At 48.3% G+C, this 69,806-nt stretch overlaps 3 protein-coding genes, 1 long non-coding RNA gene and 2 other non-coding genes across 10 annotated transcripts in view; 2 read left to right on the top strand and 4 right to left on the bottom strand.

Annotated features, from left to right (window-relative positions):
- LOC128094494 (uncharacterized) overlaps nucleotides 1-10,478 on the bottom strand; it is a 12,988-nt gene extending 2,510 nt beyond the window's left edge. Inside the window, exons 1-4 of one of the 4 annotated variants that reach the window (XR_008212979.1) lie at nucleotides 10,116-10,478; nucleotides 6,676-6,882; nucleotides 5,150-5,302; nucleotides 2-159 (exon numbers count right to left, since the gene is read on the bottom strand). This is a non-coding gene — a long non-coding RNA (uncharacterized LOC128094494). Of the gene's footprint in view, nucleotide 1; nucleotides 160-1,207; nucleotides 1,249-5,149; nucleotides 5,303-6,675; nucleotides 7,421-10,115 lie in introns of those variants that run through there. The other 3 variants (XR_008212977.1, XR_008212978.1, XR_008212976.1) reach the window with 3 other exon arrangements.
- LOC128095873 (U1 spliceosomal RNA) lies at nucleotides 5,142-5,305 on the top strand. The gene has a single exon (XR_008213467.1). It is a non-coding gene; the product is annotated as a U1 spliceosomal RNA (small nuclear RNA).
- A 5,807-nt stretch (nucleotides 10,479-16,285) lies between the features above and the next one.
- On the top strand, nucleotides 16,286-16,359 carry LOC128095870 (small nucleolar RNA SNORD2). The gene has a single exon (XR_008213464.1). It is a non-coding gene; the product is annotated as a small nucleolar RNA SNORD2 (small nucleolar RNA).
- Nucleotides 16,360-32,739: 16,380 nt separating this feature from the next.
- On the bottom strand, nucleotides 32,740-38,835 carry Lat (linker for activation of T cells). Its single transcript, XM_052712133.1, is given in 16 exon segments — nucleotides 32,740-32,992; nucleotides 33,153-33,254; nucleotides 33,352-33,414; nucleotides 33,513-33,575; nucleotides 36,725-36,819; nucleotides 36,891-36,954; nucleotides 37,039-37,068; nucleotides 37,151-37,202; nucleotides 37,204-37,216; nucleotides 37,360-37,418; nucleotides 37,420-37,448; nucleotides 37,682-37,716; nucleotides 37,820-37,847; nucleotides 38,043-38,097; nucleotides 38,099-38,122; nucleotides 38,124-38,835. Coding segments are annotated over 15 exon segments (729 nt in total). The 5' UTR covers nucleotides 38,148-38,835; the 3' UTR covers nucleotides 32,740-32,992; nucleotides 33,153-33,159.
- A 109-nt stretch (nucleotides 38,836-38,944) lies between these two features.
- Nucleotides 38,945-46,397, bottom strand: Spns1 (SPNS lysolipid transporter 1, lysophospholipid). The gene is given in 19 exon segments (XM_052712135.1): nucleotides 38,945-39,295; nucleotides 39,639-39,694; nucleotides 39,696-39,806; nucleotides 40,048-40,080; nucleotides 40,082-40,147; nucleotides 40,361-40,402; nucleotides 40,404-40,427; nucleotides 40,790-40,903; nucleotides 40,905-40,980; nucleotides 41,275-41,312; nucleotides 41,314-41,367; nucleotides 41,369-41,432; nucleotides 41,651-41,796; nucleotides 42,863-42,929; nucleotides 43,198-43,274; nucleotides 43,276-43,350; nucleotides 44,373-44,509; nucleotides 46,042-46,107; nucleotides 46,217-46,397. Coding segments are annotated over 19 exon segments (1,497 nt in total). The 5' UTR covers nucleotides 46,368-46,397; the 3' UTR covers nucleotides 38,945-39,195.
- Nucleotides 46,398-52,954: 6,557 nt separating this feature from the next.
- On the bottom strand, nucleotides 52,955-66,827 carry Nfatc2ip (nuclear factor of activated T cells 2 interacting protein). Of its 2 annotated transcripts, none has more exons than XM_052712276.1 (8): nucleotides 66,399-66,827; nucleotides 65,507-65,579; nucleotides 62,949-63,069; nucleotides 62,299-62,379; nucleotides 62,023-62,209; nucleotides 59,382-59,526; nucleotides 59,159-59,268; nucleotides 52,955-55,269 (listed from the first exon to the last, which is right to left on the bottom strand). In XM_052712276.1, the coding sequence occupies exons 1-8, from the start codon at nucleotides 66,768-66,770 to the stop codon at nucleotides 55,111-55,113; spliced, it is 1,248 nt and encodes a 415-aa protein (XP_052568236.1). In that variant the 5' UTR covers nucleotides 66,771-66,827; the 3' UTR covers nucleotides 52,955-55,110. The 2 variants fall into 2 exon arrangements, with proteins under 2 accessions (XP_052568236.1, XP_052568237.1); XM_052712277.1 differs by having other exon boundaries at nucleotides 66,389-66,651.
- Nucleotides 66,828-69,806: the final 2,979 nt, after the last annotated feature.

The following is a 69,806-nucleotide window of genomic DNA, read 5'->3' as shown; positions in this document are numbered from 1 at the left end:
CCTGAGAAAAATAAAGTTTTGCAGCTTGATCAGAATACTGTCTTGCTGTCAATTCTTTGTGTCTCTTGTCCCTTTCATTCGCCATTCCCCCTTCTAGGGTCTCTGCTGAAGATCCCACTGGCTGGGACAGTTGAGCTTCTCTACATCATCCAAGATGCCCTGAAGAAAGTAGGAAGGGAAGAAATATTCCTGACTGTAATAAGCGCTATACATGACAAACCTATGCTCAACATCAACCTGAATGGGAGAAAATATCATGCCTCTAAAACCAGGAACAACTGTGTCTGTTCTTTATGCCCTTGTTCAATGCAACCTAAAGTCTTCACAAAAAAAAGAAAAAGATAAAAGCAGAAAACAAAATCTAAAAAGGATACAAATAGAAAAGGAAAAGTCAAATTACCCCTATTTCTAGATGGTATGGTCCTATATTTAAAAGACCCTAAATATTCTACCAAATGCTCTTAGACTGACAAACTGTTTTAGCAAAGTAACAGGACACAAAATTGCAAACAAAATTCAGTGCCTTGGGCTAGAGACATGGCTCAGCAGGTACAGCGCTCACCTAACAGGCACAAAACACAGTTTGATCCCCAGGTCTGCATAAACAGAACATGATGGTCATGCCAGTAATCTCCATAATCAGGAGGTGGTGGCAGGAGGATCAGAAATTCAAGGTCATGTTGTGGAATATTATTTCAAGGTGTGTTATATTGGTTTATGCTGTGGAATATTTGTTTAATGATGCAAAGATGTGTTTCATTCTTTTATGCTGCATTTGTTAACTCTGTGAAACCATATTATTTTACCTGCCTAAAATACCTGATTGGTCTAGTAAAGAGCTGCATGGCCAATAGCAAGGCAGGGGAAAGGATACGCCAGAGCTGGCAGGCAGGAGGAGAAATCTTGGAAAGAGAGATCAAGGAGTGAGAAAAGAAGAAGGAGAGGAGGACATTGGGGGCCAGTCACCCAGTTACACAACCAGCAACAGAGTAAGAAAGAGAGAAAGGTATAGAGAATAGAGAAAGATAAAAACCCAGAGGCCAAAGAGAGATGGGATCATTTAAGTTAAGAAAAGCTGACTGGAAACAAGCCAAGCTAAGGCTGGGCCTTTATAACTAAGAAAAGTCTCCATGTGTGATTATTTGGGAGCTGGGTGACAGGCCCCCAAAGAGCAAAAGAGTAAACAAACAACTACATTTTGGCATACCAATGTGAGGCTCTTGGATATCCACCTAGGGCCTGAGAAACCTGGAAAAAAAAGGACACAACTCCTTTAAGAAACTCTGCTGACATCAGAGTACTTAAACAGCCTTTTTCACATTAAATAGAAACAAAAAACTAAGTTAAAAAACTGCCTGCCACAGTGCAGGGCACTGGCATTCCATAGCTGGGGGTATGAATGCAATTTCTGGTCAAACACACCTCCAATCAGGCCTCAAGCTTCAGGCTTGGCTCTCATGACCCCAGAAGCAGGCAGAGCCAGCTGATAGAGCCAGGTGGAGGACCCAGCTGTAGCTTGGCAGTTTAAAGTTTGCTCAAGTGGTCAAAAAAAGACAAGAGATATGAAATAAAAGAGATTCAGATGGGAAAAAAACCTCTAAACAAGTTCTAGTGTGTTTAACAATGATGGAGGCTTAAGAAAGAAAAGAAAATGGGTATAGACAGTCATAGAAAGAAGTAAATAGTTGAAAAATAATAATGTCTTTAAAGAGAGAGTAAAAAATAATATGAAAGAAAAAGCCACAAAAGATGGGAAATACGCAGGGAGTCTGGATCCTGTATGTTATTGTGTTGATTTTTAATTTTGTGATTGTTGATAAGCAAAGGACAGCTGCTAAGAGACATGGAATTGAAAGGACTGCTGAAATAAACTGGCCTAGGTATTTTAAAAATGTCTTAACTTGAAAATGGAAGTCAAAAAGTGTATTTGTCAAATGGAAGTAAAAAATGCTTTGGAGGGGGCTGGAGAGATAGCTCAGAGGTTAAGAGCACTGGCTGCTCTTCCAGAGTTCCTGAGTTCAATTCCCAGCAACCACATGGTGGCTCACAACCATCTGTAATGAGATCTGGTGCCCTCTTCTGACTTGCAGGCATACATGCAGGCAGAACACTGTATACATAATAAATAAATCTTAAAAAAAAAATGCTTTGGAGAAGAGGTTTTGCTTTTGTTTCCACAGGAAACAGGAGGCTTCAGATTCATTCCAGGTTAATATGGATCAAGTTTGATCAGGAGAGAGCTCATGAAACTTGACAGGTGATATTTATCAATGAAGGTTACCACTGGCCTTCCCAGGACTTGGCCATTATCTCAAATTTTCTCAGGGACCCCAAAAGATGCTTTGCCCACAGACAACAGGAAGCAGACTGGAGAACATGACACCCATATTCCCAAGAGTTGGGGTGTGGGTGGTGTTTGGTTATTTGGTGGGTTATAGATGTTTATTATCATTTAGGAAAATATAAGAATATAGGATAAGCCGGGCGGTGGTGGTGCATGTCTTTAATCCCAGCACATTGGAGGCAGAGGCAGGCCGATCTCTGTGAGTTCAAGGCCAGCCTGGTCTACAAAGTGAGTTCCAGGAAAGGTGAAAAACTACACAGAGAAACCCTGTCTCAAAAAAACAAAAAAAACAAAAAGAATATAGGATAAAAAGACAACTTTTTTTTTTTTTTTTGGTTTTTTCGAGACAGGGTTTCTCTGGGTAGCTTTGGAACCTGTCCTAGAACTCACTCTGTAGACCAGGCTGGCCTCAAACTCACAGAGATCTGCCTGGCTCTGCCTCCTGAATGCTGGGATTAAAGGCATGCACTACCACTACCGGCAAAAAGACAACTATTAATCTCAGATATTTTGCACTGGCATGGATTTTGATATATTGGTGCAAATTTAAAGTTGTTTTTGTTATACTGTGTTTATGTTTCTGCTCTTGTTTGGTGTATTGTGTTTATGCAGCTCATTTAAAAATGCATTGCACAACTGAGAAATGAGATTAGCAGTTAATCTATAATAATCAAACTTGTAGTCACATTAGGTATGTTTTTAAGGTTAAGAAGGTATATTTTAGACAGATAGACAATTTTCAAACACTTCAAAGACCTACAGAATACAGCATTTAAGATGTTTGATAACCTAAAGTTTTTCGTGACAATGTGACACATCTGCTCCTGGCAGCACCAATTTACTTCATAAAAGGATGATGGGCATCAAAGAAACTCACAGGCATTTGCTTTCATTGTGGTAAGGTTAGCCATTTGGGCAAAAACTGCCTTTGCCTTGACTGCTTGACAATATGCTACATAAACTGGACATGCAGGACCCACAGGAAAGTGACTGCTGAACTTTGTCAAAGCAAGGTGGGACAATCCTTCAAATTTCCTGCTTCACTGAAAAGTCTGCCAGACATTCTAGGCCTGTAGGCTGAAGATGGATGCCCCAATATTGCAGAGGAACTTTGGGTGACTGTCCAGGCAGCAAGATATCTCTGTTATTAGGTAATATTACATCTATCTATGGGGTCTTTGATAGAGTTAAAGACACATGCACAAAATACAATTCATATGGAAGCATAAAAGACCTTAAGTTTCCAAAGCAATCCTAAGCAGAAAGAGCAGTACTCAGAGTATTACAATCCCCAATCTCAGATTGTGTGAGAGATCCATAGTAACAAAAGCTATATGGCATTGGCACAGAAACAGTCATGCAGACCAATGGAATAGAACTGAGGATCCAGAAAGTGATCCCCACGCTATAGCCACCTAATATTTGATAAAGTGTCAAAAATATACTGGAAAAGAGACAAGCTCTTAACAAACAAGGGTGGTATGCTGGCTGGTTTTGTGTGTCAACTTGACACAAGCTAGAGTCATCAGAGGGGAAGGAGCCTCAGTTGAGGAAATGCCTCTGTTGTGGAATATTAGCTTAAGATGTGTTACATTCGTTTATGCTGTGAATATTTGTTTAATGATGCAAAGATGTGTTGCAGTCTTTTATGTTGCATTTGCTTAACTCTGTAAAGCTGTGTTACTTTGCCTGCCTAGAACACCTGATTGGTCTAATAAAGAGCTGAATAGCCAATAGCAAGGCAGGCGAGAGAAATAGTCAGGGCTGGAATGCAGAGAGAATAAATAGGAGGAGAAATCTAGAAGAGAGAGAGAGAAGAGTGAGGAGTAAGAAAAAGAGGAGAGGAAGACACCAGGGGCCAGCTATCTAGTCACACAGCCAGCCACAGAGTAAGAAGGAAAGAAAGATATATAGAATAAAGAAAGGTAAAAGCCCAGAAGCAAAACATAGTTAAAAGGAAATGGGATAATTCAAGTTAGAAAAACTGGCTAGAAACAAGCCAAGCTAAGGCTGGGCATTCCTAAGTAAGGAAAAAGTCTCTGTGTGTTTATTTGAAAGCTGGGTGGCAGGCCCCCAAAGAGTAAAAAAAACAAACAACAACAGAAAAAAACCCTACATGCCTCCATGAGATCCAGCTGTAAGACATTTCTCAATTAGTGATCAATGGGGGAGGGCCCAGCCCATTGTGGGTGGTGCCATCCCTGGACTGGTGGTCCTGAGTTCTATAAGAAAGCAAGCTGAGCAAGCCAGTAAGCAGCACCCCTCCATGGCCTCTGCATCAGATCCTGCCTCCAGGTTCCTGTCCTGTTTGAATTCCTGTCCTGACTTCCTTCAATAATGAACAGCAATGTGCAAGTGTAAGCCAAATAAACCCTTTTCTCCCTAACTTGCTTTTTGGACATGTTTAGTCACAGCAATAAAAATCCTAAGACAACTTTCATGAGCCCCCACTAGTTTGGTTTGGTCATCTCTGCAGGTTTCCCCATCATGATCTTGATGCACTTGCTCATAGAATCCCTCTTCTCGCCGGGCAGTGGTGGCACACGCCTTTAATCCCAGCACTCGGGAGGCAGAGCCAGGCGGATCTCTACGAGTTCAAGGCCAGCCTGGTCGACAGAGCGAGATCCAGGACAGGCACCAAAACTACACAGAGAAACCCTGTCTCGAAAAACCAAAAAAAAAAAAAGAATCCCTCTTTTCTCTTTGACTGGACTTCTGGAGCTCTGCCTCAAGAGGGGGATCTTTGATTGGTGTGTAAAATGAATGAAAAAAAATTTCTTAATAGAAAAAAAAAATCATACTTACCTGGCAGGGGAGATACCATGATCACGAAGGTGGTTTTCCCAGGGCGAGGCTTATCCATTGCACTCCGGATGTGCTGACCCCTGCGATTTCCCCAAATGCGGGAAACTCGACTGCCTAATTTGTGGTAGTGGGGGACTGCGTTCGCGCTCTCCCCTGAAAAAAAAAAAGAAAAAAGAAAAAAGAAAAAAAATCACTAATTGTTTAAAAAAAAAATCCTAAGACAAATTGGTACCAGCACAGTTGGGTATTGCTGTGACTGACCTGACCATGTTTTGAGGAGGATTGTGGCTAGAAGAACCATTGGATGTTAAGAGCCCGGTGGAATGTTCTTTAGGAGCTTGGAAGATAAGAATGTTGAGAGCAGTGCAGAAGATGGAGGCCTGGCTTGTGAAGTTCCAGAGGGAAGTTTAAAGCCTCTGTCAGGCCCATTTGTGTGTGTTTTTTTTTTTTTTTTTTTTTTTTTTTTTTTTTTTTTTTTGGTTTTTCGAGACAGGGTTTCTCTGTGTAGCTTTGCGCCTTTCCTGGAACTCGCTTTGGAGACCAGGCTGGCCTCGAACTCACAGAGATCCGCCTGGCTCTGCCTCCCGAGTGCTGGGATTAAAGGCGTGCGCCACCACCGCCCAGCCCCCCATTTGTTATTTTGAATTAAGATTCTGTGGTTCTGGTTACCTGGGGCTGAAAAATCAGCTGTAATTAACTAGATACCAGAACTACTAAAGCAAAATTTTGCTTTGCTAGGATACTTGATACTGGTCAGCTGGAGTTAAGAAATTTGTGGTAATTAAGAAGAGATCAGCATCTATCTATCCAGGTGGTGGTGGCACACAACTTTAATCCCATCACTCAGGAGGCAGAGGCAGGCAGATCTCTGTGAGTTCCAGGCCAGCCTGGTCTACAGGGTTAAAAGGTATGAACATTTTTTAGGGCCTGGATTCAGCCCAATGAAACACGTCTTTAAATTTATAACTAGAGGAAATTTACCGAATGGAAGTGGTTGGGTGAGTGAAGGAGGAGGAGGGAGGCTTCCCTACCCTCTCCAATGCTAGCCTGTCTCTAAAAGCTAGGACCGGTAAAGTCCACAGAAACCTTGGAGTGGGGGGAGCTGTTAAAACTGGCAACATCATCAGGTCTGAGAAAGACAAGTAAGTGAGCAGAAGTGAGACCACTTTCCTAGCTTCATATAAACAAACCTTAAAGCTGTTTCATTTTATGTAATTCACCAGGAGATACTGAGAGTGGTATTATCTCTAAGAGAATGAGACTGCAAATTTTACATAGAGAACTGGGAAGGCAGCTGAAGCAAAGCCTGGTGGTCAAATGGCATCTGAGAGCTGAGAAGGATACATTTTACCTGAGTTAGTGATTGAGAGTGACAGAGACTTACCTGCTGGCTACCTAGACAGTCACCCCAGGGTCCTCCACGGTCATTGAGGGCAGAGGTCTCAGGGCAACATCAGTCTTCAGCTGCCAGGCCTCAGAAGATCTGACAGTTGTGGGGTAGGAACTTGTGGGAAGGACCAGCCTACCTTGTCTAGGCAGAAGTGAGGCAGTGGGTTCCCAGAGTCCTGATGTCCGTGGTCTGAAGAAGGCCCTGGCAGCAGTGGAGGTTCTTCTATGCCCATCTCAGTGGCTGGTGCTGCCACCCTGGAGCAAGTTCCAGGTGGAGGTTCTTCTTTGCCCATCCATCTTCTTTGGAGGAAATTGAAGGTGCTGCCAGGAGCCGGCATGTCTCTCTATCATGAAAAGCTTTTTAATCAAACCTTTTAAATGCCATATTCTGCAGATCTCTGAGCATTTGAGGGTGGTCTGTCCATTAGGTATGAATGACTATCAACTAGTGTTCTCTAAGTCTCCAATATGTCAGCATTTTTTCATAAGACTAGGACTTACTGTCTCCTGAGAAGGCAAAGAAGAGGGACAGGGGAAAGATCCCAGGAGAAAAGGGGCTTGTGAGTTGGGGTGTGGCCCAACTCTGAGAAAGGAACTCTCTGAGAAAAGGACCCTCTCGGGGAACCAGAAACTCCATTATAGCATATATATTTTGTTTATCAAATGTCTTATTTATCAAACATATGTCATCATTTATTTAAATTCTCTAGAGGTTGGCTTTTGGTAATCTGAACAGATAAATTTAGCAGGGACAAGGAGGCTTACATTCCTAAGCCTGAATAGACCTTGAGTAAGGAGAGACACTTTTAAGTCATTGGCAGTGATATCTGCATCTATTATCATTTTTAAGGCCCTGTAGTTCTGATCTTTGAGTACAGCCAGATTATAATCCTGAATGATTTATATAGAAATAATAATTTCTTTTTTTTTTTTTTTTTTTTTTTTTGGTTTTTTGAGACAGGGTTTCTCTGTGTAGCTTTGCGCCTTTCCTGGATCTTGCTCTGTAGACCAGGCTGGCCTCGAACTCACAGAGATCCACCTGCCTCTGCCTCCCGAGTGCTGGGATTAAAGGCGTGCGCCACCACCGCCCGGCAGAAATAATAATTTCTTAAAGTCATATAATAGCTCTTTGGTTCTGCATAAAGAAGGTCAAGTGTCTTATTGCAGAACCATTTTAGTTAATAAATCTATCAATTGACAATTATGGGTCCAGTTTCCTGATATATCAATGGGCATTAGGTAGCAATTTCGTTCCCTATACCAGGAGGTTTACCGTTAACTTAGCCTTTTAGCCTGTTTTGGGAGCAGGGAGCTCAGGATGACATATTCTCTTCCATAACTGCTTCAAGCTGAAATGGGGCACAGATGGTAAGAGCCCAGCGAGGCTGAAAGGCTAGTCAAAGGTAAGGAGGGAATTTAGGCATTTAGGGAACCTAGGGTATTAATCAGAAGCATCTGATTTGATCCAGCTATGAACAAGGATCATTCATATCAGCTGGCTTGGTCTATATCAGCTTTCAGTAAGTTCATGGCTCAGAGGCTGAAGTCAGTAGCGGATGCCTGGATGTGTCAGTCAGCCAAATGGAAACCTGCTGAAACAGATATAGACTAGAGATAAGAGTTAAAATTTATGAACTTACTTGAAACTTTCAGACCCATAGTCTTAGTAATTAGGGAGGGGAGAGAAAAATACCATCCTCAGGAATAGACAGGTGAGGAAAACTCATTTAACTGGAGTTCTTTTGACCTCTGTGAAGTGGATCTAAGTTTTATGATTTCTTTTGATTCTTTGAAGCTTATATCAATTTTTATTTTATAAAAGAACCTAAAAAGCAAGTAATGGGTATCTGTAAAACAGCAGTAAACTCATACCTATAAGTTTATATTTGGAAGACAACCAAAGAAAATCCAAAATCCTGAGTTTCTGACCCAAACTGCATCAAAACTCTATTAATGTTAAAATCTGAAATTTTAAAATCTTTTTTTTCTTTTTCCATGTGGGAGGTTTATTGAAGGGAAGGGAGAGAAGGGGTAGAGAAGGGGGCAGAGACTGGTCCCTAGGGATGAGAATGAAGGAAGAGAAAGAGTTAAAAATCTTAATATAACAATATCATAGAAGGGGAAAGTAATTTGAAGCATTTAAATCATTTATTTTTGTCAAGAGATCTAGTAGCTTTAAGAAAAGTAAGCTTTTTTTTTTTTAATTTATAAAATGAGAGACAAGTTGGCCATATCGCCATGCCCGAGAACCAGGGAGGGAGGGAGAGAGAGGATAAGTCCCTGGGCCCTGCCCACACAGTGCTTAAGCCTCGAAGGAGCGCCAGGTCGAGGCCAGGCTGAGACCAGAGGCTCCAGTCCTTGTCCCCATAAAACAATGTGTGGCAAGACGGAGCTTTCTTGACCTCCCACACACACAGTCGGCCCAATGCTTGAGCCACAGACAGGAAGTGACTTTTTTGCTGCCCTCAGTAAAGATGGCCCCTGACCATTTGATTGCTTTTACCAAATGTGGCAATGGACCACATGCCTTTTTTTTTTTTTTGTAAGATAAATGGAATAGATATGGAATACAGAATCTCAAGCATTCAAAATCAGTCAGAAACACAGTCACATGGCCATGTCAGTCACACATTCCGTTTGTACATACGAAATAAAACTTTTAACAGAGCTAAGCAGAGCGAGACGGTGTGGCAGCTGCAGGAGGGAGGGGCAGAGAGGGACAGAACAGGAGAACGGGACATTTTGAGCAAAAGCCTGAGACGGCAGCAAGCACAGAAACAGGGAGCAGGTGGTACGGAAGCATCTAGCAGGCTAGAGCTGGGAGACAAGCGAACAGGACAGAGAAGCAAAATAGAAAAGGGGGAGGTGTTAGAATTCCTAGCCACTCCCCCATGACCGAGCATGTGCTGGCAAGATGCTTAGTCATCCCAGAGCCTTACATACTATGTAATCTGTGTGCTGCGTGATCACATAATATGCGCATGTGCAGGGGGATGGGAAGTGGGGGGGGAGGGGGGGAGGGGACTACAAAAAGCAGGTCCCACTCATCCCTCCCCTCTCTTCCTGCACGATCCTTCCATGGGCCTAAGCACCCTTTCTGTTCCCTTCCCTTAATAAACTTTGATGGCGGGCTCTGTTGTACCTCTCTCTGTTGTACCTGTGGCTTTTCTCCCACGGTAAACAGCGCTGCTTAATGAATAACATTGCTCTGCTTAACGAATAGCAGGAGGCGTAGAGTTTCCAAGGTGCAGGAGCATCCTGCTGCAAGAGCATCCTGCTGCAAGACATGCTAAGCTGTAGCCATGGTGGGAGGCAGCTGACGACCAATGGATAAGCAGCATTTTCCTTGAGCGGGGTAGATCCAATAGCTAAAGTCTCTGGCGTCCCAGAGACTAAGTGAGAATGAATAAATGGCACAAGCCACTCAGTGGTCCGTAGGCAAACAGAGAATAAGGGTGTGAGGCCAAAGAACATGTGGTCGCCCAAGACTGGGGCTTACGAAAAGCTGAGAAACCACTGTGGAGACACAGATCCTGAATCCTCACTCGTGGAAAATGTTCAGAAGGGAGGGGCCTACCGATCGGATGAAGAGTCCCAGTGATCCTCCAGCTGGAAGGCACAGGGTCCCAGCACTTCTCAGACTGCAGGCAGGTAGGAGAAAATGCCAGGGGGAACCTGCCGAGTCACACAGCACCAATGTTATAAGGCTCACAGGAGGCCTTGGCAGGTTGGGCCAAGGTGCCCCAGGGGGTGAGGAAAACACACCATGCAGACGCAGCAGCAGGCTGTGGCATGGAGCAGGTGGAAAGTCACCCACACCACGTAGACACATGTCCACGCTGAGAGTTTATTTTGGGAGGAGGGGAGGGTGCACACTTCGTGGGAATAGAGAAAAGGGGGGAGGGGTTTTCTCTTAAAGGGGACTTTATGTAAGATGACGTCAGGATCCTGAGCAGGTGCTAATAGCCAGTAAGACCACCAAGAACAGAAGCAGCAGTGGAGTGGAGCCAACCAACCGGAGTCTAGAAGACAAGCTGTGTGTGCCGGAGGGCAGAGCTGGAGGAGTGACCCAAGCCCTTTGCAGGAGTCCAGAAGATCATGAGTGGATACCAGACATTGGATAGTTGGAATTTTGATTGTGAAGTGAATCTCAGATCATTGAACACTGAGTTATTTATACTGTTGGAATTTGATTTTGCTTGGTTCAAATTGTGATGGTACCCTGGTTGTTTCCTCTTGAAGAAGGTATTTAATTTAATTTTTATTTTTAAAGGAGCCCACAGATAAATGACTTGAATTTTTAAAAGAGATTGACTATTTTAAAGACTGAAATTTTAATGTTTGAATTTGTAAAGACTGTGGGACTTTTAAGATTGTTTATGATTTTGATGTGAGGTCTTGGAGATGAATTGCCAGAGACTTGCTTTGGCAGGGCTTCAGGTCTCAAAGAGGATGTGTAGAGTGGGGGGGCGGCAGTCTAAGGGTGAATCAGGACGGCTGCCAGTGAGTTATTGAAAAAGACTACATACACCTTTCATTGCACAGAGGATTAAACAGACAGGGGCATGTGAGCTGGGGTGCGGCTTGAGGTCAGGGGTTGAGGAATATAGCATGGACCTTGACAATAGGCACCAGTCCTATGTTAATGGAAGGGCCACAAGTTCCTCTTGCCAAAGATAAGAAGGACTGCTTTAGCAATCAGGAACTTTCCTCAAGCCCCCAAGGGAACCGAGGCCCCTATATCAAATGCCTGGCCTTGGGGAAAGGACTTCTTCTGGGGAGCAGACGCTATACTACAATTTAAGAGCAATTTTCATTCCTCAAGGGGATAAGCCCTGAGCTGTTCCCTAATTGTATCCCTTCGTGTCTTACTAGATGGGCCTGTTCCCCTCACGGGCTCCCAAAAGGGAAGGTCCTGATGTCTTACTCTTTCCCCATTATACTGCACCATTCTGATCTCTCTACACTTAATAACTGAACTCTTGCCCTTACTGGCCTCAGGCTCAGGATCTGAATTGCAGGCGTTTCATCCTTGGGATCAGGTGTGTCTAGTAAATCTCTAACTTTCCTGTTCCTGGTGTAATTAGGAGGGCACAATGGGATTCCTGGTTCCACAGTGGTGGGGATTTTTTTCCAAAGAGTTATTTTGTTTAGAGAAGCTACCATTGTACACATTTTCATACTTTACCAAAGTTCACAGAAAATTCCCAAAGGGAAGGGCATTAATAGTGAGAATCATTAAAAATGAAAATTAAAACGTTCTGTAGAAGTGTGGCCAAAATGTCAAAATGCTGGAACTTTGTTAAGCAGCAATGGACACCATTCAGTCCCCACTAATGAATAAGGGGTTGTGGCTTAATAGTAACGTGCTTGTGTGTCAAGTTGACAAGGAGTCAGTTGTACTGGCTGGATTTGTATGTCAACTTGACACAAGCTAGAGTCATCAGAGAGGAAGGAGCCTGAGTTTAGGAAATGCCTCAATGAGATCCGCTGTAAGGCATTTTCTCAATTAGTGATTGATGGGGGAGGGCCTAGCTAATGGTGGGTGGTACCAGCCCTGGACTGGTGGTCCTGGGTTCTATAAGAAAGCAAGCTGAGCAAGCCAGGGGAAGCAAGCCAGTAAGCAGCACCTTCCCTGGCCTCTGCATCAGCTCCTGCCTCCAGGATCCTGCCCTGCTTGAGTTCCTGTCCTGGCTTCCCTCAATGATGAACAGCAATATGGAAGTGTAAGGCAAATAAACCCTTTCTTGCCCAACTTGCTTTTTGATCATGGCTTTAGTCACAGCAATAGAAAGCCTAAGAAAGACAGCTGGGAAAACTGGATTCTCACAGCAGAAAGTAGGAAACTGAAACCATACTTCACCTTACACAAAAAGTCAACTAGAAGTAAACAAAGCTTGATGTAAGAACTGAGACTTTGATAGAGGAAAACATCTTGAGATATGAGCAAAGGCAAGGCCTTTCCGGAAGGATTCCAATAGCACAGAAAACCGTCCCAAGCATTTGCATAGAATGTCAAAGCTTCTCTTGGGCAGGTGAGATGGTTCAGCAGGTAAAGGCTTCCCCTTGCCACCCAGCCTGAGGACCTGGCTTCAATCACCAAGGCCCACATGGTGTGGAGAATCCTCGTAGTTCTCTGACATCCATACCTGTGCCTCATCATGCACATGCACACACACACACACATAATAAATGTAATAATTTTAAAAATAAGTAAATAAGCCAGGCAGTGGTGGCGCACGCCTTTAATCCCAGCACTCGGGAGGCAGAGCCAGGCGGATCTCTGTGAGTTCGAGGCCAGCCTGGGCTACCAAGTAAGTCCCAGGAAAGGCGCAAAGCTACACAGAGAAACCCTGTCTCGGAAAAAAAAAAATAAGTAAATAAAAGCTTCTCACATACGAGGGGGAGGAGGGGGAAGAGGGAAACCTGCTCTGTGAAGGAAACCATGAGCAGAGTGAGGAGACAGCATGAGGGGACCTGTCACAGCTATGCTTTAGGTATCAAGAATGTAAACACCAAAATAATCATCTAGTCAATAAATGGTCCAGTGAACTGACAATCCAAAAGAAGTACAAATAGCCAGTAAGAAGCCTTGTGGGGGTGGAGGGATCTGAGTTGCTCACCTTTAATCCCAGCACTGACATGCCTAATCTGGCATCACTCTGTGAATTCCAGGACAGCCAGGGCTAAATAGAATAAAAAGATCTTGCCTCAAAAAAATTAATTAATTAAAAATAAAAAAATTTAAAAATGACTGAAAACTTCATTTGATGGGAAATGTTTTGTGTGCCCAAGAGTCACAGTGAACACTGTTATAAGATTTTACAATTATAGCTGCCTTTCCATTCTTGTGCTATTTTGTTTTCCTAGGATTACTAATTTCTTTTTTCCTCACTGGTAATATTATTATTATAATTGAAAATAGATTCTTCGGTTATCTTTAAGAGGCTGATCACTGGGAATTTGACCATGCTCCAGTGAGTAAATAGGCAACACCAACTGGACTTAGTATTTTTTTTTTCTTCTTTTGTTTTGGGCGGGGTTATAAGGATGGGATGGACCTGGGAGGACTGGGAAGTGAACAGGATCAGGGTGCATGATGTGAAATTTCCAAATAATCAATAAAAACATTAAGTTTAAAAAAAGAAAGAAAATAGATTCTTCTCTTATCCCAACCACAGTTTCCCCCCTGCCACTTTTTCCAGCCCTCCCCCCACTTCCCTTCTCCCCACAGATTCACTCCCCTTCCATTTCCCTTCAGAAAAGATCAGGCCTCCAAGATACAACCAAACACGACAAAACAAGATCCAGTAAGACAAGGGAAAAGCCCTCACATCGAGGCTGGACAAGGCAGCTCAATGGTAGGAAAGGAGTCCCAAGAGCAGGCAAAGGAGTCAGAGACCCACACACTCCCACTGTTGTGAATTCCACAAAAACACCAAGCTAACAGCCGCAACATGAATGCAGAGGACCTGGCACACACATATGCAGGCCTGGTGCTTGCCTCAAAGCCAAAATTTGATCACTCGGTAAATAGCTTTGTATTTAATACCAAGAACTTCCATTATAGAATCAGTCAAGTTCAAAGAAAATGTTGGGACACCATTAAAAAGAACTATCTGGTAAGCTTTTAATTGTAATATGACAACTAAAAACATTAGAGTAGACCCAGGAAGTAATTCCATCTTGAGATGCTTTTTTTATTCTCTTAGAATAGCGATGTGCTTACTTTTAGCTCAACCTCAAACTCTCTGCCAGTTCTCTAAATCATTTCTTGACAGTTCAGGTAAATTAGGTGGATTGCAAAGTTCATCCCATGTCTCTGCTTAGGTTCCTGCCCTGCAGGGAGCCAAGCCACCTGCTCCCACACCTGTGGTTCGGGGCATCTTTCTCCGAACCTCCCTGAAGAGCATCTTCTCTTTCCTGTGTCAAATCTCCAGTCCCTCTGAGCAACTGTCTGCTCTTACTCAATTTTCTCTTGTTTTTGTAGATTGCATTGTCCCTGTGTTTCCATGCCAACGGAGGAGAGTGCTGGAGGAGAGTCATGAGCCATGGTTACCTTTTTAGAGCTTTATTGGGAGAGGGGGGAGAGAGGGAGAGAGAGGGAGAGGGGGAGGGGGGGAGAAAGAGGGAGAGGGAGAGAGAGAGAGAGAGAGAGAGAGAGAGAGAGAGAGAGAGAGAGAGAGAGAGAGAGCAGAAAGAGAAGAAGGAGGTCTAGACAGAAGGAAGGAGCGGAAAGGAAAGAGAGGGAAGAGGAAGGACGCACAGAGGGCCCACCTGCTTTTTAGGCTGGGACGCCGTCGAAGGCTGATGACGTAATTAAGGACCAAATCCTTACAGCCACATCAGTTTCCAAAGTGCCTGCTACGGCTTTTGCCTCTTGTCTGTCCGGGCCGACATCTTCGCTCATCACTTTTTGTCCTTTTTCAAATGGGGTTTCTTGTTGTTGTGTCTTTTGTTGTATTTTTTGAGACAGGGTCTCTCTGATTAGGCCAGTCTAGGCTTAAACTCTTAGTCCTTCCAGCCCACCTTCCTATTGCTAATATTACATGCCAATGCTGCCACGTTGGCCGAGATCCATCCACTTTCCAGCACTTCTGCCAGCAGCATAAGCTGTGGCTCTGCACACACCACACCTTCTGCCTGATGGTCACTGCACACGCCTCTCCATACACCCCACCTTCTGCCTGATGGTCACTGCACACGCCTCTCTGGCGCTTTGATTTGCATTTCCCTGGCCCCTGGGGAGGTTGGGAATCTGTTGTGTATTTATTTGCTGTTTGAACTTGCTTCTTTGTGAACTGCTTTTTCATGCTCTTTTCCTTTTCTCAGCTGTCTTACTGTTCTCAGTCTATAAGGACTGCCCTGAGTACAGCGACTTGCCTGTCCTACTTGCAAGTGTAGCTTGGCCTCCAATTTTTCATAAGGTAGTTTCTCATATTTTCCCTCTAATACTTTTATATTAGATGGGAATATAAAATATGTACACAGACAGAGTCTCTCTGTCACTCAGGGTGAACTCAAATCCTCAGTCTTTCTGCTCAGTCTCCCCACTGCTGGTATCAGAGTTGTGTGCCGCTGGGCAGTGGTGGCACACGCCTTTAATCCCAGCACTCGGGAGGCAGAGGCAGGCGGATCTCTGTGAGTTCGAGGCCAGCCTGGCCTACCAAGTGAGTTCCAGGAAAGGCACAAAGCTACACAGAGAAACCCTGTCTCAAAACAAACAAACAAACAAAAAAACAAAAAACAGAGTTGTGTGCCAACATGCCTGGCTTTGGTTGGATGTTACCTGACATTTCACTGAGAATATAGGGAAGCTGTCTACAGTGTCTCTCGGCTTCTCATTTTTGTCGTGGTTTGTTTGGTTCTTGTCATTTGTTCCTTGGTTTGCTGTGTGTGTCAATTTTTATGTCAAGATCACGTTCTGTGTAACATGGCAGAGTCAGGATGCTTTGTTCTTGCTGGCCAATTAGTTTATCCAATCAACGAGCTCCAGGTTCAGTAAGAGATTCTGTCTTAGAGAACGAAGGTGGAGAAGCAACTGCGGAACTGATGTCAACCTGTAGCCTACACACTCGTGTTCTCTCTCTCTCTCTCTCTCTCTCTCTCTCTCTCTCTCTCTCCCTCCCTCCCTCCCTCCCTCCCTCCCTCTCTCTCTCTCTCTCTCTCTCTCTCTCTCTCTCTCTCTCTCTCTCTCACACACACACACACACACACACACACACATAAAATTAAAAGAAAAAGATCATGTGAAATGATGGCAATCGGCAATCATCTTTCGGGACTGACCTGAAATGAAGAGATACTCTTGCTAATCACTTACTTGGAAAGAAAAAAAAAAGATCATGCTGCCTCTCTAAAATAAGAGTTCCCGTTGTCTGCTGTAACCTAGATAATGTAGGTGACCCTGGGACAACTCAGAGGTGTCACCTCCTCTGGGATGTGGTCCCTAAACTTAGAACCTTAGCACATCTCATAGATACAAGTTCTAAGTTTGTTACCTTCATTTTGTTTTAGTTTGTTTTAGAGACAGGGTTTCTCTGTGTAGCCCTGGCTGTCCTGGAACTCTCTGTAGACCAGGCTGGCCTTGAAGATTCACCTTCCCCTGCTTCCTGAGTGCTGAGATTAAAGACCTGTGCCACCACCACGCGGCGTTACCTTTGTCTTTATCACTTTATCTGAAGGGATTTTAAATCGTCAAAACCTGCTACCTTTATAAGTAATTCTTGATTATTTATTTATTTTTATTTTCTGTACATTGGTGTTTTGCCTGCATGTATGTCTGTCTGTGTGAGGGTGCTGGGTCCCCTGGAACTGGAGTTACAGACAGTTGTGAGCCACCATGTGGGTACTGTGAATTGAACTCAGGTCCTCTGGAAGAGCAGTCAGTGCTCTTAACCACTGAGCCAGCTCTTCAGCCCACATAGGTAATTTTTTAAGGCCAGTTCCTGTCTGACCTGTAACTCATTATGTAGACTAGTCTCTCCCCAACGCAAGAGACTCACCTGCCTATGCTTCCAGAGTGCTGAGATCAAAGGAATGCATGTGCCACCACACCCACCTGATAATTTTATAAGTGTGGATGTGAGAGGGGTAGATGGGAAGGGGGGGATACAGAAAGAGAGGAGGGAGGGGAAACTGTGGCCGATATGTAAAATAAAAGAAAATTTTTAATTAAATAAAATAAATTAAATTTAAAAAATTACCAAAAGCAATAAATAAATAAAAAAGTAAAGTGTTTTATAACACAAACTAAATGGAGACCCAAGGGTCAAGTTAAGGTATTTTATAACGTTCTCATCCTTGTCGCAGGCTGGGGGAAGGCACGTGCACTACCCACTGCCTTTTCCTAACAGCTGGTGTCTGTTGACATCGGGTAGCGTCAGCTTCCACGAGCTCCTTGCAAGGAAGTCAGACCTTGGGGCGCAGCTTTCGATTTATCTCCCTTCTTCTTCTTCTTTTCTTCCTTGAAGTAGAAAACGTGCCCACATTTGAACCTTGGTGTTTCCTTGCTCTGGAACAACAGACAGACAACAGACAGACAGACAGACTCTAGGGGCAGCGAGACAAATGAGGTTTGAAGCCAGCTTCCACGGTGGTGCTAGCTAACGGGTACCTGCAGGGGGGCTAATTTTCTCAACTGTAAAACAGGTCTGTGCAGAGCTTGAAGAAGAAGTTAAAGGCCTCAGAGCAGATTCTCCATAGATGTGTCCTGTTTGTCCCCACCCCACCCCACCCCACCTCTAACAGGAGGGAACTGCACTTTGTTGAATGGGCTGGAGGTAGGAGGTACCCCCGAATCCAATAAAGAAAGTAGGTTAGTGCTCAGAGGTAATGTAGCTGGGATGTAGATGATGTGGGATTAGCCCGATACTGCAGGTGGAGAAAGTGAGGTATGGGAGGTAAATTGCTTGCTGAAGGTCACACAGCTACAAAGTATTGAGTCTTCCTGACTCTGGGCCTCTCCATCATGGGCTGTGTCCCCTGTGAATCTGGGCGACTCTGCAGCCTCCCACAGCCACCTACACTACTAGCTTCTACATACCCTCACACTTTTCATACTGCCCTGGCATGACTCACAGTCTGCCTCCCTCGGAGAGGCCTCCCTGCGAGGGCCTCAGTTCGCGTCTTACTGGAGGCTTTTCTTGGTTCCCACCCCTCCCCCACCTGGGTGGTGGGGGCAGCTTCTCACACCTGCTGCTCCGTTTAGGACTGAGCTCAGAGGCCATGGAGGGTGGGCGGGGCTCCTGCAGGAGGCCAGAGGCCTGGTCCCAAAGTGGCATATGGGGGTAAGGGGCACACTGTCCCTGCAGTACCCTAGCTCCCCTCATCCTGGGAGACATCAGACAGCCTCTAAAAACCTGTCAGCTGAGAACCAGTACGGGCTTCATGGAAAGATTCTGTCTCATCCTGTCTCAAAAAAAAAAAAAAAGAAGTGAGCCTGGTGGTGGTGGTGGTGGTGGTGGTGCACGCCAGAGGCAGGAATCTCTGAGTTCAAGACCAGCCTGGTCTACAGAGTGAGTTCCAGGAAAGCCAGAGCTACACAGAGAAACCTTGTCTCAAAAAAAAACAAAAAAAAAAAAAAAAAAACAAAAAAAAAAAAACCCCAGCAAATTCTTAGGTAATCTACAAGATGCAACTTACACAATCCGTAAAATGCCCTTATCCGCACGTTATCCACACGTTACATTCCAAGACAGCCAAAGGCTAATTGAAACCATGTATCCTGCCAAGAATGAACTACGCCACACTTCATCTGCAAACTGAGCCAGTTACTAAGTGATTTACAGGAGCTATCCTTGTCTTCAGTTAGACAAAGGGACAACACATGTCTTAGACAGGGCAGGGCAGAATCATTACATGATTCAGAATGGCATCCATTTAAAAATTATGAGTTGTTTGTTTCTAGAATTTTCTATTTAATATTCCTGGAGCAAATTTGCCACAGGTAACTTTAAATGACAGACTATAAATGGCAGGCGAGGAGGAAGTGAGTATAAAGTGAAAACTGCCGGATACAAACGGTCAGAATGATACCATGTATGTAAAGAAGGGTGGGAGTAAGAGCATGCACGTGCATTTGCTTCTATAGTCATAGAAAAATCTACATTTTTGTCTTTTTGTTTTGTTATTGTTGTATAAAACAGGACTTATGTAGTCCAGGCTGGCCTCAAACTCACAATCATTCTACCTCAGCACTCTGAGTAGGGAGATTACAGGCTGAGTCAACATACCTGGGTGACTGTAAACCATTTTTAACATTTATTTTTACTTATTTACTTTATTGAGAGAGAGTGTGTGTGTGCTTACACATGCCACAGCAAGAGTGTGGACATCAGAGACAGTTTTCAGGAGTTAGGTCTCTCCTTCTACCATGTGGGAGCTGGGGCATCAAACTGAGGTCATGGGACATGGCGACAAGCATCTTTGTCCACTGAGCCATCTCACTGGACAATTACTTGATAATTAATAACATCAACTGTGCTTGGGACAAGGACTTGGTTGTTAGGGATGAAATGGGAGGGAAATTTTTTTCCATGGACATCTGTCCCTCAGAATACTGGGAAGCTGGTTCCAGGACCCAGAAGATACCAAAGTATAAAGTGGCCTGGTGTTTACATGTAGCCTACGAAGTCCTCCCGGGCGCCTTAGATCACCTCCGGAACAGTCATGGCACGTCCTTGCTGTGGTGAAGCTTCATGGCCAACCTAATGGGGCTCAGAATCACTATGGGAAGACACACACTCCAGCTGCGTCTAAGAGGGTGTCTCTAGAAAGGTCTAAGAGAGCAGGGAAGGGAAGATAGAGCCTGAATGTGGGTGGCACCCTCCTTTGAGCTGGGGTCCCACCCTGAATAAAAGGAGAAAGTGAGCTGAGCACCAGCCTTCCTCCCTGTCTGTTCTCTGACTGTGGATGCCATGTGAGCATTGCCTCAGACTTGCCCACCATGAAAGACTCACCCTCAAACTGTAGCCAAAACAAGCCCTTCCTTCCTGAAGTTGCTTTTGCCACATATTTTTGCCACAGCAAGGAGAGAACGTAACTAATGCGTTCCTTCCAGGAAAACGCCATTAAATAGAAGCCAGGCTGGAGTGCTGAGCAGATGATGCCAATGGCCAGCAAGACTGCACATGCTCAGTACAGAAGCACTTTCTTCTCCAGATAGGTTCTTCTCTTGTTTGTGTAGACCTCGCTGGACTGGAACTCATGACGACCAGGCTGGCCTTGAATTCACAGAGCTGTGCCTGCCTCTGCCTCCAGAGTGGTGGGATTAAAGTCATGCCTCTTCAGATATTTTTAATCCAAGGCTAGCTGCATCCATGGATGCATGATTCATGGCTAGAGAGCACCCTTTGACACCTTTGGAGCCACAGAAATGCACTGCTCAGCTTATAAAAACGTGAAATGTTCATTGAAAATCGAAATGAAACTAAACTAGAACATACACACCCAAGGCTGCAGGCACTGTGAGATGGTCCACATCTGTGTGAGCCGGAGGTGAAGGCCCATAAGGAAACTACCTGTGCTCCAAATGGAAGCCACAGCAGGCAGCCTGTGGTTGCCCTCTCCTTGGCCCGAGTACTTCCTCCTTAGTTACAGAATTCTGTTTGTATTTGAGGTTGCTATGGGGCCAGATTCAGAAATACAATTCCAAGTATCTTTGCAATGATAAGTGGCCCTGACCTCAGCCGTGGCCTCCCTGAATGAAGATTCTTCATATTTCTCTGACAGGCTTCAAGCTGATGGGAAGGGTCCCCCATTTTCCCTCCCCCCTTTTCCTTCTAACGAGAACACAGACTCGTACACTGGCTGTCACCTCGTCACTCTGAGGTGGAGCTAAGAACTGGAGCAATGAAGCAGAAAAGCGAAGGACTCTGGGTCCCAGACGCTGTCAAGCTGATTCTCCTCCCTGAAGTTGAGAACTACTATGCTGGAAGGTTCATCACTCATACAGGAGACGCTGCAGGTTTATAGATAGATCATGACGATTTCCTGGAATATAGTATTGAAGTATTTCATTTAACAAAATCAGTATAATAGTTTCCAACACATGAAAATACAGAGAACAAAATACTTTTTTTCCCTTCTCTCTCTCTTTTTTTCAGAGCTGAGGACGGAACCCAGGGCCTTGCGCTTGCTAGGCAAGTGCTCTACCATTGAGCTAAATCCCCAACCCCCCCCCCCCCTTTTTTTTTATTTTTAAAGACCCAGATGCTTCCCTCCAGTGCATTTTAATTTAGCTAAGAGATGTAAGCTATTATTTTGTTCCTACTACTGTAGTGAGATCTCTTGCCTATACTGAAATTTGATTTTAAGGCTGGGTGTGGCTTGGTAGAAGAGCAAATGCCTAGCAAACAAGAGGACCTGACTTCCACACCCAGCAGCATGAGAAAAAGTTGATAGCAAGATAATGTACTGTAGCCAGGCACAACGACCTCAGCACACCCACAATCCCAGCACTTGGGAGGCTGAGGCAGGAGGATCACAAGTTTGAGGCCAGCCTGGGCTACATAGAGACTCTGTCTCAAAAAAGAAAATAGTAAGAGTAAGTGTTTTTCTGTGACCATCTGTGCATGCCATAACTATATGCTTATGATCTAACAAGTAATATTAATTTTTAAATCTTTAATTCATATGGAAATTAATTTTAAAAATTAAGTTAATTTTAAAAATTAACTCAGCAGTTAAGAGCACCTGCTGCTCTTCCCGAGAGCAGGAGTTTTTGTCCCAGCACCCACATCAGGGGGTCTCACAGCTTCCTGTAACTCCAGCTCCAGAGATCCCAGCACCTCTGGCTTCTGTAGGCATGCATACCTGTGCATATATATATACACATATACACACATCCCACAAACATAAAAAAATTAAAAATCCATCATAAAATATAACAATCCAGATCCTCTGCAACCTATAGGGCAGGAATAAAGTGTTTGAAATCACATATTGGATAAGGAGCAGTTAATGTCCATAAAATGTAAAAACTCATAACTCAACAATAGCCAAAAAATGACCCAACTTTAAAAGTAGGCAAAAGATTTGTAGACATATCTAAAAAAAAAAAAAAAAAAAAGCCTACAAATGGCCAATAAAAGTGTAAGAGATGTAAGAGATGTTTAATATTAAGGCCTCAGGAAATGCAAATCCAGACCAAAGATTTCATCCTAAACCTATTAGGACAGCCACACCACCACCAGAAACCGCCAGCGTATGACCCGTCAATTCCATTTCCGGGGGTATGTGCAAAAGAATTAAAGGCAAGGCTTCCAACAGATGTGTACACTCTCCGGATCACAGCACCATCACTCACACAAGAGCCACACCACATCTGACACTCGAGTGCATAAATGAAATATGCTCTAGACACGGTGTTATTCAGCCTCTGGAAGGAAAAACTGAGCAAGGTGGCCTGTGGCTCAGAAGGCTGAAGCAGGAGGATCACTTGAGCTCACAAGTTCAAGACCAGCCTGGGCTATATATATATACTGTCTCAAAAATAAATAAATAAATAAATAAATAAATAAATAAATAAATAAATAAAATCTCCATACATGATATAACATGGGACATTATGCTAAGTGAGTGAACCCAGCCACAAAATGACCAGAAATGAAAAATAGAATGTTGGGTGATGGCGGTAGTGGAGAGGGGAAGTGGGACATTGATTAAGGGGTACAGAGTTTTCATTTTGCAAGACGAAAGTATTCTGGAGATCAATCTGTCCTTCAGTGAACGTACCCAATGCTACTGAATTTACATATGGTTGAGATGGTAATTTTATGTCCTATGGGAGCTGTTTTTTTTTGTTTTTAACTACAATTTTTAAAAACCAAGCACTTCAGTAGTCTACCACTTTCACTCTGTTTCATACGGTACCTTCCCCCACTTCCCCAGTCTGGGCATGTCCCTCCTGTTAGAGCTGGAAGGTTGTGAAGCTGAGTGCCTGCCTTCTTTTATGATTTAGTTTTAATTAATGTATGTGAGTGTTTTACCTTCACTTACATCTACGCACATGTGTCCCTGCTAGCCTCCGAAGCCAGAAGACATCAGGATCCCCTGGAACTGGAGTCACAGAGGGCAGCGAGCCACCCCGTGGGTGCCGAGAATGTAATCCAGGTCCTGGTGAGAGCAGATCCAGATGACTCCTCTTAACTGCTGAGCCATTGCTCCCACACTAATCTGCCAGCTTTTGTTTTGTTATTTTTTCAAGACAGGGTCTATGTAGCCCTGGCTGTCCTGGAACTCGCTCTGTAGACCAGGCTGGCCTCAAACACAGAGATCCTCCTGCCTCTGCCTCCCAAGTGTTGGGATTAAAGGTGTGCTCCACCACTGCCCGGCTAATCTGGTAGCTTTTAAAAGCAGTTTATTTGTTTGCTTGCTTGCAGTGGCCGTGTGGAAACTGGACACAGGGCTCTGGTATGCTAGGCAAGTGCTGCGCCACTCCAGCTGTATTTGAACAAAGGCAGCCTGAGTTCTTCGGAACTACTTATCCAGCACTATTGGCTGCGCACTGACTCTGTGGCAAACTCTGTGTGGCCCCCTGGAGTGCTCCTGGAGAGCAAGCAGTACACAGTCCAGAGGACAGAGTCAAGGCACCAGCTGCATCACGGAGTCAGGGGCTGGGGGTGGAGCTCAGGCACAAAGCACGTCCTTAGCGTGTGCAAAGCCCCAGAACCCAGCACTGACATTGGGAAAAAAAGACTAACGTTATAAAGCCAATCCCATGGTGTAACAGGATACAGGGGCACTCGGGGAGGGAAAGGATTGTATAAAGGGAGAATTTTCAGCCCAGACCCAAGTGACTGAAGGTGGCCAGAGCCTCAGACAGAGTAGCAAGTGCAAAGGCCAGGAAACTGAGAGACGTGTCTGAGCTGGCAGGAACTGGGAGGCAGCAAGAGTAATTTTGGGAACAAGTAGGAGGCAGATGGTGGAAACGTTGCCAGCAGCCCCATATACATGAATCTGATAAGAAGCCATCTATTAGCTACCACGAAGAAGTGAGGTAGGATTATGAGTTCTGGGGCCACACATTGACGTTCTGGATAGGGAGCTGGGGGGTGGAGGCGAAGCCCAAATTCTATGACAAGAAAATTAACTATAACAACCAACTCTTTAGTCCTGGAGTAAAGCTGGCCAGTCACTAAGCCTCAGAAAGCTCCATATTTGCCTCAGCATTCACCATATCGGTGAGAAAAGACACCAATCAGTGCGTTCTGACTTCCTTCTCCCGGTGCAGTGGGTGTACTGAGGCCCAGAGACGGGAGTGGAAAGCAAGGCTGGAGCAGAACCAACATCTGGAGGGTGGAGGGTGAAGTCTGGGGGAAGGGCACCCCAGTGTTGATGGTTCTTGCTTATGTGAGAGAAGCCCCAGTTCCACAGAGCTAGTGAAACCTGGGCCCCACCCACCTTGTGGGGTCAATCCCTCTCCCTGACCCTTGAGGAGACTGGAAGTGGGACCTAGTCTGGCTCAAAGGAGTAACACAAGGGACCAGAGGGAGACAGGAGTCACATCGTGCCCATAACCGTGTGGCAGAGCTGGGGTGTCTGGGCTAGCAACAGCAGCCACTATTCAGTGTGCCCACCCCGCGTCCTCATTGACTGCCTGCTCTCTCCCATGATCCCCATGCCTGGCCATGCCTCCAGTGCATCTCTGGCTTTAAACAACCCCAGGGGGTTTCGAGAACTTCCACAGGAACTCGGGAGGACCTGGATGGTCTCCCACACTACTGCAACAATTTGAACACTCTATAGCCCCTGCCATCGCTGCTGGGGTCCCAACTGGGCCACTGACTGGCCATGTGGGCTTGGATAAGTGAACCTATGCTCTGTCTGGTGCGTCTGAAACATACCCAGCCAAACAAGGGCTCTCGGTTACCAACTGACTGACGGTTACCTAAACCCCAGTCTTCCTGAGCCAGCAACTGGCCACCAACCCTGGCAACCTGAGTTTGATCTTCACAATCCACAGTAGAAAATGTCCTTCCTACAAGTTGTCCTCTGCCCTCCACACATACGCCATGTGCATTTGAGTACAGTCAATCAATCAATGCAAATTGCTTTTAATATTTCAATCCAGCCCTTCTGATGGACAGAGCATGTGTTAGGGTGTGTGGGTCCTGGGTCCCATTTGCAGCCTGAAATCAGCCAGTCAAATGCAGTACTTCTGCATCTAGTCACAACTTACCACATCTACGAGGGCCTGTACTCAACTTTCACATTATTTGTCTTTAGAGCAACCTCCTTTTGGGGGCTGGAGAGATGGCTCTTGGAGAGTACCAGGCTTGATTCCTAACACCCAGGTGGCAGCTCACTCACAGATGTCTGTAACTCCAGTCCGGGAAATCCAATGCCCTCTTTTGACCTCCACAGTTACTGTATACACGTGATGCATTTCATACTTGCTGGCAAAAACACTTGAATAAGTAAGAATAATTTTTGGGTTTTTGTTTTGTTTTGTTTTTTTGTTTTTGGCTTTTTGAGACAGAGTGTCTCTATATAGGCTGTCTTGGAACTTATTATGAAGACCAGGCCTTGAACTCATAGAGATCTGCCTGCCTCTGTCTCCCAAGTGCTAAGATTGAAGGTCTGTGCCACCATGCCCAGGAATAAAACATTTTTAAATGTTTTTTATTTTAAAAAAAGTTATAGCATGATCCTGTCTGAATAAATAAACAACAAAAACGTCAGCCCAGCCCAGACTTTGGCAAAGACCAATTTAATGGGATCAGAATCCTGTGAGGAGGCATCCTGATTGTGTGGCCGTCAGAGGTCACTCAAATCCTCAGTGTTTCAATGTCCACACTTTCAAAATAGAGTTAATAAGAGTAGCTGCCTGGCAGGGTTAGAAGATGAGAGCGGGGACACGTCCCAACACGCCACCAAAGTAAGTTCACCACAGTGAGAGTGGGAAGACAGAGGGGAAGGGGTGGGATGGAGCCCAGACCTCCCTCCTGCTCCAAGAACCTCTCTTCCGGCCCCTCCCAGGCCCCGCTGATCACCCGCCTCCCACCCCGCAGTGTCTGATCACCGCCACAAGCTGCCTTCTACTACCCTCAACTGTTCCCGTCAGGCCCCTTGACTTAATTCTCACATGACCAACATGAGAGGAGGTGGGTTTGATGGGCCCCATCCACAGAGATGCAGATCTGCAGAGGAGGTTGGGGCCAAGACCCCTCTGTCTGCTTTGCATGGGGGCTAAAAGATGCTGGGCTCCTGCCCCTCCCCCTCCCAGCACCCCAAGGCATTATCTCCAGGCAGCAGCGGCAGCAGCTGAGCCTCCTGGTATCTCTCTGATCCCCCAGATTTCCGGTTCCCCAAAGACAGCTCAGGATGTGGGGAAGGAGGGGCATGGAGAGGAGGAGGAGACCAAGCAAAAGACAGATGAGAGAGAGAGAGAGAGAGAGAGAGAGAGAGAGAGAGAAGACAAAGGAGAGAAAGATGGAATGACTGTTACCAAGGGACAGTGGCAGACACACAAGAGGGAAAATGCTTCCCAGGCAGAAGCAGACAGACAGAAAGACAGGGAGAAACAGACAAAACATGCAAGAAAGAACAGACAATCGGTGTGGGAAATACACCCCCGCCATTCCAGTACTGGGGAGGTGGGAGCAGGAGGGTCAAAAGTGGAAGGTGGCCAGGCATGGTGGTGGCCTTCAATCCCAGCACTAAGGGCAGAACAGGCAGATCTCTATGAGTTCAAGGCCAGCGTGACTTACAGAGAGATTCAAGCCAGCCAAGGCTACAGAGCGATGTCTCAAAAAAAACAAACAACAAAAAGTTCAAGGTCAGCCAGGGTGGTGTTGGCACGTGCCTTTAATCCCAGCACTCGGGAGGCAGAGGCAGGCGGATCTCTGTGAGTTGAGGCCAGCCTGGGCTACAGAGCGAGTCCAGGACAGGCACCAAAACTACACAGAGAAACCCTGTCTTGAAAAAACACCCCCCTCCAAAAAAAAAAAAAAGTTCAAGGTCACCCTGGCCCTCAACTGCGGAGTGAAGTTAAGGACCAGCCTGTGCTTAAACAGTGTCAAAGAAAAAAAAAAAGTCAGAAAGGTGACACACACACATGCAAAGGGAGACAGAGGCAGAGGCGGGGACATCAAGAATGAGACAAAACCGAAAGCAGTCTGTGGGAGAGGGAGAGAGGAGGGCTTGGGGTGTGGGGTGCTGCAGGGACCCAGAAAACAGAGAAAATTAGTAAGCTTGCGAGTCTGGTGGGAGAGGGTGAGAAGTGCTTAGCACCTACCAGGTACAAGGAGGGGGGGCGGCCCAGAGGCTCAGCAGGAGGGCAAGAACCCTGCCACCTTCTCCCTCAAGGCACTAGGGACCCCTCAGCCCCCTCCCACCCATCGCCCACCCTGGGGTACTGATGCTCTAAGTACCCATCCCACTGTGCTCACCGGGGGGGGGGGGGGGGGGGGGTGTGTGTGCTGTGTCCTAGAGAAGTCTAGGTCAGTGAGAAGTCCTGTGGGGTTAGCGCAACAGAGGGGGGGGGGTCCTGGGAGCCACTCTGAGGGACAAGCCAATGAGTGTGGTGGGTGGGAAAGGGGAGATTCAAAGCAAAGACTGGCCCCGAACTATTCCTGGAGGGAGAACCACATCCTGACTAAGCCCGGCTGTCCTCTCTGGGCCTCATTTTTCTCTTGCTGAACAGTAGCATAGAGACGCCATCCCAGGATGAACAGAATACACACACACACACACAGGGCGCTGCACATGGCATGTGGCGGGTGCCTGAAGCCAGGGCCCTTGCTGCAGCTGATGCTCCCCCAGCATCCTGTCTTTGTGAGTCAAGACGCTTTCATTTACAAACAGCAGACACCCAGCTGAAGCCCGAGGGTGCTGCAGAACCACGTCCAGTAGCCGTAATTTCATGGGTGGGCCTGACCTCTCCTCAGGGTGTATCCAGGCCTCAGTGGAGCTCTCAGGAACCTGCCTCCCTCACCTCCCCATGGGGTCCGCTCCTCAAGGCTCCAGGCCTGTGTCCCGCTGAGTGGCCTCGGGGAGAAAGAGCGTCTTCCCATGTGTCAGGGGGAACTAGCTGACTGTAGTGACTCTTCTGCTTTGCCTTGTTTTTTCCTTCACCAACATAATGGTCACACAGCTCCTCTTCCTCCACCCCCACCAACTGTGATTCTGTTAATAACCATGGAGATAGCTGTGGGGCCTTAAGAAAACCATTTAAACTCTTGGGCCTGGGTCCTTGTCTGCAGAACGGGGCTCCTGTGAGTGCGGTTGTGAGTGACTCACACACATCTCAGCGGTACAGCACCTGCTTTTCTTCAGATGCCTTCTGATTTCCAGTCCCTTTGAGTCCAGGGTAGAATATATAAGATGGGCAAGCCTAGGCTAGTGCCTGGGCTAGGCAGCACAGGGGAGTTCTATCAGCTAGTGACTGGTTCAGGGGAGCCATGTGTCCTGATAAAGCTCAATAAGGATAATTTTAAGTGTTTTTGCTGGCGAGGCCGAGACCTATCTCACGGGATCCTAGGATGTGGTCCCTAGAGCAGCCAGAACCATCACATGATCACATAGGGAAAAGCTGAGAGCTGGGGAGACGGCTGAACGGGTAAATTGCTTGTGCTACACGTGAGGGTCTGAGTTCAGATCCCAGCACACATGTGAAAATCCAGATGTGGTGGCAAGCAAGTAGCTCCGGAAGGCAATGATCAACGAGGCTCTCCTTGTGCCTCCCAGACACAGCCAGCCAATCACTGTGGTCGCTGGACTGTGTGGCCGTTTCTCCGTTAGCCCACAGCCTCCTCACGCTCTCCCTCCTCTAGGCCATTTGCCTCCCCTAGCCAGCCTCCACAACTAGTGCAGAGATAGTGCTAAAACAGAAACTTGGCCAAGTCATCCTGGGCTCCACAGCCTCCAGGGACCAGCCATGGTCTCAGGATGAAGCTGTCGGCCTGCTCAGCCCCTCCGTCCACCCTCATGTCTGTTGTGGAATAATCTTTTTGTACACTGTGAGGATATGTCATTCAGATTGGCTTAATAACGAGCTGAATGGCCAATAGCTAAGCAGACTTTCTAGGTACAGAGGATGCTGGGAAGAAGAGAGCTAGTTAGAAATAAGCCCAAGCTATCTGCCAAGCCTTCATAAATAATCAGTCGTCTCTGTCTAGTGACTTGGCAGCGGCTGGCAGGACAGAGAAAGACTAGCTACATGGGTCTGTGCTTTCTCCTGTATCCTAACTAGATTTCCTTCAGCTCTTCAAGTCACCTCAGGGCTTTGGTATATGTTGCCCCTAAAGCCTAGAGCACCTTGGGTAATTCATCCAATTGTCACAAACCAACCAATGACACCCTCTCCCATGGCTGCTTGTGCCACACACACGTGCCCACCCTTCCTTCCTGGGCCTTGATCTTGTTTTTGTTTTGTGTTTATTTTGTTTGTTTTCCAGACAGGGTCTTGCTATGTAGCCCTGGCTGACCTGGGTGGGACTTGCTATGTAGACCAGGCTGGCCTTGAACACACAGGCTCTGCCTGCCTCTACCTCCCAAGTGCTGCAGTTAGACACACACCACCATGCCCTGGCCCTTGATTTTAATTATTACGAAATCACTCAGATCTGAAAACACTTGAAGAACAATTATGGAACACTTGGGGAACCCTCCCCGATCACACTGTTTTGGGGGAGGCAGTGCTGGGGACAGAGCTCAGACCTTCCCATGTGCACAAGCGCTCTGCCACCGACTACCCCAGGCCCAAACTGCACAGTTCACTGAGGCCTTCACTCAGCTCCCATCTCAGTTCTCTCCCTCCACTCAAGGTAACTCGGCCCCAAATTTGGTATTCTTTACCTGCCTTGATACACCACATTCGGGTGTCCCTGAGCAACATGTACAGAGAACATGCCTAATCCAAACATCTGAAACCCAAGATATTCCAAAATATAAAACATTCTGAGTGCTGACATGATGTCCTGAGCAGAAAATCTTCTTCTGACTTCATGGAGTGGGTTTCAGTAGGTGCATTCAAAATAATGTATAAACCTGCCTTCAGACTATGTGTAGAAGGTGTGTATGAAACATAAGAATTCCATGTTTACATTTGGATCCCATTCCCGATAGCCAAACATTCCAAATTAAAATAACAACAACAATAATAATAATAATAATAATAACAATAATAAATCCAAGCAGAGGCAGATGGACTCGATGCGTTCAAGGACAGAGTTCCAGGGCAGCTAGGGCTAAACAATGAGACCTATCTAAACAAAGGAATCCAAATCAGCATGGAGCTCCTGGCGAGGGACCCACATGCATTTCACATCTTTAGTTGCCCTCACATGGCTCCCTTTGCTGCCTCCATGCATGCATGCTCTGCCAGCTATGTCTCTCCTGCTGATGGGCCTGACTCATTCTGCTGCTGGCATCCCACCGGGGGCAGCGTCCCACCGGGGGCGGCGTCCCACCGGGGACGGCATCCCACCGGGGACGGCATCCCACCAGGGGCAGCGTCCCACCGGGGACGGCATCCCACCGGGGACGGCATCCCACCAAGGACGGCATCCCACCGGGGGCGGCGTCCCACCAAGGACGGCATCCCACCAGGGGCAGCGTCCCACCAAGGACGGCGTCCCACCGGGGACGGCATCCCACCAAGGACGGCATCCCACCAGGGGCAGCGTCCCACCAGGGACGGCATCCCACCAGGGGCGGCGTCCCACCGGGGGCGGCGTCCCACCAAGGACGGCATCCCACCAGGGACGGCATCCTGCCCATCACTAGCACTGGCTCCCTCTGTGGTGTCCTGCTGTGACCACTGCAACACTGCCCTGTACAGCTTGTGCCTGTCCATCCACTGAGTTGGTAAAGGTCCTACTCAGGGAATCCACTAAGTAAAAGGGCCTGTCTGTCTTCAGCTTTACCATTTGTTGCTAGATTTTGTTGACAAGGTTGCTCTTTCTGCCAATTTGTCTTTGTTAGTAAACTGCTATTGGTACCTCTGCCTATTCCTCCTAACCCCGACACCCAAATAAAAAGATCTAAGTCCATTAACTTACACCGAGGCTTCCCACACCCTCGCCCTTCAATCTGCTCAGCTGGATAATCTGAAGGGCTTCCCTGTCTCCAGCTGTTGGCACTTCGCAAAATAACCAGAATACGGAGGCTACCAAAAGGCATCGTAGCGACTCCGGAGGCCCAGATCTGATCATAGATTGACCTTTCTGACTGTGCATCTTTGAGCAAGTTACCTCACCTCTCTGAAATCTGTTCCCTTACCTACAAAATGTCATTAACTGTCAACAGGGAAGCCACAGTGATTGTGGGAGGAGTGCCTGGAACTACTAGCTCTCTGTATTCATCAGAGCAGCGTTGGTTACACAACAGACACTCCAAGTCAGCTGCTGACACACTATGATTTACCGGCCCACATGACCCAGAGGTTGTAGGTTTGTGATTAGATTCAGGAAAATGGTCATGTCTCAATCACCCTTCTCCTTTCCATGGTTTTATTCACAGGCAGGCCATGCAAATGGGGTCTCCAGAACTACATCCTTCTGGCCCAGTAACAGCTGGGATCAAAAGGGGTCTCCTGAAAAATCCCAGGCCCATCCCACTGCCCAGCAGGCCACAGGCCCGACCTGAACCATCATGCAAGGCAGGAGAGGACCAGCTCACGTCCCAGGATGGAGAGGGCTGCGTTGGCATCTCTAAACCCACAAAGAATGGAACTGGGACAAGAGTGGGTTCTGAAGGAGACCAAGAGAAAACTCCCAGAACACGGGCGATGGAGCCAGGCCAGACAAATAGGCAGACTCACCAGGCCATTCCCAGTCCAGACCTAGTAAGCTGGCAGTGAGACCAGCAGTCATGTCTCCACACAGCGGCACTGAAGCTTGCTGCCTACACCTGAACTTCAGGCGCCTTCGCCACTTTGGTGGCGGGTAGGATATTTTCCCACTATGTGTATTAGGCTGGCTTTAAACTCCTGGGCTCCAGAAATCCTCCTGTTCCACCTTTGGAACAGCTGAGAGTACCGTATTCGCCACCATGTCTGACTTGCTCAGACCACTTCAGTTATTTCACTGAGAACCACACAAAAGACAAGACCCAAGATACCTCCTGAGGTCATCAAGGCCAGCCCTTTGCAAGTAGAAGGAACGAGGGTCACCAAGGTAGGGTCTTGCTGCTGGCACACACTCCCACCCAGAGGTGCCCTGTACCCTGATCTGTCACTGTCACAATGTCACTGCACGTCCATGTGGGGAGATACATTCTGAACCCCAAAAGGGCCAGGCTGGGTCAAAGGCCTCACTTAGAAAATGGCTAAGTCCAAGTCATGGTCTTCTGTCACTTACAGCCTTTAAAACCAAGACAGTTAAGAGGGCGGTGGGGCCCCTGTGGAGGAGGGAGACCCACAGACAGACAGACAGACAGACAGACAGAGCTATCCAGACTCTCTGATGCAGACTTGGACACATGGACACACACACCCCCCAGACTCACAGGTCATGTATGCCCACATTCACAAACATCCCACAAAGAAAAGGATGGTCCTCAATCTAACACTACCTTCACTCAGCCTTCCAGGACCCCACAGCCAACAGAGCTGCTGACAGCTGTGCACGCTGGTACACACCTGTACTCCCAGCACCAGGGAGGCAGAGGCAAGATGATCACCCACAAGTTCAAGGCCAGCCTGATCTACACGGCAAGACCCTGCCCCAATAAAAACAAACAAACAAACAAACAAATAACGAAAGGAAGACTATGGGCCATCACGGCCTTTATTCCATGACAGAGTCAAGCAGGAACTAGATTCATTCTCAGGCTTCGTCAGAAGATGCAGAATACTGGGGACACAGATTGGTCCCCAAAGTGACAATAAGTTAGGGGGATTCTCAGACTGTTGACAAGGCAGAGGTTAAATGGGACTCTCTTGGAGTTACTTCCAGCTGCCCAGTTCTGCCCTCCCAGCAAGGCTAGTTCCAGGACAGATGGCTGCAGCTGAAACACAACAGGGCGGGGAGACGGGGGCAGAGTCACTGAGTCATGAAACCAACTGGGTACCCAGGCCACCAAGTACGTGCCTAACCATTGGGGGTGGCCAGGAAGGGGGGTCCTGGAGAGAAGGCCCAAGGCAGGGGTGGGGACAGAGGCCACTCACCAGGCTCTCAGTTAAGTTCCTGCAGATTCTCATAATCGGGAGCTTCCTCTCCCTCCACTCCTTCCTCTTCTTCATCTTCCACCTCCTGGGACTTCAAGGTGGCTGGGAGGGAGAGACAGAGGGAGACTGGGGTTCAGCCTGCAGGCTATCTGCTGAAGGCAGCTCTCCAGCTTCTGCCCCCTTACACCTCGATACACACCCAGCTCAGCCCCGGTCACTGGCTGCAGCTCCTGGGACACATTCACATACTCCCGGCTCCCATCTGTGGGGGACAGATCAAGACAGACAGTAGTGCGAAGGGCAGGCCATGTGGAGGGTGGGAGAGGCTATGGGCCGTACACAGAGTGCAGAGTCACCTACCCAGAGATGCTTCTGCACTCTCCTCGCTCTCGGGGACGTTCACGTAATCTTCACCCGACTCCACTGTAGGACAGAAATTGCAGTGTAGTTACTTAAGACCCTCAGCCAGGCACTGGTTCCCAGAGGCCCCCCTCAGCCAGGCACTGGTTCCCAGAGGCCCCCCTCAGCCAGGCACTGGTTCCCAGAGGCCCCCCTCAGCCAGGCACTGGTTCCCAGAGGCCCCCCTCAGCCAGGCACTGGTTCCCAGAGGCCCCCCTCAGCCAGGCACTGGTTCCCAGAGGCCCCCCTCAGCCAGGCACTGGTTCCCAGAGGCCCCCCTCAGCCAGGCACTGGTTCCCAGAGGCCCCCCTCAGCCAGGCACTGGTTCCCAGAGGCCCCCCAGGCCTCCAAACACAGCCTTCCCCCGAGGCAGTCCCACAGGATATAGAGAGAATATTCAGGAGAAGCAAGGGGAGCAGCCTGGGAAGGGCAAGGGCCATGGAGGTGGACAGAGATCCACTGGACCAGAGCCACTGGGGAAAATCAAACAGTGACAGTATGGGACTCTGAGAGTATGGCGGGGAACAGGGATCAAAGGAGCTCAGAGGACAGACGTCTTGGTGGCATGTGGAAGAGATGGCACACTTGGTCCAGATGGTGTCCCCTCTTCATCAGACCTGTCTGGCTTCTCAATATTACTAGCCATTGCCCATACTACACCTTCCCAGGCCCATATATATCACTCGCTATGTTACGTGGCTTTTTGCTTTCTGGTTTCACAGCTGCCTGGATTCTGTATGAGCATGAAGACAAGCTGGGCTTTGGAGCCAAATATCCTGATTCAAACCCCAGTTCCAGCACCAACCAGCTATGTTACCTCAGATAAGTTACCTAAACGCTCTGTGACTCAGTTTCCTCATTTGTCAAATAAAGTTCATAACAGGACCTGCCCCGCAGGACTATTGTGAGGACTGAAACAGTAAATAGTAAAATGGAGCCTGCCATACACTATGTGCTACCAAGTATCTATTAATAAACCCACTGGGTATGGCAACACATGCTTGTGGGCCCCGAAAGCTGAGATAGGAGGTAACTTGAGCTCCAGGGTTAAAGGCCAAATTGGGCATCACAATAGCAAGACTATGTCAATCAATCAGTCAATAGAAATGAAAAAATAAACCCTAGCATAGTACAGAGACAGATGTGAGGGGCAGGAGGGAAGGGGGTAGTCAGCAGAGTACCCAGGAACTGTGAGGTTTAATGAGTTAATGTATACTACAAGGGCATAAAGTCGGTCCTCAGGTACCAGTACCTCTTTTAGTATCTTTGTGTGTATGCTATGCAGATGCACACACCCATGAACACGTGGAGGCTTTATCCGCTCCACCTCAGTCCACTGAGACAGTGCCTCTCGATGAACTTAAAATTAGTCATTTTGGCCCTAGCAAATAATTCTTTTATCTTTACAAATTTGCTGAATTGACTCACTAAATCCCTAACATAACCCAGCAGACATACCCAGGAAATGAGTGAGGGGATGGATGGATGGATGATGGATGGATGGATGGATGAACAGATGGATGATGGACAGATGGATGATGGATGGATGAATGGATAGATGATGGATGGATGGATGATAGATGGATGGATGAATGATAGATGGATGAATGATGGATGGATAGATGGATGGAAAGAATCACTTAAACAGTCTCGGGGTTTCAGGAGAGAAATGACAAATTAGAAATCTGGACTACAAATGGAACCAGAGGCCAGGGTGTGATGGAATATGCCTACAATCCCAGCACCCAGCAGAGAGAGGCAATTGGATCTCTATGGGTTAAAGGCTAGACTAGTCTACAAAGCAAGTTCCAAGGCAGCCAGGGCTACACAGTGAGATTCTGCCTGAAACAAAACCAAAGCAAACAGAGCTAGGGTACAGACATAATATTCTAGGGTAAATACAGAAAGTTGGGTGTTCCTGAATTAAAACTCCAAAATTCAGAATATCCCCAAATCCCAAACCTTTGAGGTACTGGTGTAATGCCACAAAAGATTAACTAAAATTTGCATAAGCTACCTCCAAAGCTGAGCATGGTGGCATACACCTTTAATCTCAGCACCTAGGAGGCAGAGGCAGGTAGATCTTTGTGAGTTTGAGGCCAGCCTGGTCTACATTTCAAGTTCCAGGACAACCAGGGCTACATAGTGAGACCCTGTCTCAAAACAAAACAAAATCCTACCTTCAGACGATATATATATATATATCTCCAACAAAATTCACTATATATCTGTAGATATTCTCAAATCTGTATCGTGGTGTTTCAGGTAAGAGACCACTCATGCTACACAGAGAGAAGAGGATAGAACACCAAAGATCACCAAACCCTAAGGGAAGTTCAGGGAAGGGACAGCAGGAATGGAAGAGACCAACGCAGAAAAAAACGCAGCCCAAGAGAAACAAAGACCACATGGTAAACAGAAGAAAGCTTCAGTGAGAGAGCGTGTGAGTGAGACAAGACAGACAGACAGACAGAGACAGAGAGAAACAACCTCTAACCAAAGTTCTTACAGATACATTAGATGACATTCCTTCCATGAAACAAGAACAGGGCACTATACAAAAAGAACACTGAGAAAGCCCCCAAAAAGAGCTTTCAGGTAAGAGAAATGATTTTTCTCTTTTCTTTTTGTTGGTGGCAGTGCTGTTTTGGTTTTTTTTTTCTTTTTTTCCCTGAGACAGGGTTTCTCTGTGTAGCTTTGCGCCTTTTCCTGGAACTCACGGGGTAGCCCAGGCTGGCCTCGAACTCACAGAGATCCGCCTGGCTCTGCCTCCCGAGTGCTGGGATTAAAGGCGTGTGCGCCACCACCCGCCCGGCGCTGTTTTGGTTTTTGAAGCAGGGTCTCACTATATCGTCCAGGCTAGCCTCAAAACTCAACCCTCCTACCCAGACTCCTGATGCCAGGGTTATAGGCGTGTGCCCTCGCACCCAACCCAGAAATAAAATTTCAATGGAAGGGTTAAAGAAGAGTCAGGAAACTTCTTAGACAACAGAAAAAACGGTAAGACAAAAGAGGGAGGAAGGAAAAGCAAGGCAATCCGAAGTTGAAGAGCAGGAAGGTCCAACATCTGAAGGAGGAAATGGAAGGGCGGCGATCATCGCAGAAGATGAGAGGGAAGAGAGGTGTAGCTAGCAGCACATGGCGGAAGGAGGTAGACAGAAACCCTGACTCACTGGAGAAGGCGCTGTCTCGGAGGCCAGGGTTGCTGGGCACAGGGGCAGAGGAGACCACGGGAACGGCGGCAGGGGTGCTGTCAGGGAGCACCTCTCTGGAAGGAAGGGATGAGGAGGTGAGAAAGGGTCCCCAACTTCCACCCCCACCTCCCCGCTCCCCACTCACAGGTAGCCCTCATTGGGATAGTCGTCCTCGTCCTCATCTTCATCCACATTCTCACAGGCTGGCTCTGTGAGGAATGAGAAGTCAGCGTGACCTGGGACAGATCCAGCCATCCCCCACCCCGCCCGGTTCCCCCAGACCCTAGACCCACCCTGGTTCTCGTAGCTCGCCACACTGTTGGCTTCAAAGAGAGAGGGGAGGAAGATGGAGTCAGCTCAGGCTGCACACCCTCTCCCCAGCCCGCTAACCCTGGGCACGCTTACCATCCTCTGAATCTTGCCGGGAAGATGGCACCCGATGGGAACCCCCCAAGGGGCTGTGGGGATCTCCTGGAAGTCAAAGGTCAGGGACCAGGTCTAAGTAGGGACTCTGGGGCAAGCGGGGGTTGCAACAGGGGAAAAGCCACGTCCCCCCATCCTAGAAGGTGAAGGAGGCACAGTGGATCAGAGGGAGGGAGCTGAGGGGTACTCACGGAATGGGGAGCAGGTCTGGCTGCCTCAGGGGTGGGAAGGAAGTAACAAGAGGGTAGGAACGTGGCAGTTGTTCGGGGGACGGTTATTTCTGAGGACATAGAACCAAGCTTGAGGGAATGACCTCCAGACACCACCACCCCCGACCCACGTCCAGGTCTCTAAGGACAGATGTACCCCTAAAAACCATGTCCTAAACAGGCATGGGGGCTCCCACTTTCCCCCAACCCATCCCAGGTAATAGCCCTACAGACAGTTTAGGGTGAGCAGGACAAAGGCACACTCCCAAGAACCCTCAAGGAAGGCCAAGGACACTGAACTCACGAGGTGGTTTGATGAGGATGCTCCTTGGGTACAAACTGGTAGGAAAGAGGCAGCTTGGGTATAGGCCCAAGAGGGCCCCCAGCCCCCAAGCCCTCCCGTCAGAAACAAAGGGAAAACACATGGGGGGATGGGACTCACCTTTCTGTGGAGGCACTCTCATAGGAGGCTGGAGGAGAGAGGGGCCAATGAGGCAGGAATCAGGGGTGCACCGAGAACAAAGACACTCAGTCCCCATCCCATCACGTCCCCCCACAGCAGGGACTGAGGTAGGGGACAGTTAGAGGGAGCCAGGGGCTGGGGAGGGCATGAGGATCCAATGGGGCGTGACCTGCACCCAGTACCCCCAGAACTCCCCACTTACCTGGCAACTCACGGCAGCGCACACACAGGGCAGCCAGGAGCGTGACCAAGAGGGGGCAGCAGCAGGAGGCCCAGCTCCAGGAGGGCTCAGAGTGTCTGCTGCCATCTGCAGAGCACCTGCCCCAGACCCTGCCGCGCTGCAGCCCCTCCAGGCGGAGCGGCAGCAGGGGGTGTGGGACTGAGCGCGCCCCAGCCTGGGAATCCGCGGCGGCAGGCAGCTGCGTCCTCCTTTGGGGCTCAACGACCCCCACTTCCTTGCTGGACTGAGTGTGAGATCAGGGCCGGCAGTTTCTAGGCTCGGAGCCTGAGCTGGGGCCTGTGCCCCAGCTACCAGACGCGCGATCCCTGTGCCCAGCTGTACCTGCCCCTCTCTTGCTCCCCGCCTGCCTCTTCTCCTCCTCCTCACCACCCGCGTGCGACAGGAAGCTGTGGTGAGGGCAGGAAATCATCAGGCTCCTCAGCCGGCTGCGCCTGCCCCCTGCCCACTCACCCCCACCCAGTTGTGGGAAGGGGGAGGAGGCAGAGGGACTGTGTGAAGGAAGGGGTCTGAGGCTGCAGGATCAGACAACCCCTCCACTGGGAAGGGAGACGACCTGGCCAGCTGTGTCCCCCCCAAGCCTGGGTGGGAGGACTGTACGGAGGCTCTGTCAGGGGACTGTGTGGAGCAAGGGCGGCACCGCCCCCACCTCCCAGGCTAGGCCTCTGGGAGAGCAACTTCCAGGGACCACAGTGAGTCACGGTCACACTGAAGCAACTCACCCAGAAAAGAGCAGTTCTCCAGATCACCTAGCCCAGAAGACAGGGACCTACCCACAGGGTGACCCCGACTGCCCTGCTAAGTAAGTCCTGAGGCCACAGACATTCCCTGAAACCAACGGCACCCGCAGAGAGACAAGCGGCCAGTCACAGTCTGCTTACAAATTTTATTCCATTACAAATAGCACCAAACCCCTTGGGCTGCCCTAGTAGACAGGGACAAGCCCCATTTCTGGACCCCCATCTCTTCCCTGGGCTGCCTATGTAGTGTCTGGAAGCGGGGACACAGCCCAGGGCTTCCTCCTTAGACCTGGGCCTGGTGAGGGCTTCCGCCTGGGCACCTCCTGGGGTGGGCCCGGGGCTGGCTGTGGTGCACCTGTAGCTGGGTAACAGCTTCCTCAGATGAGCACGCTGGACACGGGGACCCGGGTGGAACGGCCTCGCTGAGGTACCACAATCCGGTCATCTGAGGGCCCCGTCTCATGCAGCAGACCTGCGGGGAAGGGGTCGGAGCCAGGGACAATCAGGAAAGAGCCAGCAAGGGGACAGCAGACAGACAGGCAGAGGGTACAGATGAGGCGGCAGCCAAAGTTCTCAAAACTGTTCAGACAGAAAGCCTGGTACACTTCCAGACAGACTCAAAGCTGAGCGGGATGGTACCGCGGAAGCTGGGACTCTCAACCCCTGGCCGGTGGCATGGGCCTGGGTGGATGGGATAGCCCGAGTGGAGGGAGAGCTGTGGACTAAGAGCCGTGGGGTGCACATGGATGAGCCAACAGATGGACAGACTGACAGGCAGTACGGTGACCGTGGGCTGACAGTGGCCCTCACTGACCCTCGCATGTGGAGTTGAGCCCGCCGGCGGTCGTCCTCGATGAACATGGCCGTGCCCAGAAAGGGCCGCACCACCCAGTGCCCCAACAAAAGCACAGAGCATGAGTGAAAACTGCAGGGCCCGGAACTCGGACAAGAAGGAAGCAGGCCAGCTCCGTCGGAGGCGGTCAGAGATCTGCCGGGGACGGACGGACCGGAAGAGTCAGCCCCACAGCCCCCTCAGGTAAAACCTTTCCACAACCTCCCTCCCATCCACCAGAGGCGCTAAGGGAAAAAGTGCCAAAGGTGACTATTGACGAACTAGGCCAGGCTATCCCATCCACCTAAGCTCGTATCACCAGCCACCGGGCCAGTTGCCGGGGTCGGGAGTACCAGGTTCCCAAAACCATCCCATCCCAGCCAAGGATAGTACTCACTAGACCAATGAGGTAAGGGCTCCCAGCATCGCCCCAGCAAATGGGACAGCACAATCTGGAAGGCCTCAGCAGTGGAGCGTCGAGTTGGGATCACCACATACTAGGAAGGAAAAGGGGGGTAACTCAGCAGAGGTCCCCAGAGAAACCATGGCCAAAGCCCACTGTAGGCCCCAGGCAGGCCCAGAGGCCCCTCTGTGGCTGGACTCTGACATACATAGGCAGCTGAGGTTTGAAGGGGAAAGGCCAGGATTCAGAATGAGTGCCACCACCTGACCCCATCCCTGCTCCCTTCGGCCTCTGCCCAGCGACTCACCAGGAGGATGTCAGCCACGATGGCCCAGTTCATAGACAACAGGGGTCTCCCCAATAAAGATAAAAATCTGGATGGCAGAAGAGGGAGAGAGTCACGTGACCAGGCTTAGGCATTAACTCACTTAGTCCCCATCACACCCCACAAGGCAGGGGCTAGCGCTCAGCACCAGCGCCTCACGTGGGAGGAGACAGCGCCGTCCCGGCTGCTTTGCCAGCGGCCCCCCAGCTGGGAAGGCCCAGGGCTGGGATTTGGAAAGGAGGCACTCCACCTTCAGTCTGCTCTGAACTACTCTGCTGGCTGACTCTGCACACGGAGTTAGCTGCTGGTGGTCATCCTCGATGGCCATGGTGGTGCCCAGGGAGGCCACGCCCATCCCTCCTGCCCCCGTGCAGAGATAGATACCCACTAGACCCCTGGTGTCCGACTCACGTAGGTGGCCACGATGCTGCCTCGGGCACAGGCCAGGGACAGGAAGAGGAAGGGCGCAGAGCCCAGGAGGCCGGTAGCACAGACCAGCGGGTCAGCCCGAGGGTTGATGCGGCGGAAGGCGGCGGCTGATCTCCACACCCAGGCCCACGCCCAGGACTCCAGTCAGGCAAGTGATGAGTCCGAAGATGAGACTAGGGGTTGAGTCCAGAGATGAGACCCCCCCAGCATGATTCCTTCTCCTTCCTGTGAGGCCCTCTGACCCCGCGAGGACAGTCCATCCCAACTGCCCTCATAGGACAAATCCATCCAGCAGAGAACCTCAGAGCCAATGTGTTACCTCATCACATGGTTCTCAGAACCAGAAACTGAGACTCCAAGAGTGGGAGGCAGCTGGTAGAGTCGGAATTCAAACTTTTCTACCCCGAGTCCGAATCCCCCGATACCCCTCCTACCCGCAGTCACCCCGCCCAGCCCCTCCCACGTACCTGTCAGAGGAAGAGCACGATTCTCCAGGGAGACAGGGCAGGGGTCTCCCCCAGAACAACACGGGAGCGCAGCAGGAACGCTGGGGCCCAGAGAGGCCAGGGAGCCCGTGACGAAGGCCACGGCAGTGAAGCCAAGGGAAGACAGGACGAAACTCGGACTGTGGACATTGGGAGGAAGTCAGACCATGGATGTGTCCTCTCCTCCCTCCCCCGGCTTATTCTACTGTCAGAGTTGGATGTGACCTGCGTCTATATCTCAGGCAAATGCCTCAGCCTCTGGCCATAAATATGGCTTCCTGGCAGGACACAAAACTCGGCCTGTTGAAGACTGCAGCCCCTCTGAGGCCTGAAATACGGAAGGAAGGGGTAAACTCACTTTCGTGCCAACGCCTTCAGATCTGCCCACCATGAGGTGGGGCTCAGGGGTGGTGAACCCGAGTGGCGCTCCACAGCTCCTCTTGGGGGCTCTTGTACCACCAGGAACAGCAACAGAACAGCCACCACCCCCAGACCTGGAGTCACCTGGGGAAAGAGCAAGCTTTGGGATGCAGGGCAGGGGTATACTGACCCTCTGGGGCCACGGAGAATGAGGAGGACAGACAGCTTAGCTCCCCAGGTCTTAAACTCCATAAGGGCTGGCTCAGAGAAGTTGGGACTGCAGCTTAGGAAGGTTGGCCACTGAGGACATCTGTTTCTATAGGCCTAGGTTTGCTTCTTCTTTGGCAACAGCACCCTGATTTTTCTTCAAGGACCCCCAACCAAATTTCTCTCAGTCCACATGGTTCAAACTGGATCTAAGGCCGAACCAAAAGGGCTGTTACTCTCCGGCCTTCCATAACTGATTACATAATGGGTATGTGACCCACGTTCAGCCAGTCGGACACCATCTCATGACTATTGTTCAAGGGTCGGAGGTGGCCAAGTTGCTCAGTTGAGGACGATCGCTTGGGAATAAAGTTAACATGGGGGAAAAAAAAATGAGTGAATCCAGGGATGGCACGGGAGTCCTGGGTCAGCTCCACTTTCCATTAGGAACGCTAATACTGTCCCTTTCTGGGGCTTCCAGCTTTACATCTGCAGCAAGACTTGTGGCTCCCTATTGAGGACCAGGCTTGCTGAGGCTCAGCTCAGCACAATGAGCACTGCCCCAAAGAGGGAGTGTATGGGCCAGGGAGCTTGCCTAGTGAGTGAAGGGTCTTGTGGCCAAGGCTGACAACCTGAATTCAATCTCCAGGACCTTCAGGTGAAGGAAAAAACCAACTTCCTAAAGTTGACTTCTGACTCCCATGGTCAGGCATGCATGCACACACACATTTTTTTTTTTTTTTTGTTTGTTTGTTGTTTTGGTTTTTCGAGACAGGGTTTCTCCTTGTAGCTTTGCGCCTTTCCTGGAACTCACTCTGTAGACCAGGCTAGCCTCGAACTCAGAGATCTGCTTGCCTCTGCCCCCTGAGTGCTGGGATTACAGACGTGCGCCACCACCGCCCATTTTTTTTTTTTTTTTAAAGAGAGTTAAAAAAGGGAATATCTGAAGAAAGAAAGGGAGATCAGTAAGGTTGCTGACTCCCTTAACTCTAACCAGACTCACCCGCAGAGCCCAGTGCCAGTCTCCAGCCACATCCTTCACTTTGGAGCCCGCAATGTAGCCTAGACCACTGTGGGAAGGCAAAGAGGAAAGTCACATGTGGTCAGTCAAACGCCCACCAAGCCGGGCGGTGGTGGCGCACGCCTGTAATCCCAGCACTCGGGAGGCAGAGGCAGGCGGATCTCTGTGAGTTTGAGGCCAGCCTGGTCTACAAAGCGAGTTCCAGGACAGCCACGACTATTTCATAAAGAAACCCTGTCTCAAAAAAACAAAACAAAACAAAACAAATGTCCCATCAAGCCCTCGCCCCGCATCAGGCCCGCCCACAGCCTACTCACCTGCCCACAGGAATGGCAAAGTAGAAGACACTGAGCATCCGACTCCGCTGGTCTGCCACGAAGAGGTCGGCGATCAGGGGTGGGCGCAATGGTGGAGTAACTGGCCTCCCCGACCCCCACCAGGCCCCGGGTCAGGAGGAGCAGCCAGAAACGCTGGGAAAGGAGACATGGGGGAGGTGGCATCCCACCCTGGAGCCAGCCTCCCAGGAGACCTCTCCAGGGAGTGCTGGAGAGGCAGAGGGACAGTGAGAGAGGCCTGGGTCGAGAATCACACAGACCTGGCTGGAATCCTGGCTCCACTTACTAGCTGTGACTTTGAGAAAATAACTTAACCTCTCTGAGCCTCAGTTTCCTCATCTGCAAAAGGGGAACAACAGTTTGTTCACATGGTACTCTGAGGGCTTTGCACTCGGTAGGTGCAAAATAAATCTCGGGTTTCTATTTTCCCTCCCACCTAGGACCCACCCTAGTGGTGAATAACGATCTTAACCTGTGGACTGTCTGCTTACCAAAGGCACCTGGACCAAGGCCAGGGCACAGGATCACCTGAGGGCACTAGGGCTGCCTGGGGCTGAGGACAGCAGATAGGGGAAGATTTCAAAGACACAGAAAAGCATCTGCCAGGGAACTGGAGGGAAACGCGGAGCATCATGTGTTTCCAGAGTTTTGGGAAGGAAGAAGTGGGTCACTGTGTCAGAGGCTCCCAAGAACAGGGCCAGAAGGAGAGCCCCATGAAGCAACCAGGGAAACACTGTGGTCTACAGAGCCAGCAGAGTGGCAGGGGCAGCACTGGAGGGTGGGTGGACAGAGGAAGTACAGGCCAAGCGACAGCTGCCCCAGGCTGCTCTCTCACCCACACTAGCACCAGCCCTAAGAGGAAGCCCTGGTCCCAGGAAGGGAGAGGACAATGGCCATTGCTACAGAGATCAATGGTGAAGAAAAAACAGTGTTTAGGTGTGCAGTGAGAGAGTTAGGGGACAGGCAAGTGATGAGTGGAAGAAAGCTCATGAAGAACAGTGGGCAGGATAGGGTGGGCAGGTTAACTCAGGCAATGAAAACGTGGAAGATGGCGCAGAGCAGGACACTACAGAGGTTCCCCCACACTCAATCCAAAATGGCTCTGAAGAACAGCAGCAAACATGGACGGGGAGTAGGGAGAAAGTACAGGGCCTCACCTCTCTGGGGATGAAGGACGACCCCAGTGTCACCAGGGACCAGAAGGCAATGCCCCCACACATGAGGTACTTCCGATTGTACCTGTCACCCAGGTAGCCAAACACTGGTGCCAACACCATGTAACTGGAGATGAACACTGGGGGAGGCAGAGAGTCACAGCCCGGTTCCAGTTCCTTGCTGCCCCAGCCCCTCCCCCACTCCTATTCCAGTTAGGGAGCCGGGTATAAAATGTTCAAACAGAGATCCCCACCCTCCTCTTCCCTGATGAACACCATTCCCATCCCAACCCTGTAGCCCATCAGAGCCGGGGGGGGGGGGGGGGGGGGGGCGCGACACAGTCTCATCTTCACAACTTTCCAAAACGTCCTGTATAGAATGGACATCCAGCTGGCATGTTCCTACTCCCACCCAGCCTGAAACAAAATCCACATCCACACCAGACGCACTGTGTCCTGTCTAATCCACCCCTTCCTCTTTCCCTCCCTGCACCTTCACGACAACTGCCAAGATCAATACATTAGGGTTCGGCACTCAATGTCCCCTCAAAGCAACATTTTCATTTCTCTCCTGAGCTTCACAAAATTCAACTGCTTCAAATTCCAACCCAGACAGTTACCCAGACTACCATCCATCCCAACCCCATTTTCTTTTCTTTTCTCTTTTTTGGGTGGGTGAGTGGGAGGGGAAAGTCTCACTATGTACACAGGCTGCCCTGAACTCAGGAGTTTTCCAGCCTTTGCCTCCCAAGTGCTGGGATTAAAGGATTAACATCTGCTGTATGCTTTTTCTTTTACATTTTTACATTTCACACTCATCCATCTGAAATTATCCCGTTTTAATTAACCCCCTCAGGCACAGGAGGATGTCAGCTCCTACAGGGGCCATGACTGTTAGTCTCATTTAACCACAAGCTAGCACAAAACAAGTGTTCACTTCACGTGTGTTGAATGAAAAGCAGGATGGATAATGAAACCATCTAGGGAGGTCTGCTGCTTCTCTAACTCAACACCACCTTGACCTAAGACTTCACTCTCACTTCTCCACACATAAGTGCCTCCGGTTCCGCATGGGCCTGGGGCAGGAAAACAAACACTATCTGCTTATGTGACCCTGGGCAAATCCCAACTCTCCTCAAAGTCTGAGTTTGCTTATAAAATCTAAATAAAAGCTAACTCCCCATGCAAAGCAGGAAGAACACCACTACTGCTCAGCTGTAGGATAAGCAGGCAGGAAGGCCTTGCCAAAGTCCTATAGGGCTACTACACCTCTAAGGTGCTCTACTGGGACCTAGCATATAGTGGGTTCTCAGAAAGAAAGGAGAGAAATAACGCCCCCGCCCCCAAAGTGCTCTTGCTATATTTACTGGTGCCTACTAGGTGCCACACCCGGCATTTCTCAGTCCTCACACCAGTCCAAAGAATCAGCCCATTTTATTACTAGCTTCATTCTACAGACTAGAAAGATGAGCTTAGAGAAGGTGAGCATGTCGCCTGCCATCACATAGTCAGTAGCTGGCTCCTTCTGTAAATGTCACGTCCCAGCCCTGGACAGTCCATTACCTCCGGGGAGCTCTGGCCAACAAGCCCTCACTAGGCACACCTGCATGTATGTAGGCCCAGTTGAGGCAACAAAAGGCGAGTGGGCTGTGTGAGCAGGAGCCTCACTCACCAGTCTGGATGAGGCCAGAACTACTATCTCCAATGTTGAAGAAGTGCTCAATGTCTGGAAGGACTCCTGGAAAGAAAGAAAAAAAAAAAAACCTCAGGAGAGCACGGAAGAGGGGGCCCCATCCTGGGAAACTGCTTCCTTCCCCACGTCCCTTCTTTCGAATAGCAGTGCCTACCAGCCACGGTGAAGCGGTCCATGTAGTTCAGGAGGTTGATGTAACACAGCACCGCCACTATGAGGGTCGAATGGCCCTGAGACAAACCAGTGATGCGCTGCAGGCCTTCATGGTCTGGGACCTCGGGCTCCCCGGACTTGGGATTCCCCATGGGCCCCGGGCAATCCCGGTGTGGCCAGGCGCTGGCCCGTCATCTGGGTCATCAGCTTGGCTGAGGGAACGGCGCTGTGTCGGACCCCCGCCATGGTCCCAGGAGAACGCAACCGCCCACGCTCCGGTCCCACCTCCGACGGAAGGAGATTAGCGAAAGGATGGCAAGGAGAGTTGCCCACAGCCGGCTAGGGGGCGTGCTCCAATGCACAGAGCACGACTGGGAAAAGCCCTGGGCTTCGTCATTCCCTCTGGTTCCAACAGAGAGGTCGTGTGAGATGCAGGTGACGTTGGGGACAGGAGCGGGAAGACGAGGACCCAGTCGCCCTCCCCACGCTGATGCTCTCCTCACCCTGGGAAGGAGCGCGCCACACTCGCTGTCGCTCAGTCCCGGCGCTGCACCACGGCCGTCGCCATGTTGCCCCAGGAGCAGGTCATGTGACACCGGAGCCCGATCGGAGGAGAAGTCACCCGGTGAAAGGATTGAGCACGTGACCTTCCACCGACTACGGAAGCCTCCGAGGCTTCTTGGGCTCTTGCACACAGCCAAGCACCATGGCAACCCGACGCTTGTTCCCACTTTCACCAGTAGTCTCCAGGGGGCCTCGCAAGTTGGCAAAATCGAGCGCCTTAGAGGGAATGCCCATTTATGCGGCTTCTTGTCATCACACGAGATAGTGAATCACAAAGGTTTGGAAATAATACATCTCTCCAGATGCTAGTGAGAAGTTCCCACTTTCTTCTTTGGTGATTGTGATGGGCTTCATTGCTCAGAAATCGTTGAATGAATAACGGAGAGCAGCTGCCCCCTTTTAGTTCCCAATCATGAGCTTTTACAAAACGTGGATATTTAGATTCCTATAGAGTCAGGCGTGGTGTCGCACGCCTTTAGTCCCAGAAGGCAAAGGCAAGCGGATCTTTGCAACTTCAAGGCTAGCCTGGTTTACATAGCGAGTTCCGGGACAATGGAAGCCACAGAATGGGTCCTGCCTCAAACAAAAGATTCCCGCAGACTAGAAGGAAGAGGACGCACCAGTATGGCCACAAAGAGTTTACCTCCAGCAACCAAGACTGGAGTCCTCGCGCCCTCTGGTGTCTCTCCTGTTAGGGTAGGCAGGGGCTCAGAACCAAAGAACTGCAGAGCCCGACACGGAAAGACAGGCAGGGATGGCTCACGCCTTTAATTGCAGCACTCAGGAGGCAGAAGCAGAGCAGGTCTCTGAATTTGAGGCTAGCCTGGTCTACAGAGCAAGTTCCATGACGGCCAGAGCTAAACAGAGAAACCCCGTCAAAAACAAAACAAACAAAAGCCAATCCCACTGGGTGTGGTGGCTCAAGCCTCTAATCTTAGCGCCTGAGGCTTTTTTTTTTTTTTTTTTTGCTTGTTTTTAGTTTTTCTTCTGTTTTCTTCCAAAGTTTCTCTATGTACCCCTGACTGTTCTAGAACTCACTTTTTAGACCAGGCTGGCCTCAGACTCACAGAGATCCACTTGGCTCTGCCTCCTAAGTGCTGAGATTAAAGGTGTGCGCCACCCCTGCCCCAGATTGCTTGTTTTTCTTAATATACATACATTCTGAATAAAAGATTACTATAATCCTATGAAAAGTACTGCTTTGCAATCCCACTTCCAGAGTCAGGGATGTAGCTCAGTTGATTGCATATTTGCCTATCATGGCTGAGACCCTGGGTTCAATTCTCTCTCATAAGCCACGCCAGTGAGTGGCAGGAGGCAGAGAGAGGAGGCTTGCAAGTTCAAAATGTTCCTTGATACACAGCAATAGTAAGTTCAAGATGGAGCTTTGGATACATAAGACCCAGTCTCAAAAAAATTAAAAGTAATTAAAAATTAAAAAATTTTGAGGGTTCGAGGACTGGACTGTATTAAGAGTCCATAAACCAGCCTGGACGAGATGATGATGATGGTGATGATAATAAATAGAGATAAAGCTCAAAATACTTAAGGGCGCAGCAAGATTGGGCTCAGAGGATAAAATACTTGCTGCTAAGGCTGACAACCTGAGTTCCATCCCTATGACTCAAATGGAGGAAGAAGAGGACTGCCACAAGCTGTCCTCTATCTCATACAGGAGACATGCACCCCAAAATAAAAATGTAATAAAAACTAAAAATTTTAAAACACTGTTAAATTAGAAGCTGGACATAATAGACTGCATATTGTATTACTCAATTCATATGAAAATCATGACTGGAGACACGCCTATAGTCCCACGTGCTCAGGAGGCTGAGGCAGGGGATCACTTGAACCCAGGAAATTGAGGCCTTCTGGGCTAAAGCCATCTGGGCTATTTAATGAGTCTCTGACTCCCCCCCCCCCCCAAAAAAAATCAATATTATCATATTTGCATTTGAGAAAAGCTAACAATCGGTTGCAGATAGATTGAAGAGGGTTAGGAGGGAAGCGGTGGCTTGTGTTATTATACTGCAGACAGGGCATGGGAGAAGAGGGACAGAAAGGCCCTTATCTGAGAACAGAGACAATAAAGGTAGAAACTAATTAGAAGCTAGCCTGGGCTACATATGGAACCCCATTGCTGGGGTGGTGGTGAATGCCTTTAATCCCATCACTCAGGAGGCAGAGGCAGGTGGATTTCTATGAGTTCGAGGCTAGCCTGGTCTACAGCGCAAGTTCCAGGACAGCCAGGGCTACACAGAGAAATCTTGCCTTGAAAAACCAAAAAAATACAAAACAAAACAAAAAACATCAAGAGGGTTGGGGGGTCAAGCATAGAGTAGATAATGAAAATGAAGCAAGTATCAATGATGCTTAAGACCCCAAGTTCCATCCCAAGCATCACAAAACAAAGCATGAAGCCAGTGGTAGAGCAGCTGCCCAGCCTGAGTGAGGGCCTGGTTTCCATTCTCAGCACAAAAAGGAGGTAGGGGGTGACACATTATTTCTGGCTCATTCACTGAGATGGTGTCAGTGGGATTCTCTGAGACATAAAATTTATTCCTTCAGTAAATTTTTGGGAAGAAACAACTGTGTGTATGAACAACGAGCATTGTTGAAAAGAACAAGACGTTGTTTGTCAAGCACTTACAGACCAATGGGAAAGCAAGAAACATATATCAAACAGACGTAGAGAGAGCTACAGCTTTGTTTCATGCTAAGGTGGAACATAAAAATGATGTGACCATGGTTGGGCGGTAGTAGCCCACGCCTTTAATCTCAGCACTTGAGGGGCAGAGGCAGGCGGATCTCTGTGAGTTCGAGGCCAGCCTGGTCTACAAAGCAGGTGCCAGGACAGCCAGAACTGTTACACAGAGAAACCCTGTCTTGAAAAACCACACACACACACACACACACACACACACACACACACACACACACACACACAGAGTGATGTGGACGGCTCTTCAGGAGCTTTAGGAAGAACTAATCTCTGTGTTAAGAGAGGATAGCAGGAGTTGGGGAGATTGGAGATTATAAAGGTACATAAGAAACGGCAAAATAGCCAGTGTGGTGGCACACATCTACACTCCCAGCCCCTGGGAGGCTAAGGCAGAAAGATCTGGAGTTAGAAGGTAGCCTGGGTTACATGGAAAAACTCTGTCAAGAGGGGTATGGGGTCTTCTCAAAGATTTCTAACTTCTAGTATTTAAGGATTGGGTACGAAGAAAGACGGTAAGGAAGAAAAAGAACCAAAGCACAGTGAGTATCTTACTGCCAAGTGTGGTCAGCAGAGCTGCATCCCCTGAGTGCTCATCAGAGACAGGCATCCAGACTCCTCCTCAGAGCTTCTGGTCCAGACCAAAGCACAGTGAGTATCTCACTGCCAAGTGTGGTCAGCAGAGCTGCATCCCGAGTGCTCATTGGAGACAGGCATCCAGACTCCTCCTCAGAGCTTCTGGTCCAGACCACATGCTCCAGTGCAGGCCCCCACTCCCCGTTTTATGAGTGTTTTGCCTGCATGTATGTGTATGTCTGTGCCCTCAGAGGTCTGAAGAGGGTGTGGAATCCCTAGAACTGGAGTTAACAGGTGGTTGTAAGCCACCATGTGGGTGCTGGGAATTGAACCTGAGTCCTCTGCAAAAGCTACAAGTGTTCTTAATCCCTGAATAATCTCTCAAGCTCCCTACCCACTTCCTTTTTTTGAGATGGACTCTCGCTACGTCACTCTGGCTGGCCTGGAACTTGATATATAGAACAGGCTGGCCTTGAACTCACGGAGACCCTCCTGCCTCTGCCTCCTGAGCACAGGATTAAAGGTGTGTGCCACAATTGGCCCTTCATTTAAAAACATGGATTTTATTTATGTGTGCATGCCTGTGTAAGTAATGCCATGTGTGTACAAGTGCCTGGAGAAGCCAGAAGAGAGCACTGGCATTGGATCCCCCAAGGTTGAGTTTCAGGCAGTTGTGAGCTGCCTGATGTGGGCGCTGAGAACTGAACTCCAGTTCTCTGTAAGAGCAGCAAGTGCTCTTCACCACTGAGCCATCTCTCCAGCATTTTACCAGGATCCCAGGACACTTTGATTACACAAGTGTGCCAATCTCAAGAATTCAGAGTCTCAGGTCAGGCCTACCTTTATCTACATCTGGCTCTGCAGTGGATGGCTGGGGGAGTCTCAGGTCAGGCCTGCCTGTGTCTACATCTGGCTCTGCAGTGGACGGCTGGGGGAGTCTCAGGTCAGGCCTACCTTTATCTACATCTGGCTCTGCAGTGGACGGCTGGGAGAGCTGTGGCAGGTTAGTCTCATTAAGCTTCAGTTTCTCTGTAAAACTAGTTTCATGGAGTTAATCGGACATTGAGTAAATGCTCATTACAGTTACAAAGGCATAGTCTTTGTTAAGTACAAGGGAAAATTGGAGAAAACTGGACCTTCTAGGACTTGCTACAGGGTCAAAGGTATGGATGAGCAATCCTACAGAACTCAAGAAGCTAAGGATTGACCCCAAAGCCATGCAAGCACACTATTGCTGACCTATGTATGTCCTCAGTCCAGTTTTGAACTCACTCTAGCCCAGGCAGGCCTTGAGCTTTCTAACACCCTGCCTCGGCCTACTGAGTGACCAGGATTATAGGTCTGTGCCACCAAACCTGGAGACCAGGTAGGTGCATATTCATGCCCATTCCATTTCTACAACCAGACATCTGTGGAAACTACCCCACTGCCCAAAGAGAACCACTATAATGCTGTTTGCAATAGCTACATCTGGGCTGTTGTGTTTGAAGTAGCTACATCTGGGCTGTTGTGTCTGAAATAGCTACATCTTGGGTTGCTATGAGTGACAGAAATCCTTAAGTAAGTGATTTCAACAAGACAGTTATTTCAGTGCTGAGAGACTCCTAAGGTATGGCATGGAGACCAAGACACGGGCTGCCCTGTCTCACTGTGCTCCCACTGAGTTCCAGTTCTGAAGTCTGTGTTCATAGAACATTCTACCTCCAGTTGGCAGGAAGCAAGCACGCAGAGGAGTGCACACTGCCTCTACAGACGTCCCTGGAAGGGCAGCCCTTTCCACTGCCACCCCAGGAGGCTGAGTTATGCCTAGCTGGAGTCCTTCTAATACCTAACACAGTATGAGTGCTATGTTAACAGTTATACCATATCGGCCGGGCGGGGTGGTGGCGCATGCCTTTAATCCCAGCACTCGGGAGGCAGAGGCAGGCGGACCTCTGTGAGTTCGAGGCCAGCCTGGTCTACAAAGTGAGTTCCAGGAAAGGTGCAAAACTACACAGAGAAACCCTGTCTTGAAAAACCAAAAAAAAAAAAAAACCACAAACAAACAAAAAAACAAGTTACACCATGTCTTTTGGGAAGTAGTGATGAAGAAGAGCCTATATGAGTTCTGGCATATTTTTCCATACATAAAAAATTAGGTAGGGTCTTGGTGTGTAGCCCAGGCTGACTTCAAATTCACAAACCTCCTGCCACCCAAGTGCTGATATTACAAGATAATCTCAAGCCCAAGTTTCCCTAATAATTTTGATCCATAGTTGGTTCAGTCTACAGAAGCTTCATAGACTCATAGGCTGGTTATAGTGTCTGTTAAGTCCCTTGATGCACATGAGTGGCCAGGCCCCTCCTCTGAGAACCTCCAACTGCCAAGTTCTACCCACAGAACACTCTAACTGCCCTAAAGGCCAGCCCCAGCCTCTGCCATACAGAGTAAAGAGCCCAAGCTCAGAACTTGAAATCCCACCAATCCCTGAGTTCACCCCAAGCTCTGGACTTGAAATCCCACCAAATCCCACCCTAGAAAACTCCACCCACCCAAGAAATCCTATATAAATCCTGTCTTCTGCTTAGCTGTCCTGCTGCTTCTCACCGGAGCAGAGGCAATCATCCTCCTGGGTTCTTCCCTCCCAATAAATGTCTTGTGTGAGGTTTGTTGGGCCACCAGTTCGACTTTGTGGTATTTCTTGGCTCCTGACTGCCAGGATACCTGTCTTATCAGAGCTATAACACTCACGGTGTCTTCATTCTGAATGTCTCTGCACAGTGTTAAAGGCCATGGATTTTGTTAACCAAGGACAAAGGATGGGTGTTTGGGGATAACTAATGGTCTCTATCACGAGAACTTCAAATGGAATCACATGAGAGAGACAAAGACAGAAAGCATCAGGTGTTCCTAAGTTAAAGGCATCTCCCTTTATTGGCTGAGATTGAATACATAATAGTAATGTGTTCAGATTCATTAACTGTCATACAAGAGCTGAGAAACCTGGAAGCTATACTATGTCATGGAGTTTTTAAATGTTAAAATTCAAAGGTATAACATATTCTCACAAAAAAAATTTTTTTAAGAAGTTGACATACTTCTTGTGAAAGTCAGACTACATATTAATTTTTTAGTAGACAAAGCTTAGAAAACTGGCTCATTATAATTAAAACAAAAAAAAATTTGCTCTCCCACACAAAGGTGCATTTCAGATGGTTTAGAAGTGACATACAATAGTCAGGAAGCAGTACAGTCTAGCTGTAACCAGTGAGAAGCAGAGTTGAGAGCTCAGAACAGTCAGCATCCACACCACAGCAGATCAGTTAGAACTCTAGTCTCATTTAGTGGTCTCAATATGAGAGATAAAAACAGAAGAACAAAAAAACTAGCGAGATAACAGAAGACAATGAAAGTTTCTTAACTAGTTTAGAGATCCAAAAGTAGCAATCCTGAGACTCCCCGCTAGAACCCCTCCCATTCTGGAAGTTCTTTCTCATTTTCCCTTAAAAAACAAAAAAGCGAAGAAAAAAAAAAACCTTTCTAACAAAAGCCAACTGTCTACATTAAAATTAAGAATGTTTGTCTGGTGAAAATCCCCCTGGGTACACAAAGTGCTATTCTGAAGGTTATTTGCAATTGCCCAGAACACAAGCAACTCCTCACAGAAAAAACACACAAAAGGAAGCCTCACAAGAAAACAAGCAGCTAACAAAGAAAAACCAGAAGGTGGACACTGATAAGAAATGGTGATCAGATAAAGGATATTAAGATATGCAGTGCTTTATACACAGTAGACTGGTAAATCAGAAAATACAACAACACTAAATATTGGTAAAGATAAGGAAAGAGAAGCTCCAAGAAAAGCAGTCCACATTCTGAAGAAAACTCTGGAAAAATCAGAAAAATGAACCTGCGTAACCCATAGTCCCATCCTGGGCAAGTATGCCAGACAATTACCTACCCTGGCCCAGAAGGGAACACACAAAAAGATGTTTGCTGTGGTCTGGAATTTGGTTCCTAGGAGCTAGCGACTCAGGTATCCCTCCAATTAAGGCAATGTGTGAGTAAAATCATCTAATGCCACTATGGGGCAGCCACAGTAGCTCAGAGCAACAGCAGATGTAGAAGGTGCTAACATGGCTAGCTTGTCACTCACTCTGGGTGAAGACAGAACGTCTATTGCACAGTACCGTGTACATACACTAAAATCACACACACACATTCAGAAAATCATCTTATAAAGACATTCATATTCAGATACAAATATACCAAGTGGGTGCTGACAGGAGAGGGAGGGAGGACCGAAAACTAGAGTAAACATCAAACTCAACAGCTGCATGTGCTCAGATGTGGCTAGATGTGCATGCCAGGAAGTATGTACCAGATGCTAGCCGAGTCCTGGAAGGGTGGATGCCGAGGGCTGAAGACACCACTCCTGTTAGCCTTTAAAAATTACCCACTGTCTACCTAGTCCTCAGCTTCAGCAAAGATGTCATCGCTTGTTTATTTCCCTGCAACCGAGTATCCTCACCAGGGAAGGTACCTGCATCTCAGCCCCCAAATGAGAATTAAAATCCCTGTTGGTCCCCAATGTGGCATAAATCACAAGCCTTGGCACCCAAATGCAAGGCTCATTTAGTTCAACAAACCCAATATACGCAGTTTCACAGAACAGACGTCTGATGAGGTGCACTACTGAACGAAACGGTAGGGAAGCCAATACCCCTTCTCCATGCCCCAGGAGCTGCCGGACACAGCACAAACACACACACAGCCACAGGCCGCCCAGGGCAGCCACAGTCACACAACTACAAGTCAGTCAACCGATTGAGACTATGGTCAACGAGGCAGGGCAAAGGTCATGCCTTGGTTTTACCTCAACTTCACACATCCTTAGCATATGCACAGCCCAGGGTTCAATCCCCAGTGCCGGAAATAAATAAACGAGTTCTAATTCGGTTTCTGTTAGCCCTTATGGGGCAAAAAAATAATAATAAAAGTGGGAGCTGTTGTCCTCAAGTCTTGGCTCTGCATCCAAAAACAGGAGGAGGAAGCTTCAGCCCCAAACTTCAATGAGATCCCCGGATTCCATGCCCAGATCAGCTGGCAGCTCCTTGCCCGACAGCTTTGTCCCATCAAAGAAGAAGGAGAGCTTGTGTCCGGAGAGTCCCATGGCCTCCTCATAGTGCGACATGAGGACCTCAAGAGGAGAGTCCTGTATAGAGACACAAACAACAGATATAAGAGTACGAAAGGCAGGCCAGGGAGATCCTGCGGGGCAGGTGGAGGACGTGGGACAAAGGCCAGGAATCAAGTGCAGTGGTCAGCACACACTTTCAAGTTCAATGTGCTAAGTTCATTCTCTAGTACCAAAAAAAAAGTCAACTTTTAGCCAAACATGCAGCATATGCCTGAAATGACAGGACTTGCGGAGTGAAGGCGAAAAGATCACAAGTTTCAGGCTAATTTGGGCTATATTGTGAGTCCCAAGCCAGCCTGGGCTACACAATAAGTCTCAGGACACCCTAGGCTACATGAGACCTTATCTGAAAATAAATTAAACAAAACAAAGAAAAAAGAACATGGGACAAGGAAGACAAGGACACATCAACAGAGGAAGAACCCTGGAGGGAAAGGCAGGCTCCTCTCGGGGAACTAGTCACAGGTTCCTCAGGAACCGCTGAGCGGGGGACCACAGAGGACAAGACTCCGGGGCACAGACTACGGGATAAACAAGCTCTCTAAGCCTCAGTCACATCCCCTCTGAAACAGAAACATGAATAAAGCAAACGCAAATTCTAAAGGAAGTTTGTGATGATATTTTATCTGTGTACCCCAATAAAGTTTATGTGAGGATCAGAGGAAAAAGCCAGCCACTACAGTAAACATAGAGGTCAGGCAATGGTAGCACACGCCTTTAATCCTATCATTCGGGAGGCAAAGATCCGTCTGGATCTCTGTGAGTTCAAGGCCACACTGGAAACAGAGCCAGGCGTGGTGGCTCAGGCCTTAAATTCCAGCACTAATTAATCATAAAGATCCGGAGGTCTGTACAGACAGACAGGAAATGACAGAGCTGGGCAGGAAGAAGTCATGTAGCTGGGCGGAGAGAGGAAATGATGATGGCAGAACAGAAAGGCATATAGGCGTGGATAAACAGGAAGCAGGTCTCTTTGGCAAGGATCTCCAAGTGGTAAGAACGTGGCTGGCTTCTTTCTGCTTTTCTGATCTCTCAGCATTTTTGTTTTTTTGTTTTGTTTTCCGAGACAGGGTTTCTCTGTGTAGCTTTGCGCCTTTCCTGGATCTCGCTCTGTAGACTAGGCTGGCCTCGAACTCACAGAGATCCTCCTGGCTCTGCCTCCCGAGTGCTGGGATTAAAGGCGTGTGCCACCACCGCCCGGCCTGATCTCTCAGCTTTTTACCCCAATATCTGGCTCCAAGGTTTTTTTTATTAATAAGACTGTTTAGCAATTCGTCCCACAGAAGCTGTTATGTGTGACTCATACAAGTTTTATGGGTTGGCATTTGTGCCCAAAGACACCTTGTCTCTGCAGATATAATCAAGGTAAGGTGTGGTCACACCTCATTCAGATAGCTAATCCAACATGACTTAGGTCTTCACAGGAGAAAAGAGAGAGACACCAGGAGTACACCAAGGAACTCTGGCTGCCACCAGAAGCTACAAAGAGAAAAGATTCATGTGGAGTCTCAGTCTACAGAACTGTAAGAATCGACTTCTGTTGCTCTAAGCCCAGCAGCTGCAGTAGCATCATCCCCTGTTCATTCCAAGGGGAGATACATTCCAAGACACTTAGCTGGTGTCTCAAGTCAACAATAGTACCAAACCCCATACATACCATGCATAATGACACACCTATGATACTTTAGGTACTACGGGGCATGAGAGAGCTCAGCAGGTAAAGGCACTTGGCTGCCAGCATGAGGACCTAAGTTCAATTCCTAGAACTCATATGGTGGTGGTAGAAAACTGATTCCTTCCAGTTGTCTTCTGACCTCCATACATACTCCATGGCATATGGACACATATAGACACTATACACACACACACACACACACCCCACAGAGAGAGAGATACATATATACAGATAGAGGTCAAAGCATCATTTGCTAAAATATTCACAGGAAATTTAAATTCCAATAATTTATCTTATTAAAATAGACAAGTAAGTTATATGAATTTTCCTGCCCTAGATTACAGTTACAAAAACCATCGAAGTCACATATATATATGCACACACAATTTTAAATAGGTATATTAGGAAATAAACAAAAATAAAACTAGTTTTTTGTTGTTGTGTTTGGATTTTTTTTTCTTTCTTTCTTTTTTTTTTGAGATAGGGTCTCACTATACTCTTGGCTGGCCTAGACCAGGCTGGCCTCAAACTCAGAGATCTGCCTGCCTCTGTCTCCTGAGTTGTTGGGATTAAAGGAGTGTTACCACATCTGGCAAATTAGAAGAATTTTAACAATATACTATATACTATAATAAGAGTTATATATAATTTATGATTATACAAAAATCAAACAAGAAAAAAAAATAATAGCAAGTTTTAAGGCAAAGGTTCTCAACCTTCGTAATGCTTCAATCCTTTAATACAGTTTCTTACGTTGTGGCAACCCCTAACCATAAAATTTTCGTTGCTACTTCATAACTTTAAATTTGCTATTGTTATGAATCATAATGTAAATGTGTTTTCTGATGGTCTTGGGCAACCCCTGTGAAAGGGTTGTTCAATCCCCAGAGGGGTTGTGACCCACAGGTTGAGAAGTGCTGTTTTCAAGTGAGCCAGAGAGATGGTTCACAGGTAAAGGTGCTTGCTGCCAAGCTTGATGACCTAGTTCAATTCCCAGCACCCACAGCGTAGACCCACCTCCCACTGGCTCTCCTTGGACCTTCACATATGCACTGTGGCACAAGCACCCACACAAATACACAAACACAAAGGGAAAGAACCCTAAGACTAAACAGTGAGATGTGTGGCTTTGGGATATGGTTAGAGCTCAGTGGCACAGTAACAGCTTAGCATGCACATGGTGTGGGTTTAATCCCTAGCACCAACAAATAAACAGATAAAAGCCATTATTACTGCACATCATTGTTATTATACAAGGTTCTTTCCATCTAATGGGAAAGGGATATGGAACGGGAACTGTGGTGGTCTGACTGAAAATGGCCCCTATGGGCTCATAGGGAGTGGCACTATTTGAAAGGATTGGGATGTATGGCCTTGTTGGAGTAGGTGTGGCCTTGTTGGAGGAAGTGTGTCACTGGGGGTGGGGTTTGGGGTTTTCAGAAGCTCAAGCCAGGCCCAGTGTCAGTCTCTCTTCCTGCTGTCTGCCAATCTGAATATGAAACTCAACTTCCTCTCCAGCACCATGTCTGCCTGTGTGCCACACCATGCTTCCCACCATGATGATAATGGACTAAACCTCTGAACCTGTAAGCAGCCTCAATTAAATGTTTTCCTTTATAAGAGTTACTGTGGTCATGGTCATTGTCTCTTCACAGCAATAGAAACCCTAACTAAGACAGGAACACATGGTTGCTGGTGGGAAGAAAGCTGTGGTTTGAATGAGAAAGGCCTCCATAGGCTCTGGCATTTGAATACTTGATCCACAGTTGGTAACACTGTTTGGGGAAGCTTAGAAGGTGTGGCCTTGTTGGAGGAAGCAAGTCACTGGAAGAGGGCTTTGAGAGTTTAAAAAATTCTGTCCTTTTGGTGTTTCCTGATTGTGATTAGCAATGGAAGCTCTCAGTGGCTGTTCCAGCAGCCTTGCAGGATGCCTCCACTCAACCATCATGGACTCTAACTCTGGAACCACAGACACACACACGCCCCCCCCAACAAAACTCTTCCTTTTTTAAGTTGCCTTGGTCATGGTGGTGTGTCACAGCAACAGAAGAGAAACTGATACAGGACTTGAACAATATTCTTCTCTCTATGACCTAGGCTGGGTAGGCACACAGAAACAGAGGGGCATTTGCAGTAAGTGAGGATTAGGAGGAGCCCATGTCCTGCCAACCCACAAAAGGACAGGAGACTGGAAAGGGGCGGGGCATGGGCAGCACTTCTCCTACTTACAGGAGAGAGTGAGATCTCCAACATCTGGTGCTTCTCCTTCCCCTGCACCCGGAGGCGGAGCTGCTGGGATGTCTCTGTGGCCTCTGAAGAACTTGTCAGCACCACACAATCTATGGAGAGGAGGATTGAGATGCCAGGCTGCCTCTGGAACTTCCCCTTATCTCCCAACCCCCACCCACAGCAAAGCCTTCCTCAAGACCCCTCTTCCTTGCCTTCCACTCACCAATGATGTCAGCCACACCAAGCTTTAGGGTCCTAGGGGTAGCAGTAGGGGACAGTTCTGTCTCTCCAAAGAGTAAAAGAATCCTGCTTGGAGACACCCCAAGATGATTGGCCATGTAATCCACCACATTCTGAAGGGGTTCCGACTAGGAAGAAGACAAAGGAATCTTCCAGCCTTGAAATTCCACACCCCAGCCCCGAGCTACCTCCCCAAACACAAGTTTCTGGCCTGGGCCACTTGCTGAACTATTCAGCTGTGAGATTCACCATATTTACCTGGCAAGTACAAAATTAAATAGTGTCACTCAGTGGTCGAGGCAAATGGCACAGAGAAATTAAGCAGTTGGGGCTAAGGAGGTGGTTCAGTCAGCAAAGTGCCTAGCACACAAGCAAGAGGACCTGACTCTGGATCTCCAGCACTACATAAAAAACTAGGAGTAACAGGTAGTACCTGCAATCCTGATGCTGAGGAGGGGGAGAAAAGAGGATCCCTCAAGCTCATTGGCCAGCCAGCCTCGCTGCATCAGTGAGCTCCATCTCAAAAAACAAGGAAGAGGCCATCTCAAAAAACAAGCAATTGAGGAAGACACCAGATATCATCCTCCGGCCTCCACAAACATATGCATGCACTCAGTTATGCACACCCCTCCACATGCACGCAGGCACATACCCACAAGAATATAACCCTAATACACACCAAAAGAAAGAAAGGAAGGGAGGAAGGGAGGGAGGGAGGAAGGGAGGGAGGGAAAGAAGAAAGGGAGGGAGGGAAGGAAGAGAGGGAGGGAAGGAAGGAAGGAAGGAGGGAAGGAGGAAGGGAGGGAGGAAGGGAGGGAGGGAGGGAAGGAAGGAAGAAAGGAGGGAGGAAGGGAGGGAGGGAGGGAAGGAAGGGAGGGAGGGAAGGAAGAAAGGGAGGGAGGGAAGGAAGGAAGAAAGGAGGGAGGAAGGGAGGGAGGGAGGGAAGGAAGGAAGAAAGGAGGGAGGAAGGGAGGGAGGGAGGGAAGGAAGGAAGAAAGGAGGGAGGAAGGGAGGGAGGAAGGGAAGGAAGGGAGGGAGGGAGGAAAGGAAGGAAGGAAAGAAGGAAGGAAGGAAAGAAGGAAGGAAGGAAGGAAGGAAGGAAGGAAGGAAGGAAGGAAGGAAGGAAAGAAGGAAGGAAGGAAGGAAGGAAGGAAGGAAGGAAGGAAGGAAGGAAGGAAGGAAGGAAGGCAGGCAGCAGCCATGAATTCATGGATTAGGAGGTAAACAGGAGTGAAGGGTAGGACCTCACATACACTCCAAGCACTTCTACAATTTTTTTTCCTTAAAGTCAGAAATCTGGGCTCTTAAGGAAATCACCCATTATAAAGTTTGGTACAAACTCATTCTTCTTCTCAGTGCTAGAGATGGAACTCAGGGCCTCATATACACTACACCAAGTTCTCTGTCACTGAGGCACAACTCCAAGCACTTGTCTACATTAGAAGTAGCCTATGGTGCAAAATGGCAGCGCTAAGACCACAGGCTAACAGTTTGCAAGCCTGGGCTTATCTGCTTGGCCACACATGGTCCATGCTCCTGAGGGCTCATCTCCACTAGCACTCTTGAACTGATCATCCTACACAAAAACCAGCCTTTGCCAGGAAGCTGGGCGAGCTCAGAAATATTGTGTGCTACCTGCTGTGTCCAAGGCAGTAAGAGCATAAAAGGGAAGCATGGGGCCCTGGAGGAGAGAAGGGGAGAGGCAGCCGAGAGAAGGGCTCTTTTGTTTGTTTGTTTGCTTGTTTTTTCGAGACAGGGTTTCTCTGTGTAATAGCCCTAGCTGTCCTGGAACTAGTTCTGCAGACCAGGCTAGCCTCGAACTCACAGAGATCCGCCTGCCTCTGTTCTGGGATTAAGAGCATACACCACACCACCCAGCAATGCCTAGACATAATTTAAAAATAAATCTTAAGGGGCTAGAGAGATGGCTCAGAGGTTAAGAGCACTGGCTGTTCTTCCAGAGGTCCTGAGTTCAATTCCCAGCAACCACATGGTGGCTCACAACCACCTGTAATGAGATCTGGTGCCCTCTTCTGGTGTGCAGATATACATACAGGCAGAACATTGTATACATAATGAATAAATAAATCTTTAAAAAAAAAATCTTGCCGGGCGGTGGTGGCGCACGCCTTTAATCCCAGCACTCGGGAGGCAGAGCCAGGCGGATCTCTGTGAGTTCGAGGCCAGCCTGGGCTACCAAGTGAGTCCCAGGAAAGGCGCAAAGCTGCACAGAGAAACCCTGTCTCGAAAAACCAAAAAAAAAAAAAAAAAAAAAAAAAATCTTAAAAAAAAAAAAGCTCATAAAGATCCACGTATTTCTGTGTTTGTTTTTTCAAACAGGGCATAACTATGTAGTCCGTGCTGGTTTCAAATTCTAGATTCTCATGTCTCCACCTCCCAAGTGCTGAGATTACAGACATGTGCCAACCATCAAACCTGGCCTGAAGACAGTATGCCTAAGTAGCCCTGAAAATGGCAAAAGGAGACAGGAGTGAGGAAAGTGTAGACAGAGGTGGGGGCTCCAGAGAGCGGACGGGAGGGAGGAGGGCTTGCCAGTCCACCTCCACTTCAAACCTGTCTCTCCAAGGCAGGTGCCGAGCCTGCCCCGCTGCCCCTGTACTCACTGTCATGACAGGCAATCTGACTAGGTCAGCCCGGCACCGGATCTTGAGGGTGAAGAGTCTCGGGCTCTGTGATAAGGCAGGCCCCTCCACTAGGACCACCTCATCATCTGGGTTCTGAAGGGCTGGACTCTGGTGCTGCTTGGGGCTCAGGCAGGATCGGAGATCTTGGAGGCGCTTGTTCACTTCCCTGGGTACAGACAGGACATGGGACGATTGAGGCTCAAGAGCCTCTCTATCCGCCCTTCTCGGCCACAGCCAGAGCTCCCAGCCCAGCACCTCAACTTCTGGAGTGCCTCGGTATGCTTTCTGCTTTTGTTTCTTGAGGAAGGTCGGGGCAAAGGAGAGATGTCCTGGTCCCTACAGAAAGAAGAGAAGAGCAGGATGACGGCAAAGGAGAGATTCCAACACACACTTTTGTGGGCTGGGGACCTCCAAGAACCTGAGAGAGTGGAGAATCAAGAGAAAATACTATTCAGTAGCATCACTTTACTAGAATACATGTGTAGTAAGAAACATTGTTTTTATATTTATATGACTCAAAAATAAGCAATGGAAACACTCCAGTTTAGGATTAAGTCACTCTCCAGGAAAATGTCAAATTTCCAACAGACACCAACCTCTTACTACCAGCTACTCAATGACGCTCAAGCAGCATGACTAGCCCCATTTTACAGACAAGGAATGAGAAGCAGAGTGGACAGGGACAGCTGTAGAGTCTGAGCCACATCCCACATTTCCACCTCCATTCCAAAGGATGGTCTAGAAGGCCCAGTGTCCCCGTTTAGGATAAGCCACCTCTATGACATCTGAGTCTCACCTTCCATCCCTCCTTAGCCTTTCAATAGCCACCCCAAAGTCCTGCCCCCTCAGCTTATCTTTCCAATGCCCTTCTTGCTCCCAGGGCCTTAATGCCCAGCCTCACTCACGGAAACTCTTCCATCTTCATCTCTTCTTTCTCATGCTTATTCCTCAGCTTCTTCTTCCAGGGAGAACCTGGAATTCGGGCATCCTCAGGGGGAGGACTGCCACAATCTGTCACATCTGCCTCTAGGGGCAGAGGAGAAAGAGGAAAGGGTTAGTTAAGAGATGGCAGGGAGGCCGAGAAGAAACAAGTCAAAGGCTTTAGGAAGGGCCAGAGGGTCAGGTGTGTGGCACAAGCAAATCTTGGTGCTGGAGAGGCTGAGCTAGAGGTCAGGAGCTGGAGGCCAGTATAAGCCACAGCAACTCTGGGAGGTTTTGTTCTTTTGAGTTTTGTTCTAAAAATGGGTGAGGCAAGAGGTGGGATAGAGTATAGCTCAGTAATACAGCCTAGCATCCAGATGCCCTGATTTCAATCCCCATTAACAAAACAAAGGAGGGAAGAAAAAAATAGGCACACATAGCACTTTGAATGCATGTGTACACATGTATAAGTGCATGTTAGAGTGTGTATGTATACATGTGTAGATCAGAAGTCAACCACAAATGTCATTCCTTAGGTACCGGCCATCTAGTTTTTTGAAACAGGATCTTACACTGGCCTGGGACTAGCTAATTAGACCAGGCTGGCTGGCCAACACCAAGGATCCACCTGTCTCCACCTCCCCAGTGCTGGGACTCTCAGTGTATGCCACCATGCTCAGCTTTTTTCTCCCTGGGTTTTGGGGCTCAAATGCAGGTCCTTAGGCTCACACAGTAAGCACTTTACCGAGCCATCACCCCAGCCCCTAGGCAGTACTTCTCAATACTAGATAAGTACTTGTGGGGTGCTTTTGTTGACTTATTTACTATGCTTTTGTTTTTGAATCATGTGTCTGTGTGAGATGAATGCAGCATATGGAGGTCAGAGGACAACTTTTGGGAGTTGGCTCTTTCCTTCCATTGTAGATTCTGGGGATTGAGCTCAGGTTCTCAGGCTTGTTCAGGAAGCACTTTTACAAGCTGAGCCATCTCCCCAGCCCTATTTATTATTTTTTATTACATCACTCACTTGAACTTACATTGCTTTATGTTAGGTAGTATGAGCGTGCTCTTCATTCAGTTCTCGACACCACAAAATAAATACTGAGCAAATAAAACTATGATAATAACCCCTACACGGTAGTTCTCAACCAGAGACAAATTTGCCTCCCAAATGGCATGTCTCAGTGTCTGAAGTGGATTTGACTGTCACAACACAGAGAGGAAAGGGTTAGAGCATGCTACTGACATCTAAAGACTAGAGGTCAGGATGCTCCTAAAACGTCTATATAGAATACCCCCATAACAAAGAATTTCCGAGTCTAAATTGTCAGTGATGCTGAGGTGAAGCAGCACTGTCCTAACTAAATATGGTAGCTACTGTAGGACTGAGGTCCTGTTGTGTCAAGATTTATTTATTGGGGGAGGGGGAGTTACTGGGTGTTCATGTCATAGAGTAGATTCTCTCCTTCCACCTTCTACCAAAAATAAAAGGGTCTCCCCTGGTATTTCTGCCATTGGGCGCATGGGCTTCCAGCAGAGTCTCCTCCTGTTCTGCAGTAAGAGTGGCGGCATTACAGATGTCCACCACCTCATCTGGCTTTTTTATGCTGGTGTCATCAGGCTTATGTGGCCAGTGCTTTTACCGACTGAGCCATCTCCTCAACTCCAAGTCGACGCCTTTAAAAACCTTCCAGAGATACCCAGCACTACATCAAGGACACGGGTATCTTTTACCTAGCACTTCTACATTCCAGGTGCTAGCCTAAACCATGTACATGGCAAATAAAATATATATAACCCCTTTAATTCTCAACAAGAAAACCTTTGAGATAGGTCCACTATTATCCCCATCTTCCTGAAGAGGAAAACTTGCCTAAAGTCACACAGTTATGAAAGATTCAAACACAGGCCACATGACTCCAAAGGCTGTTCTTAATCAGCCTACCACTCTCCCTCACCTAACAGAAAGAAGTCTTGATTCAAGGACTTTGGTCTGGATCACTCCCCTATTAGCCCTAACTCTTAGTGCCCGGCCTTTACAAAGGGTTTGCAAAAATCCTATCAACAGGGAAGAATAAAGAATGGGCAGTCCTGATAAAATTCAAGAACACTCTCTGGCTCCATAGTGTTCCCAAGGAATGGAACACTGTAGGAGTTCTGGTGTAACGTATGTCCACCTCTATTATGACAGCACAAGCGGACTGACTGGGGGAGGTACTTCAAAACCTGGACACTAACATATATACCTGTTAGGACCTGAAGGGGGAGAGGGGGTGGGTATCGCTGCTAGGTAATGTCCTGTGTCTTCTGATTAATAAGCCAGCTCCTTTCTGGACCAGAACCTTTCCCTGGGTCAAACACAGGAGTCCCTTCTCCCAATCCCAATGTGCCTCAATGGGATAGCACCTGGGCACCATTCTCCAGACCCTAGGTTCCACTGAGGCAGAGAGAAACTGAGAGAGAAGACATTGACTGCAAGGATATACACTCTAGGAAGATCAGAGAAGTCAGTGCTGAACACTCCCTACAAGCCCACCCTTACCATCTTCAGGCTCTGAGGGGCAAAGTTTCAAGAGGGATGAATTATCTGGGATGAGGTTGAGGCTGCTTTGTACCTACAAAGACAAAAGGGGAGAAGGTGGGTCTCACATCTTGTCTACTCTACTCAAGCTGGGGATGGTTCTTCCCCCACATCCAGCTCTTTTTTTTTTCTTTTTTTTTTTTTTTTTTTGGTTTTTCGAGACAGGGTTTCTCTGTGTAGCTTTGCGCCTTTCCTGGAACTCGCTTTGGAGACCAGGCTGGCCTTGAACTCACAGAGATCCGCCTGGCTCTGCCTCCCGAGTGCTGGGATTAAAGGCGTGCGCCACCACCGCCCGGCTCACATCCAGCTCTTAAGTCTTCCCTAAGGAGTCCAACCTCTGAAGGGCATCCCGAGTCCAGCACCCTCTTCCCACGCCGTTTCCTTAAGGCACTTGAGGATGCAGGCTTAGTTTCCCTTTCTTAACCACTTTGCTAGCCCCAGCCTCCTGGCTCACCCGAAAACCTAAGGACCCTGGGTTCCTGGAAACCTCCGGTCCTTTCGAAATCCCCATACACGCTCCCTCCCACCCCCACCCCCCAATTAACACCCCAACTCTTTGGCTTCCCTAACACTGGCTCCAACCTCAAAATCCAGCAAGCGCCAAATACCAGTCCCCAGTCCTTCCAAATCCTCTCTGAATCCTCTGGTACCTCGTCGCTCAGCCTCCCTCTGCTGAAGACTACAATCCCAGGCATCTGCGTACTTCCAACCTACCCGAAGTCCCTCGCATCTCCAACCTAAAGGTATCCATGACACCCCTCCACACACACACACACATCCCACCGCCCCGAGCCAAACCCACACCGCCAGCCTTAGCCCTCCCTCACAGCCCTCCTTGGGGACCTGGCTGCACCTTCCCGGAGTACACAGGAACCACCGGGGCTTCGCCGGGATCCAGCAGCCGCCGGCGCCGCCGCCGGACCAAGGTCTGAGGGGCTGCTGCAGGCCCCTCGTCCGCCCCTTCACTGTCACTGTCGCTGTCCTGCCCATGTGCGGCCGGCGCGGGGGCCCGGGCGGCGGGCACTTCTACCGGGTCCGCGACGACTTCCAGGATCTCCTCGTCGCTGTCACTGACCAAGTCCACAAGCACCGTGTCTGGAATGAGCCGAGACAGAGACTGCGGGGCGCGAGGACGCCGGCTACGGGCGACCCGGGCTCTTCGAGCGCCTCGGCCGGCGCCGCCACCGCGGGACCTCGGACCCCGTCTCCTCCCGGGTTCCGCCATCTCTCACACAGCTTCTATACACACCGGCCTCCACAGCCTCGCCGGCCACGCACCAGCGACACTAGCTTTCATTGGACGAACAGCTTGCCAGTCAGAACCACTCCCCGCCCACACGCTCTGGATCCGCCTACCCACCTTCTCATTGGTCAATTTACCCGTCTATCTACCACCCTCCACTAAAACAAAGGCGCCAAAGATTCCAATCTCTTCGGCGCAATCAAAGAAGGTTTCGATTCTGTACAGTTCACCCATTGGCTAAATTTCCTCCAGACCCAGCCTTCCCCAGGACCCGCCCTTTGGAGAAATCCGTCTTCCTGGTTGGTGGAAGACTTGGGGTATCCTGGGAATTGTAGTCCTCGTACTCGGAAGTGACGGGATAAACCGGTTGGCCGGAACATTAGAAGCTGAGGACTAAGGCCTATGTCTTCGGGGGTTAATATCCATTTGTCTCCTCAACCTCGGTGTGACAGGAGTTCCATTCAACACTAAACACTTTCATACATGTCACCTCGGACATCCTCTACAAACACAATTATCAACACAACATATACCTTAGCACAGCACAACTCAGAAACACGTTTTAGGGCGAGTACAAATTAAAATAAGATGCTCACTTCTTCCCTGTTGCAAAGAGAAGAGGCTTCGAGCTCCTCCCTTTCCTGTTCTTTGAAATACCGATGCTCCTCGATTTATAGTGGGGTTACTTCTGATAAAGGCCTCGCATTTACTACACCTAGCCTACAGAGCCCGGCAGCTCATCAACACAGTTTACTACAGAGGGATTACAGGCTGATTAGGAGCTGTGCTGCCCCTGGCCAGCACAATATGATGCATGAATAGCTAGTTTAGGGAAAGAAACAACTTGAAAATTGAGAGAGGGGTCCCTACTGCTGATCTATTGTTTGTCTGCTGGTCAATACCCTCTTGCATGTAGAGCATCAATTGGAAAAATGTAAGTACTGCCAGTCAGTAACATGTTTGTGCATATGTTACTCCTAAAGTCTTAATAAATCCCTTGCTTTTTCACAACTCAGCAATTCATAGAAGAGCCTTGTCTTTGAAATGCAGGCATCAAAGGAAATAGCTACTCAGGCTTCTGGTTCAATGAGAGGGTCAAAGCCTAGATTCAGAGGTGGTCTTGTGTTGGCAGAAGTTTCCTGTCCCGACCACTTGCTCCCAAATAACTGGCAGCCATTTCCCAAATAACTGACTCAGAGACTTAATATAAATTATAACTGCTCAGCCAATAGCTCAGGCTTGTTACTAGCTAACACTTAGCATTTTAAATTAACTCATTTCTATTAATCTATGTGCTGCCATGTGGCTCATGCCTTGTTGCCTCATTTTGTACATGCCCTGCTCCCTCTGCATCTGGCTGGCAACTCCTCTGATTCTGCCCTTCCTCATCCCATCATTCTCAGCTTGGCTTTCCTGCCTAACTTTATCCTGTTCACCTACTGGCCAGTCAGCTTGTTTATTAAACCAATCATAGTGACATATGTTCACACGGTGCACAGAAGGATTCTTCCACAGTAGTCTTGTTCCAACATTCTCCTTCCACTGTCATAAATTATAAGTTCCTTGTATTACTCTTGACCCCATAAAGCCAATTAGCTAATAGAGTTTGTCTCCCCATTTACCGTGATATAGTTCAGATGGACAGACCTGGAGAGATGCCTCAGTGGGGTAAGAGTCCTTTCAGAAGACCCAGGTTCAGTTCCCAGCACCCACGTGGCGGCTTGCAACCACCTGAAATTCCAGTTGCAGGGTATCCAAAGCCCTCTTCTGGCCTCTGTGAGTACCTTCATGCATGCAGTGCATAGACAAACAAGCAGTCACAAGTCGCATACACATAGACACACATAAAAACAATTTTTTCTTTGAAGTTAAGATGGCTATTGTGGGATATTATTTTAACTAGGCAAAGATGTGTTACATTTGTTTATACTGAATGTGTTTAACTATATGAAGATGTGTTGCATTTGTTTAATTGTGTAAAGATGTGTTGCTGTTTCACCTTGCCTGCCTAAGGCACCTGATTGGTCTAATAAAAATCTGAATGTCCAATAGCTAGGCAGTAGAGGGATAAGCAGGGCTGGTGGGTAGAGAGAATAAATAAAAGGAGGAATCCAGGCTCCAGAGAGAAAGAGAGGGAGATGCCCAGGGCCGCCAGCCAGCCGCCAGGCAGCCACCAGCCAGCCGCCAGCCAGCCGCCAGCCAGCCGCCAGCCAGCCGCCAGCCAGCCAGACACAGAGTAAGCAGAGAAGTAGGACATACAGAAGGAAATAAAGGTAAAAAGCCCCAAGGTAAAATGTAGATGAAGAGAAACAGGTTAATTTAAGTTATAAGAGTTAAGTTATAAGTGGGACTAGCATAAAATAAGGCTAAGCATTACTAACTAATAATAAATCTCCATGTCATGATTTGGGAGCAGGTTGGTGGCCCAAAAGAAGGCCTGCTACAGATGACTTTGTGTTTTACTGAAAGATGTTATCAGAGGCTGCAAAGGTGGCTCAGTGATTAAGAGCACTGACTGCTCTTCCAGAGGACCTGGGTTCAATTCCCAGCACCCACATGGCAGCTCACAAATGTCTGTAACTCCAGTTCCAGAAGCTCCAATCTCCTCAGGCACTGCATGCACATGGTACACAAACATGCAGACAAAACACTCATACACAAAATAAATGGATTTTTTAATTTAAAAATCTTATTAGGAAACCAGGTCCAAGAACTTATCAGACAGGCCAGACCAAGGAAAGAGTATAACTCCCTCACACGGAGCCCATAAGGTGATGGACACCTAGCACTGTGATGGGACCTGTCACTTGATACCTGACAGGTACATCATGGACTGACGAGTAAAGGGTTCTCTGACTTTCCCTGGAGCTTCAGCTTGGCTCAGTTTCCCCCTGTTGCCTTGTCCTACGCAACTGCCTGCCCCTACACCTGTTTGCCTGTCCCACCTGGGCTTAAAGTCACCATTTCCTGCTTTCAAACCCTGGTTTCAGCCACTGACTATTCAGATAGGTTTCTTCC

Source organism: Peromyscus californicus, unplaced genomic scaffold, assembly GCF_007827085.1.
Source record: "Peromyscus californicus insignis strain IS unplaced genomic scaffold, ASM782708v3 Scaffold_4__1_contigs__length_199733344, whole genome shotgun sequence".
Taxonomy (NCBI): domain Eukaryota; kingdom Metazoa; phylum Chordata; class Mammalia; order Rodentia; family Cricetidae; genus Peromyscus; species Peromyscus californicus.
This window is presented reverse-complemented; position numbering and strand designations above follow the sequence as displayed.

Bases quoted from the DNA above. Each gene is read 5' to 3' on its own strand.
- Nfatc2ip (XM_052712276.1), bottom strand. From the start codon at position 66,770: ATGGCGGAACCCGGGAGGAGACGGGGTCCGAGGTCCCGCGGTGGCGGC. The intron at 65,580-66,398 runs GTGCAGCCAGGT...TTGTCTTTGTAG, and splicing joins TTCCTGTGTACTCCGGGAAG to GTACAAAGCAGCCTCAACCT. The intron at 59,527-62,022 runs GTGAGTACAGGG...TCTTCTTCCTAG, and splicing joins TCAGATTGCCTGTCATGACA to TCGGAACCCCTTCAGAATGT.